General features: G+C 45.3%; 2 protein-coding genes across 4 annotated transcripts in view; one reads left to right on the top strand and one right to left on the bottom strand.

Moving 5' to 3' along the window:
* The window catches only part of clic5b (chloride intracellular channel 5b), an 11,903-nt gene extending 3,123 nt beyond the window's left edge, over positions 1–8,780 (top strand). Inside the window, exons 2-6 of the mRNA XM_079180316.1 lie at positions 5,639–5,748; positions 5,843–5,968; positions 6,538–6,644; positions 6,912–7,093; positions 7,202–8,780. Coding sequence (XP_079036442.1) covers positions 5,639–5,748; positions 5,843–5,968; positions 6,538–6,644; positions 6,912–7,093; positions 7,202–7,366 — 690 coding nt within the window. The 3' untranslated portion in view covers positions 7,367–8,780. The remainder of the gene's footprint in view (positions 1–5,638; positions 5,749–5,842; positions 5,969–6,537; positions 6,645–6,911; positions 7,094–7,201) is intronic.
* Positions 8,781–14,857: 6,077 nt separating this feature from the next.
* On the bottom strand, positions 14,858–54,315 carry runx2b (RUNX family transcription factor 2b). Of its 3 annotated transcripts, XM_079180584.1 has the most exons (8): positions 54,188–54,315; positions 53,830–53,953; positions 36,526–36,788; positions 35,007–35,163; positions 32,903–33,007; positions 23,404–23,568; positions 20,939–21,100; positions 14,858–18,154 (listed from the first exon to the last, which is right to left on the bottom strand). In XM_079180584.1, exons 2-8 carry the CDS (start codon positions 53,885–53,887, stop codon positions 17,676–17,678), a joined length of 1,389 nt encoding a protein of 462 aa, XP_079036710.1. In that variant the 5' UTR covers positions 53,888–53,953; positions 54,188–54,315; the 3' UTR covers positions 14,858–17,675. The 3 variants fall into 3 exon arrangements, with proteins under 3 accessions (XP_079036710.1, XP_079036709.1, XP_079036708.1); XM_079180583.1 differs by lacking the exon at positions 20,939–21,100; XM_079180582.1 differs by lacking the exons at positions 53,830–53,953; positions 54,188–54,315 and adding an exon at positions 37,874–38,003.
* Between the last annotated feature and the right edge of the window lie 17,774 nt (positions 54,316–72,089).

Genomic DNA, 72,089 nt, shown 5'->3' with positions numbered 1-72,089 from the left:
TAAACACGGACCATAGTTCACCATGGAGGTGACAACACACTTGGCCCCTTCTCCACGTACCACCCCACCCTCTATCCTGTCCAACCCGCGGGACGGATTTCCCAACAGTTTAATCTTCAACAATCGCCATAAACCAAACCGAGCTGCGCCATAAAAGTAGGGAGGGAGTAAGGGGGGATTGTCTGTCGATGCAGAAACCATACGTGGCTCCTCCGCTGCCGTCTGAGATAAAGCAGATCGCTACCACCACTTATAAGCGTTTTTTATCTTTATAATATTGTAATACTGTATGATAACAACTCCATTTAAGATAACACAACTGTAGAAGATGAAAGTTAGTATGGCCGTATAATCGTATTACTAGGGTTTGTTGTCACCGATTTATCATCTCACAATTAAGGCATTGATGACACTGCTGCATTGACCGTAGACGGTGTGATATTGAGGAGACTGTCACTTTTGGAAAGTGTCGACACAAAGTGGCGAGTTCAATCACTCCCTTCACTTTGGCTCTGGAAAGATACAAAATGTCAGTTACTGTTTGATGTTCAGGTGAATGATTAGCCCAACAAGTCAGTGATTCAGCTTCCTTTTGTCTCAAGAGGACACACAAAAAAAAACCCCAAGGACATTTCTTCTAAACCCTTAATGGTTATATGATCATCAAGGATTTAGACATTTTGGGAAATACGCTTGAAATGACAATCTTGATATCACCGTTGTATCTGTCCGGTGAATGTACAGCTACAGCCAGCAGCCTGTTAGCTTAGCATAAAGACTGGGAAACGGGGAAACTGCTACCCTGATGGTACGGTCCAAGTTAACGAAATCTCCCTAAAGCTTAATAATTAACCAATATAGAGTCTTTAATATGAGGGTGAGCGATCTTCTCATCAAACTAACAGCAAGAAAGCAAAATAAGTGTATCATCAACTACGTCTAACCATTCCGTAGATGTTTACAGGATGCAATTTCTAGATGAGTTTGCCTTTCAGATTTCAATTCAAAGTTTTATTTCATCGTACCATTCCATGAAAGTATTCACACCTCTTCCCTTTTCCACATTGTGGATGCTAAAATAGTTTGAATTTATTTTTACGTGCACATTTACATAAAGTCACTCATGCTTTGTCTCGGCTCTGTGCTTAATGTCGTCGTCCTGTTGGAGGGCGGACCTTCAGCTTGATGCTGCCACCGCCAGGCTTCACCGTTGGGATGGTATTGCTCAGGTGATGAGCGGTGCCTTGTTGCCTAGAGTTCAGGCCAAACAGTTCAATCTTGGTTTCGTCAGATCAGAGAGTCTAGTTTCTCTGTCTGAGAATCGTTGAGGTGCTTTCATGCGTCTTAAACTGAGGAGAAGCTTCCGTCCGGACACTCGCCCTGATCGGTGGAGCGTTCCAGGTCACCTCTCTTGCCATGAAGGGTCTTCTCTGACAGCTCAGTTTGGCCAGGCGTGCAGCTCTTCTTATCTCTGAGCTCTGCATGCACCTCGTGGCTTTGGTTTTTGCTCTTTTATGTCAGCTGTGAGACCAGACCAGGTGTGTCCAATCAGTTGAATTAACCACAGGTGGACTCCAATCAAGCTGTAGGAACGTCTCAAAGGGGAGAGCGAGAGAAGTGGGAGTTTCAAGAGTGAGGTTTTTTATTTTCAATGAATTTGCAAATAATAATTCTAAAATCCTTTGTTCCCTTTGTCATTGTGGGCTGTGTAGAGTGTAGATTGATTGTGTTTCACAATTTCTCCAAATGTTGAACTATTGTTTTGATGAACAGAAAATGAACTAAAGTCACATGAAATATAAGTTTTTATTTATTGATGCTGAATTTGAGATTCTGAATCTGAAAAGACCATTTTTATTGTGTGGGTGCTGTGAGGCCTATTGAGACCCTAAGTTTGATTAAGACCTCTACAAATAACACATTTAGAAAGCACTCAGCATGGCTCCTCATAACCACTGATAATGAACTCCTCCTCACGGCTCAGTAATTGGTTTGTGCTGCATGTTGGCGTGTAAGCCAGGAGAGGGGGCTGCTCTATAAATAGAATCATTTTTTAAAAACCAGCTGGAGCCTTTTTCTCTCTCTCTCTCTCTCTCTCTCTCTCTCTCTCTCTCTCTCTCTCTCTCTCTCTCTCTCTCTCTTTCTCTCTTCTTTCATCAGACTTTCAAATTTGCAAATGAGAGATTTTATTCCTGGGTAAATCTCTCAGAGCACTGCGCCCGTTGTTGGCTGTCAGACCTGCTTTATTTTTGTTGCCCTACTTAGGCCCTTTTGCATAAACAAACGCCAATTCTAGCCATAAAACCAAAGCCAAGCATCAATATTTCACAGACGAATCCTCTCCGGGTCTCCTGCTGGTGATCAAATATAACCCGCCTCAGTCAGCCAAACAAGTGAACATGCATTTAATATAAAAAGCTAGAAATACCATGTTATATTTATTCTTTATATATAAAGAAAAACAAGAAAGTGAGGTGACCAGTGTAGGAGTGACGAGACAGACGGGAGAGGAGGCGATGGTAGAGGTGTGTGTGTGTGTGTGTTGGAGGGGAGTTTGGTTGCAGCGGTGGGAAGAGAGGGATGGGGCTCCACCCCCCCGGGTTATAGACTGACACCTGTTCTCCACTTTGTGTCAGTGAGAGCCAGCTCTGCTCTCCATCTGGGTTCTAAATCAGAGCGCGGGGCTCGACCTGCCACCTGGACGGGACACAAACAAGGAAGACGGCCTTTCGCAGGACCAAGAGGAGGTGGAGATCATCGAATCGGGGGACTAGAAAACAAACACAGCTTCTTAACGGATCACAGCGACAGCGGAGATAATCTCACAGAAGTGATATCTTGGGGGTTTTTTTTGCATCTGTTTTTGTGGAGAATGTAGACCTTTCAAGGATAAGCAAAGGACTTTAGTTCAAATAAAAAGAATCAAGGTGACAGCCAAAACCAGGCATCATGTCCACAAACAGTCAAGACAGAGACCCCGATATCGAGCTTTTTGTCAAGGTAAGACAGAGACTCGACTATGCTTACGGTATCTTTCTAAAGTTACGTTTTATTGTAAGATAGAGACAATATATGAGCAGGACTTCACGGCTGTGTGTTGTGGAAAGCTTGTGTAACTCAATAGTAGAGGTAGAGTTACAGTGGCACTGGGCACACCGTTCTCTATGTTGACCCGGGATTGTTGTGACAGTGATACTGAAGCTGCTTGCTGATAGTGGGCCGTTACTCCATATTACACTTTAAAAGGCAGAGCATGACGGGCTCATGCGCTCCATCAATTGAATCAGCCACTCTGCTCTTTTATATTCAAGTATTCCTGATCAATAGAAGCTCCAGGTTATCTCCCGAAATAGAGCAAACGTGATAGAAGTGCAATGTTGTTTCAGTACATCAAACTCTTATTTCTAGAAAGCAAAACGCTGTAACTATAGATAACTAGAGTTCTGTCTTGACATGTAGCGAGCGATTCAAAGCTGTCACTCTCGGCATGTGTGAGGTGTGTTGGCTTTAAGGGTTTGATGCACAGACCTTGTATGTGGTTTCCATAGTAGCTGCAGCACAGATATTAGTTTATTTTCCTCCCATGCTGCCATCTGAGATGTGACCTGGATGGACAGAGAGCTTTTCCTACATGGTTGCACCTCCTTAAAAGACCTCAGCCACTGTTCAAACATATGACACAATATATCTGAGTTATCCAATGAAAGAAGGTTGGTTGCATCACGGGATCCAGCATTTTTATCATTCTCAGTCGGCCTTTCTGATTCTACTATGTCTCTCTTTAGTGCCCATCGAAAGAAAGAAAGTGTTTTAATAGCTTTCATAAAGTGCTTTTGGAAAAGAAAATGGCAAGATGATTCCTCTGAAGCTGATCTAACACCTGAACCCTGACCCAGCTGTAGTAAAGTATACATGTGTGTGTGTGTATGCACTGGATGGATCATGTGATAACGTTGCCTCCAGTGGACCCCGCTCATCATCGGCTCCCCGCTCCTTGTGCCCAACAGGCACAGTTGTGTGTGACAGCTTTTGTCCCCCCGGTGTTCTAGATGTTGATTGGCCATTATCAGCGGCTGTGTATTGTGTTACCGCTGAGCCTAGCCATAACAATGCACGGACAGGAGCCGTCACATGCGCCCAGGCTTGCATGGCAGCACCGGGCATCAATGGCTGGTGTGCATACAGTTGGCTCAGCTACTTTTAGACTGACAGCTGTGTTTTCTGGTGTTTGCGAGGAGCGGTGTAGGCTGCCGCCGGGCACATGAACTCAATGGCAACATTATTTCTGTTGTTTATCTTTTATCACTGGTGCTGCTTCCAAGTCAATAATTGAATGCCATTTGTGTTATTAGCCACATCAAATATAGAAATTACAGCACTTCACATGAATAAATTCTTGTTTCTTGAATAGTTTAATTTCCGAATCATTGATGAACTTTCTACACAGGCAAATCTCTGTTGACCTTGAGGTCATTGCACTTATTTTGCAGCATGTGGTGGACCTCTCTGTGACTGCAGACCTACAGGTCTGACCCTGCAGTCTGTGCCCCGTCGGCCAGTGAACCAGGTGATGGAATCACTATGTATAATTCAGCTGGGCCGTGTGGGTCAGGTGTCACTGCTGTGTGCTCTGCTGTGTATCCGTACGTGCCGACACACGATCTCACCGCACGTTTCACGAGTAAACGACGGGGAGGCAACCTTTTGAATCCTATTGTGTTATTTGCATGCTTTATTTAAAAGGATTAAACATTCTGGATTCATGGATTTCAAAACCAATTCGGACAAATATGTTGTAGTCAAGACCCAGTGGACTTGCAGACTGGAAGAGACGGGGGACTGAATCGCCAATCTTTCAATCGGAAGGTGACCTCTCGCTCTACCTCTGAGCCACAGCTGTTCCAAGAGCGAGATGAATACTTTGAGGAGTTGAGACCAAGTCAGTTTAGTGAAATCCCCACAGTTTTAGTCTTGAAATAAAATCCAGAATCCCCCTTTGTCTTGGTCGATTCCGAGACCTTCAAAAAGTGATCTTGAGACCAGTCTCGAGACCAAGACAGATCTCAAGTACTACAACAGCGCTGCACACCGGTATACACACCATATAGTACACATAAAATAATAGTGTTCTTTTGTTTTGACTCCTTTGTATCGGGGATTTAAGGGTGACGTATTTAAGTGCGTTTGCGTAGTCGTGTGTTCCCTGAACGACCTTACTGGTCAAATATAAATCAGAGATAACAATCAGCTAAGCTCAATATGTATTTAATTGTTAGTAGCAAGGTTGTCAACCTTGTGACCAACGACCGAAAGCTGGTGTAGCATGTAAGGGGAACTACATTCGTTATCGATTCATTTGATGATTAGTTTCTCGATTAACTCGTCGATAAACAGATCCTAAAACAGTGAAAAATGTCCATCACAGTTCATCAGATGTCTTGTTTTGTCCAACCACGGAAAAACGTTTTAGAGCCGGGCACCATCAAATGATTCTTCTTCTGTTCGTCAACTAATCGGTTATTCACCAAATCGATGCAGCTCTGATGTCAGAAATGTGCCGACTCAACTCTTTGGCTATATGTTTCCTGCTACGAGTGACTTGTGTGACTTGTTTTCTGTCGTCTTGTTTTGCGTGCAGGCCGGCAACGACGGGGAAAGCATCGGCAACTGCCCCTTCTCTCAGCGCCTCTTCATGATCCTCTGGCTCAAAGGAGTCGTGTTCAACGTCACCACCGTCGACCTCAAAAGGTCAGGATGGCTTAGGATACAATGGAACGCAAGCTTCCAGCGAAGCAGAAAAAAACATCACACACCAGTTCTATCTCTGTGTTTCTCTCTGCAGGAAGCCGGCGGATCTGCACAACCTGGCTCCGGGGACACACCCTCCTTTCCTGACCTTCAACGGAGAAGTGAAGACCGATATCAACAAGATCGAGGAGTTCCTGGAGGAAATGCTCTGTCCTCCAAAGTAATTCAGCCGGAAGGTTTTACAACACGTAGTTTACGGTATCGCCGACTGCACACACGCTGATTTATTTCACTTCAGCGACACTGTTGAAAGGACAGGAAACGTTTTAAGCCCAATAAAAGCGAATTTGTGCTTTATTTGATGCAGGCCGATGTCAACTGATATCGCTGTTGTGTTGTTTACGGCTGTGGTACACAAACTGTAACTGTATGTGCTTTATTTGTGTTATTTACGAAAAATGAAGACACGTTTTTTTTTGTTTTGTTATTTTCATTCTCAAGAAGAAGAAGAAGAGAGAAAAAAAATGAGCCAGTGTGCGAGCCGTTGCAGAGAAAACCGTCAGATCAACTTAATCGTTCTTTTACTGCCTGTAAAGTTTTTTGCATTATAAATGGGCCTTAGTGTGAGAGCGCTTACGGGGCGGCCGGCCAACTCGGTGTGAGTGTGTAACATGCTTATAGTCTGAGCTGAGCTCCGGTCCAGGTGTTAATGCTATCCAGATGGTTTTGTTCTGCCTGCGTCTCTGACTGTGTCTACCGACTTTGCCCCCCCCCCCCCCCCCTGCTCAGGTATCCCAAACTAGCCGCCAAGCAGAGGGAGTCGAACACAGCTGGAAACGACATCTTCGCCAAGTTCTCAGCCTACATCAAGAACACCAAACCAGAGGCCAACGCCGGTGGGCTGCTCGCTTTGTGCCATTTACACTCGTGCAGACGCACACATAGTCGCATGCAACAGAAAAAAGGAATATATGACAGCTGTTATTAAATTCCTCCACTAGGTAGTAGCAGAGTCCAGTATTTGAGACTTGCTTTATTTTGCTGTGCTGCCACCTAGTGAGATTATCACCACACACACACACACACACACACACACACACACACACAAACACAGGCATACCTTGTAAGAGTATTGTACTTATGTGTGTGACTTGTGTGCTTAGTTCTAGAGAAAGGTTTGACCAAGGCCCTGAAGAAGCTGGACGACTACCTGAACAGCACCTTGCCGGATGAGATCGATGCCGACAGCATGGAGGAGGAGAAGGGCTCCAACCGACGCTTCCTCGATGGCAGCGAGCTCACTCTTGCAGACTGCAACCTGCTGCCTAAACTGCACATAGTCAAGGTAAAGACGGGAGTGTACCTTGGGGGGAAAAGCCAATGAAATCTGGTAAAGTCTGACCTGCAGGTCTACAACCAGATACCAGCTCAACTAATGACATTCCATTGACAGGTGGTTGGTAAGAAGTACCGCAACTACGACATCCCCTCTGACATGTCGGGGGTGTGGCGGTATCTGAAGAACGCCTACACGCACGATGAATTCACCAACACCTGCGCCGCCGACTCCGAGATCGAGACCGCCTACAAGGACGTGGCGAGGAGATTAGCCAAGTAACTCGCCAAACGACCCGAGCTGAAACAAAGATAAACTAGTAACTCAACACAAAAAAAATATACATACATGTGACTGTCCTTTTTGAGTCTTCTTTCGTGGCATTTTCAGGAACCAGGAATATTTTTTTGTCGTGTCAGACGTTGCAGATGTCTGTGTCTTTAGGGTGGCTTACAGGCCTGCTGCTTTACAGCTCTACACGGCGTTGCAATGGCAGAAACAGACGCGGCAGAGCCGAAGTGGAGCGGACGATAAATCAGACACATTTTAACGCAATTCACAGGTTTCAGACCACATTCAAAGTTTGCTGCTGTGAAACGTCTTGACACGACACTCTCACTCAAACGATTGTAGTCCCGTCAGTCTGTTATTTATTTCTCACAAACACAAAGCTTCTCTTTCATACGTCCTCCAACGGTTCGCACGGCCAAACATTTTTACAAGCTGCTGATGTCAGGGTGGTTCTCTTTATTTATTCCTCAGCCCACAGAAGTCTAGTCTGACTCCAGTGTTTATTATCACGCTTTGGCTCCCGGGGGGGGGGGGACACCTTGATCCATCTATGATTGATGATTGGCGCTAATTGTTTCGCTTAATGTGCCTGTTGCAGATCCGCAGATTTAATATTTGATTGTCACTACTGTAGATGTGGCTGTATTTGTTTCCTTGCGTTTCACTCCTGCTCCTGAAAGATTGATTTGAAAGAAAGATTTGATTTTAATAGGTAAAGTTTAAATGCTTGATGATTTAGCTGATGAGGATATTGGTAGCTTAGAACAAAGCTTGTTTCTGATTCGTTTGCATGCATGCGTCTGTTTAAAATTGCAATATTTAGGAGCTTATTTTTAAGACATGAAAAACCCTCAACTAAATGTGCCTTTATTTGGAATAATTAAACATCCATGCCAATGTCACTGATGGACTCATTCTGATAAAAAAAAGAAAATGTATTGCATTTGTTCTGCCTCTAGCTGTTAGTGTTCAGTATCGGTATTGATTTTGTCTAAAGTTACACATGATATTATGAACGGAGAGAGTATTTATTTTGCGGCCCCAATCAGGCCTGATTAGGTAGAGCCATTAGTGCTGCGATGGGAAGCGTCTTCCAGGGCCAGGTCGACGACGGTCAGGAGCCCTGCCCCGCAGCCCCTCATCAAAGAGACATTTCCTCCGCTCTGAGGAGCCGATCAACATCCACGGGGGCTAAAGTTCAAAAAGTCTCATTGTCCACGCAGTGGTGGATGGAAATTTGTCTTGGGGCTTATCGTCTTTGGCCCGGCGTCGGGCTGCAACTGCAGCGAGACTTCCTCGGAGAACCTTGTGTGGTTTGGACAAAACATACAATATGAAATCGGAGCATGATGACTGAGAGGCCTTGCTCATTGTGAAGCTCCACAAATAAAATAATATTTTCACAGATCTGCTTCTGCCTTTTTTCTTTTTTTTTTGTGCGCGTTCCCAGCTCGGTGATCAATCAACACTGATACATTGCAGGCCGTCGTGAAGCGATATAGCGAAGGAGCCGGTGGAGACCTGGATCGCAGGTCCTGAAAAGGGTAAAGTGTGCCTGACTGAGTTGATCAAATCCAGTGGTGCAGGTCTGGTTCTCCATCCATAACAGAGAGAGAGAGAGAGAGAGAGAAGGAAGGATAGAGGGAGGGAGAGAGAGAGAGAGTGATGACCGTTGACAGGCTTAAATAGAGGCTTCCATGCCAGGGATCAAACGCCATCCCTCTTCTCCACTCTCTCATTAAGACGGAAAACCCGAGCGCCGCCATCCGATCTGTCTCCATTTTTCCTCAAAGGAGTCTAACTTGAAAGATCTGCGCCTGTCGGATTTACAATGGTGGGCGAGTGGTGTTTACCGAGACGCGGCCTTGCCAGAAACAACAGTCAAAGAAAAATAAATGGAGCCTGCCTAGTGTTTCCACAGGAGTAAGGAAATATGGAGCGAGACTTGTGCCTTGCTGTTTGGTAATTAGTACCTAAACATCCCTGTCCTTGGATCCCATCGCTCACATCCAACATTTCTGCGAGCTGGATAATATACAGTGGAGCATTAACGTCAAACACGTCTGGTCGCGGGGCCTGGCACGCCACATTAATCTGTTATTACACTCCCAGTGGATCTACCAGTCGCTGGGCTTGGCTTGGCCACCGTAGCACGGGGGAGTCCATATAGGCTGACGGGGGGACTCACACACACACGGCGCACTTTTATAGCCAGGTTTACTAAACCTTTTCAGCTCAGGCATAAATTGTCTAAATTGAGCCTCGCTTTTTGAGACCCGAGGTGATTAAAACAAACTGGTGTGCGTTTGGCGGCGTGAGGACCCACCAGAAACAGACCTGTGATCCAATTAAGGGCCAGGCCCATAGTTAAAGAAATACTGCATACGGAGACCTTGGCGCTCCTTTAGCCTCTGCATATTGTACCCAGGAGACGGACACACATGTTTCAGCCCGAGGTGAAGTTTGGTTTTACCTCACACTGTACCGCTATTTCCAGTAGAAACCCCGTATTATCCTTTAAATGCGAGGGCAGCAGAGAGAGGGCTCCATTTGTTTTTTTAAATCTCATACAATATCCTGTTCTGCATCTTTTTTAGAGCGATCGTTCATAGACGAGAGCTAACACCAGTTTGTGCTTTTCCTGTGTTATCGTTACACTCGCTAACTATCTGTTCCTCTGAATGAATGCCTCTGAAGGTTGTTTGACAACACGTACTGCTGTACTGAAAGTATTTCCAGAATCCCTCAAAGAGTCTTTTGGATGCCTTTCATCTGGATGAAACAATTATGTGCGTTGCACAAAAAAAAAGAGATTTTTTTTACTTGTTCCTCTTTTGTCGTAATAGAAACAAAGATGGTGGCCGGAAATGACTTATGTCCTCGCTCAGTTTACGTGACGTGCACAAAATTGTAAGTATTTTTTCATCAGCTATAATTCTCTCTTTCTGTTATTTATTATTTTCATTAACAAATTTTATATTTTTCTTGCGTCATACAAACCGATAAAAGCACCATTCCGGCTACCTGAATGTAATGCTAAAAAACGAGAGGCACAAATAACCGGAGCAGAGGTTCTGCAGAGACTCTGTTTTGCCACTGAAATACGCCGTCCAATCGCTAACTCTTCAGTGTCGGGTAACGACCGACATGTGACTTCAACGTCAACCGTTTGAGAAGGTGACGGCTGACGTCCCGCAGGCCTGAGAGGGAAGCATCTAATCAAGAGCACGGCCCGACAACGTCAGCGACCATGTCATAACAGGAGATCGTGTTTAAAAGAGCAGACGGGGCTGCGGAAGACGAGTCCTCATGTCTTCCACTTTGGAGACAGAGAGCATCCAAGAGAGTATCAGATTCTCAGCAGGTCCCCCCACAACCCTCCTCCGCTCGCCTGCCCTTGGAGGTTTGAGTGACTTGTGGTGAGGCGCGATGGGGATTATTGATCTGCCCGGCGCGCGCCTGCGGTTTGGGCGTAAGACTTGACGACCTCACCAGAGAGAGTTCTTGGCACACGCCGGTCCCTGTCTTAGATCAGAGGTATAGGGCCGCGTGGCGGCTGGGACGGGCCTGTCCCGGGCCTGAAGCGTGGCCCGTTTGAGCTCGGAGCCAGGTGATCAAGACATTTTTCTGTGTATTTAAAATAATCAGGCCCCAAATTTAGGCAGAAGATAACAATAAACACATCTGATTGGCGTTTTTTGGAGAGGAGTAGTTGAAATGAGTAACCATGTCTGCAGACAGCAGAGCCCCGGAGGTATTTACGCTGTTGGTTAGATTTACTGGTTAGAGGTTTCGGTTCCAGTTGTTGGACCACATGAAATAACCCATGGTCACTGGAGAAGGATGTGGACACCGTGCTAATTATGTGAGATGATGATGTCAGGTATTGATACCTATAAGTGTGCCAGAACTTTCCCCCCTCTACGCCGTGTTCCAATGTATATAACCGCACTGTGGCGACCACACTCGCTTATACGACCACACTCACATCCACATGTCGGACATGTCTGGATCCTCAGCAGCCCTCACACATCCGCGCCGTCGGGCGGGCGCTCACTTTATCATTCATAGTTGTAAATCACCGCTTCGCCTGCAGGAAACACGCAGCATTTTATTTTCCAGTCATAAACCATAAAACCTGCCTCTAACACGAGTTATGATCCTTGGAGACTGAGGGGGGGGGGTGAATGTCTAAAGCAGAACCAGACACGATGGCGGGCATCCCCCCCCCCCCCCCCCCCCCTCCGTTGAGCCTGGCATCCCCTGATGGCTACAGTCATGTGGCGAATTTTCCAAAAAAGCCCCAACGTGATCTAAACGCCACCAGGGTTGTGTGACGTTCGGCGGTGAACTGGATCTCGCTGCTCTGAATTACCAGTCCATTAGTTCTCAATTAACACTCGCATGATAAAATTTGAACAGCCCTTCATCTGACAGGAAGAACACATAGGGCTCCTTCATGCTTGAGTTTCAGGCAAAGATGGGGCCCCTGCCCGAAATTTTTGAAATTTCATTGCCTGGCTGAAACCTATGGAAAAAGGCCTGTTTTGCGTGAATATTTTGGCACCGAGCGGAGGTTTATCCTGTCTTATGTTCTGTACACTCAGTCGTGCTGCAACAGTTTGCCATTTTTTTGACAGTCGAGATGGTGTATAATTTGAAACACTGACATGAAGCGGAGGCCTTGGACAAAGAGGCCTTTTGTTTACTGTGTTTGGTCGCTGTCCATGGTCCTGACACTCGCGTTTTCACAGTAATTCCTTTTTTTTTCTTTCAGGCGGTGTGGCCGCGTATCAGATTGCATAATCTGAACTGGCAGAGCTCATTAAATATAGGCTTTTTATGTTTCATAAGTGCACTTTTCCCTGAGTTGCGTTTCACTTAGCGGCAAATGGTTTCGTGGAATCAAATGTTTCCAAAGTGGGCTGAAGACACGAGCGCGCTTTAATCTAGTGATGAATGGATCCTGGTGCTGGATGTCGGGCCGCCTTACAACCTAGCATGTCTGTGAGGGTTCTGGGCTGCTGCCTGGACGCAGAGCGCCTGCCAAATGATAATTTATTTTATTACGGGTCAAAAGACAAGTCGTCGTTTACATTGCCCCCCCCCCTCTCTGTGAGAGTGAGGCTCTTTTCATATCTGACGTTCAGTTATGGAGCAACACCTCTTGTGCTGAGGTCCGCAGAGACAAAACGTGGGGTGTTGGACCTTCAGTATAGCAGTACTGCCACTAGTTTGGCCTCATCCAGGCTACCTTTGGCAGTGTGGAACACCATACAGTGTGGGTGGGCCCCTCCCCCTGGTCCCTAAGGTTAAATATAAAAAAAAAGAAAGAAAGCCACTAGAGTGCGCCAAAGTACACGGTTATTGTTGAATCAGTTTTTAATTCTCCTGGAGCTGGAGGGGGGGTAGCTCAATTACAATCCCATCAAATTAAGATCAATTGTGTGTGTTTTATGGCGGGCATGGTCTGAGCTCAAGGACGGTCCTACTCTGAGACATGAAGGTGGCCCGTTGCCATTGGTGAAGATCAGATGACATCAGATTAGAAAGGTTCAGGCAGGTCAGCGCTTCACGCTGATTCAACAGTCAAGGCCCACACTGGAGAGTCCCTTACCCTGAGTTTATCTCGGGACAAGATGAGAAATCAAGATGCAGGGATTCCTGCAGAAAAGTTACACGCGCACGCACCTACGCACGCACGCACACACACACAGCCCCTCAGCCCTGTTAGTGGAGACGGAAACATAGGCAGAGATATACAGCTCGCTGAGTGCTATGGGACCCTTGAGGATCACTTCCCGCCTGAGCTGCTGCTCTGAAACCTTTGTAAAGGTCAAGTAAACAGTTTGTATACTGGCTATCAGCTGTGTGTGTGCGTGTGTGTGTGTGTGTGTGTGTGCACAGTCGTCAGATTGAAGTGGGTCTGTCTCCCCACAAACTCCTGCTTGTATTCTTCTCGGTTGATTGCATAAGAGAGTGCAGTCTCCCTTGTGCTGCAAGGCTACATTACAAGCTGGTATTAAAAATCAAGCGCACATCATCGCTGGCGTCATTCTGCAACCGCCGAATTCAACTGGGGGGACAAAAGCGCCGCACCGAGCCCTCTTTAAGGAGTCTGCCTCGGCTCTGCTGTCTCTCCCGTGCGTGCAGGACATTATGCTAATTTCTCTGGGTGTCTGGGTCATTTTGCTCGTCCCGAGTTCATTATTATAATTGCTAGACATGGCTGAGAATGCTGCGAATGTGAACCTGAAACCAGCGGGAGCTTTTTCCACGCAATCTATATTCAGGGAAATCCCGAGAATGTTCCCAATCTGAACCTTGAAAAAACACAAGGGATAGTGTAGCTCTCCTTCTCGTCTCTATTTCAGCATGTGTACGTGTGTGTGTGTGTGTGCGCGCACACTTAGATTGGCTCTATTATGTCTTGGAATAATGTAAAACAGCTTCCCTGGGTCTCCCTGTCTCTGTTCCTGTCTCCATCTCTCTGGTTTCCCAGTGTACCTTTGAAATGAAGCCATGGCAGCGGCAGTGGCAGTAGTAGTCTGGCTGAGCGTGCCGGGGCCCCCAGCCCGCTTTAGTCCCCCGTCCAAAGACAATGTTGGTGCAGACGGAGCGGCAGACCAGAGATGACACCGCTAAATGAGCTTCGTACGCGCAATCTGCTTGTTACAGAAAAGATTAAAGGGGACATATCATACTTGTATTTTGGGTTTATACTAGAACACGTTTACATGCTTTAATGTTCCAAAAAATGCATTATTTTTCTAATATTGTCTGTCTGAATATACCTGTTTTCCCCCTCTGTCTGAAACGCTCCGTTTTAGCGCCTGTCTCTTTAAGCCCTGCTCCCGAAAAAAAGCTCAGTCTGCTGATTGTCTTGCATGAAAAATGTGATGCACCTTTGCAAAGGTAGTTCTCAAGCCGTGGGAGGAGACACTCAGGTGGGAGGGCCTTATATTCTCATGAACCATGTGACATAAGAGGAGCCAAATCTAATTGGCTTGTTGAAACACATGTTTTCTGATCCAGGCAGCCCACAAAAAAACGGACTGGGTTGTTTTCTGTTATAGTTTGTAGGTTGGTAGGAACTCCAGATACCCAAATGCATGTGCACACTGAAAGGTGAGTTTTTCATGATGTGTCCCCTTTTTTTTTGTCATTTCTTATAAACTTTATAAAAGTTTTAATTCATTGAAGCCGGCCTGAGACAGTCACACCTTTGGAGAATTTTGAGATTTGGCTAAAAAATGATACAAAAAATCAACAGGTTCATGTGAAACAAAGACATATTTAACTGTTTACTGCATTTTAAATGATGATAATACTCACTGACTTCATTACTATCTTGTGTGACAGTGAAAATAACATGTCACGCCAACAACACACGTCATTATGTAACAGAAAGGAAAACACCTTTGTTTTCGTGGAGGAGGGGGCGTTAAATGAAAATAGACAGAGAAGAAGAATTAAGTTACAAAATTCCTATTTTATTCTTAAAATAAACAAAATGTACAATCACAATGCCAATTTCACTCACTGTTGTCAGGTCTGTTTGTCCCTTTAAAAAAAACAACAAAAAAAACTCACTTGATGATCTTTATGAAACGTACCAGCTACTAATGGAGTCTCCATTAATTTCATTTTCCTGACAGTTCATGAGAGAAGAAGCACAACAAAAGACATAACAAGTAAACTTTACATAAGAGCAGGGTAAGGTATGGTTCCTGGATATCATACATGTTGATCATTAAATAATACACGGTTTGTACGCAACATTTAACCAAAGGAAAGAAAAAAAAAGAAGGGATGAACCTTGTTTACTGAAGAAGAAGAAACAAAACACAAACAAAAGCAGATGAGGACAAAATGGGATGTCAGTGCTGCGTTGATGTGTAAACAGTTTTCAAAAGACCATTTCCTGTTCAAAGTTTGGAAAGAAAAAAAGCAGATTAAATAAATTCCAACAGATGTGCATAGTTACTATGGAGACACTGAATACATTTGTAACAGGAAGAAAAGCTATAAAATCACGGCAATCTAAAAGGTTTTGATTTGCTTTCTTATGTTACACTGTAACAGCAAAAAAGAAAGACTTGGTTTTGGGCTGAAGCAGTCGGGGAAATGTAGTGTGACATGTTCAATTCCATTAAGTGACTTCAGAACATCCTCTGCAGAGGCTGGGAGAGAGGCGCTGCGTGCAAACCTTCAATGAAAAGCTTGAAGTCTGATCCTTGGACAGGGGCGTGTTTTTCTCAGCTTTTCAAATTGGGTTATTATATTACCTCCATGCACTGAATATCATGCTGTATGAAAGCAAGGAAAATGCTTTCTTTTCAAACAAATACCAACTGCCTTGTGAGATCAGATTCAACTCCAATGTAAAATGGGCTTGTTTGGCCAAGTGTTATCCATTCTGTGTGAGTGTGTGAGTGTGTGAGTGTGTGTGTGTGTGTGTGTGTGTGTGTGACTCCAGTGGCGTTATATCGGCACTGAGGACCAAAACCACGAGCCCTGCTGGCAGCCCGCCGCTAGTGCTGCTAGAAATAAAACAAGAAATAAGTGCTTTATGAAACAAACGTACACAAGTCTCCCATATTTTTTGGGTACCAGTTTGCTGCCAGCAGCTGCATCCAATCACCTCTGTTTTTTTTTTGCACTTTTTCCTTTAACTTCAACTCCTAACTAAAAAAATGGGAAAATATCAGACCTCCTTTCATACTGGTGCTGAGTGTGGATGATACAAACCTATTAGGAAAACCATGTCAGCAAAAGCCAAAGAATAAAATAAAAAAAGGGGAAATAAATAATTGTCAGAAGGAATGTCACAGTCTCTTTTGTCTTTAGCTGTGATATTTCCTTTCCAGTCTCTGAGACTGAAAGAGAAAAAAAAAGCAAAGGAACAAACAAAGAAAGTACCCGTGTGTGTCACACACTAAGACAAACTTTTTCAAAGCCATCTCTTTGCACATGATATTGGCATGTTTTCCCGTTAACCTTGACAAGAGGATTCAGCCGGACTGGATATGGAAAAAAAAAGAAAAGAGATCGTCCAGAGATTATTCCAGTCCTGAGGAGTTGATGTATCGTAAAAAATAAGTGAACCTTAAAAGTCTGAAACCGGCTGCTTTGGAGCGCACTCGGAGCACCAACTAGGCGTGTTGACAGAATAATCTTTGGGCTACATGTCAGTTCATGTGTAAACGTACCATTTCTTATTTGGACGATAAAATACACAAATATCTGTGCGCATGTCAGACTAGACAAACCAAAGAAATCAAGCAGAATTTCCCCCAACGGATAATAATTACTCTTTTTTTAAAAAGCTCTCTTTCAAGGTATGCTGCCAAGAGGCACAACACCAGTTATTGCTCAATAAAGGCCGATAAAGGTTTGATTCTGAGCCAAATGTGTGTCAACGCCTAGCGAGGATGTCGGGCTCTTAACGTGTGGAGCGGTTGAAGTGAAAGTTACGCCAGAAGAAAACATGTTGCAATACTCTTTGGATATTACATTTCATATTCGAAACGATTTAAATCTTTGGGTACTACTACAAAAAAAAAAAAAATGAAACCTCTCACTCTCTTAAATTACCAATCAAAAAAAAAAAATATCATTTTAACTTAGTCATATAGATGCATCAAAAATATTCAGATTACACTTCTTTGACTCAAGTTTCAAATACAATACATAATTTATGGCTTTATAAGTTAAAACTAAGAAAACGCCTTAATCTACATCAACGTTTCACCCACAATATACAAGTTAAATTAATTGGTTTTAAAGCAAATTTACTGTCCATACCACTTAAGGTAACATATGTGTTACTCTCATCACTTGCTACTCAGTGCCTAACTTGCATCTTGATATTGTCGTAGTACAAAAACATGCTCTGCAAAAAGCCTTATTGAAATACAAACACTATACAAAAGAGGCAGTCTTTTACAAATATTGTTTGAAGCATCCCTTAGCTTGTGGATTATAATAAAACTGAAATAATGTCTCATCCACTTGGGCCTAGTAAACCAAAAATGTCTCTCTCATTATTGCTGTGAGAATGACTCCCTTTGTAGTGTTTTGGTCAAAACACATTCCAGGAAGACAAGTCCATACGAGTCTGTTTTTTCTTCTTCTTTTTTATCTCTACTTTAATTTCCAAGTAAAAAGCAGAGATAGCTGATGAGAGCTCAAAAATCCCCTTTTCAATTAAAAAAGAAAAAAAAAAAAAAAAAAAAGGTTTTGTGCTTTCAAACCACAACATCAGTTGACTTCCGATCTCCGCCCTCGTTGGTTTTCTTCAATATGGCCTCCAGACAGCCTCATCCATCCGGCCTCCCGGGTTGAGAACGGTCGGGGAGTTACTGTGGCTCCCGTCGCCGTCCACCCCTCCCTCCGTCTGGCTGGGCAGGTTGGGGTTCACCAGGGAGGTGCCCGTGGAGGCGCTAGTGCAAGGCGGGATCATCCGGGAGGGCGAGCGATCCCCGCCGGGGACCATGGAGAACTGGTACGAGCCGGACGAGGCGCCGTAGTAGAGATAGGGCGTGCTGCTGGTCTGGAAGGGTCCGCTCTGGCTCTGGGTGGAGCCCGGGTACGGAGGGGGAAGGTAGGTGTGGTAGTGGGCGCTGCCCAGCGACATGGCGGAGGTGACCGGCGGGGTGTAGGTGAAGGTGGCCGGGTAGTGCATCCGAGGGCTGGAGAAACGGGTCTCCGTGAGGGGGGGCAGGCCCGGGAACTGACGCTCGAACTGACCGGGGAACGGGCTCAGGTCGGAGGAACCTGTTGACACATGAAAACATTCATTTCTTTAGGATTCTCAGTACAGCAGACATCATCACGCAAGCAGGAATAGTTCTTCTCACCAGTTTGTCAGTTTGAAATGTGGCTTTGGACTCTTAAACTATTTAGTAGTTTGTCTTGTAGAGTAATTGAAGTTAACAAATAAGTCCCTTGAGGAATGAAACAGTAGTGAACCGGATTATACGTGATCAAATATTTCAGCCAGATATGCGTATTGACTCATTTAGGCTAATGGATTTGGTGGGCACAGTTATGGAAAAGCGTTCATCTACAAATATTGTGATATTCATCAACTTGTTTTTTTTTTCTGTCAACTCACAAGTTTTGATAAAGTTAACAAACACATCAGTGAAGTCCCGCGCATGCATGTGCCTTAATATGTTTACGCCTCTGCATATTTATGTTTCTGTGTGTGTGTGTGTTGGCGCATGTGTATCTGTATAACTGTTTATGCATGCAAATGTGTGTGTGGGTGGGTGGTTGTGTGTGTGTGTGTGTGTGTGTGTGTGTGTGTGTGTGTGTGTGTGTGTGTGTGTGTGTGTGTGTGTGTGAATACTGTATGCACATAAAAAAGCAGTTGGGATGAATCAGGAGCTGCACATGTGGAAACACTTTGAGCAGAAACAGTTTCCATGAGATCCATAATGAGGCAGGGCTGAGCTCTGATGTGGCTCCTCTCCTCGCCTCCCATCGGCTCCAGCGTGTGTGTGTACGTCTGTGTGTCCGTGTGCACGCGCCCGAGCGAGCGAACGAGAGAGGGGGTGAGAGAGAGAGAGAGAGAGAGGGAGAGAGAGAGAGAGAGAGAGAGAGAAGGAGCTGCTCCATCTCACCCTTCGTTCCTCTCTTCGCTTCATCCCTTAAAAAATACCCAGAAACCACTAACTGGCTGCGGCTAGCTTCGCGCCGGGCACAGAGTTTAAGGAGAATAGGAGGTCCTCTCGCGCTCCCTCCCTCCCTCCCTCCCTCCCTCCCTCCCGTCTCCTCTCAGTGGTTTAGTCCAGCCATGGCGCTCTTATCATAAATCACCAGGCGTCTTCTGTGTCACCATGTCTGCTGCGAGAGGACAGGGGGGTGGCGGGGAAGAGGAGCGGAGGGGTGGGGGGAGACGCAGTGTTTATGTGCAGCGAGGAATTGCGAAGCCGGGGTTTTGTCGCTAGCGTCAGATAGCATGTGCTGCCAATTAGGGCCTTTAAACTTCCTCTTTCCACGAGATGTGTTTTAATCTGACAGGAATAGTAGGTGATTGTCTCCGCTGTGGAGGAGCAGTGATCCCAGACATGACCGGCGCTGTTCAATAAAACATTTGGACCCATTTTAGTGCTCAAACGTGCCCTGTGATGATGAGCCAGGTCGAACTTGTATTAGTTTAAATGAAACCACAGTGGAACAATGTCTAAATATTTGGAAGGATTTTTCTTTTACAAACTCTAGAGTATCGCTTCCGAAATTAGGTGTTTTACTTGACTGCTGAACTTTTGCAATCGCTTCTTAGCAACTGTAGCTTTTCCACTACACGAGCCGGGTTGCATGAATGTGTACGCGTAGAGGTGTGTGTGTGTGTGTGTGTGTGTGTGGGGCGTTGCAGAGTTTTCACCGGAGCGTCCATATCAGCTTCTGCTTGTACTTGTCGGTATGTTCTGTGGCTGGATACTGTTACAGAGCAGCCTGGCGAGGTGTCAACATGATCTCCAGAGATCTGAGAGCCTTAGTCACATCACTTAGGGGGCATTAAGCGCTCGAGGTGTGCAAGCGGGTAAAGGGCGAGTTGTTTTTTTTTTTGTCGGGGGGGCCTGCGTTCACGTGCACGCGTGTCTCTTTGAGAACAAAGCCTGACGCTTGTGAGATGAAAGCTGAAAAGGAAAGACCGGACTAATCAAAGCTGACAAGGCAGCTGGCTGGATTTTAAACCCTCTCTAATGCAGAGTCACACGGCTGCATCGCGCAGTCACACACACACACACACACACACACACACACACACACACACACACACACACACACACACACACACACACACACACACACACACACACACACACACACACACACACACACAGGAGGGTGTAGTATTTTAGAAGAAGAAAACAGAGGGAAAAAAAGGTAAGGTAGAAAAAAAACAACTCACATGGCAGTGAGTCAAACAGGTGTACGGGGGAGAAACTTGTCTGGCGGCATGTAGGGAGTTTAAAGGAACAGAGACAAATCGGAACACAGATGCTGCCGTTATGGCAAACAGGCTGAGGTTGAGGCAATTACCCAGAATGCCTTGTGAGCGTAGCGTATTGCCATAAAGACACTTTATTCGTCAAGTCGCGAGCCTGTTATTATCCCCGGGCCTGTTATTACCCATACTCCTCTGGGATCAAAGGCTTTGAGCGAGAGGGGGAAAAAAACGGAAACAATCGTTTTTTTCTCCTCCGCTGTCATCCGCGCCATCCAAAAACCGCTCTCTGGAGGAACAGTCGGACTCTGACTAACATGCCTCAATCGTGAACGAGCCAATAGCAGCTCAGTGTGCTGTATAGGTCTCTGGTTAGTCGTAGCGTGTCGATTTTCTTTTTGTAGTCTCTGTTTATGTTCCTGCTTTTGACTGTGAGTTTTGCGTACATGTCTGTCGCTCTCACTCCCCATTCCCCCCTCCGTCTATCGCAAAAGAAAAATGAATTATCTGGAGTTTTTTGCGGCAGTTCAGCCCCCCCCCCCCCCCCCCGATGGGACAATGAGACCCGGTGGTTTCACACAATGGCAGAGTCGTGGTTCTACCTGGCAATCGTCTAGGCACGTCGCTGATGGCGGGCAGACCCGTGCCTCGGCTGGAGGAGAGGGGGGTGGTGGAGTGGACGGAGGGGGACGCCATGGGACTCAGGTAGGACGGGTACGTCTGTTCGTACGACCAGGGAGGAGAGGACTGGGACTGACGAGGGTCTGATGGGGAGAAGGAAAGCGAACGGAAGGAGAGGAAGAAAGAGAGAAAGAAAGCCATACAAAGAGAAAGAAACAGGAAATGAAAGAGAGAATAATTAGCGGTTGCCCATCAGCTGGTTAAAAATGCTCTATTTTTTTGTTTAGGTACCAAATGGACAGCAACATTCACAACAACTGTAGACAGTATTAGTGTCTCTGTTTCTCTGGGCTCAGGGTTGAGAGGTTAAGTATCAGTTCAGCAACAGCCGCCGTAATGACACATCTAATGTTTACTTTCCAAGAGAAGATCTTCCTGTTTGCCTTATAAAACATTGTGCTTGCAGCTGAGGCACAGAAAGCCTCGCTGGCACACAACCAGGGCGTAAACACACCAGCAGACAAACCAGCACACACTTTATTGTGTGTATGTCTGCATTGCAACACAATCGTGGAGCATGAAAGTCGGCCGATGTTGCATCGTGTGCAAACGTGACCAAAATGGACCTCAATAACATTTCAACTGTATAAAAACATTAATATCCACTTCATATAATGAATTGTGTTCAATAACATCCATTTTAAAATCAATTGAAGAGGTGCATGTGAGAGGGCTGTGGGGCTACTGCTCTAATCAGAGCTGCACTTAAAGTTCAAGCTTCACCTCAAAGTATTTACACTTGCACTCACACGCAATTAATGTCCAATCCGGTGTTTAATAGTCTCCGCTCGCCACCACACCGCTACGCTGTTTAACCATCCCTCAAATGATCCCACTAAGTAACACTGCAAAGCCGTGCCAGACGGTAACTTAGAGCTAAATGACGACCCGTGACGAGCCTCCAGAGGTGTGGCCGATATCGGGTAGCAGCCATCCCCGGTCGTGAGAGATGCTGTTACCTTCTAGGAGATTGATAAGAGTGACGGCGCAGAGAGAGAGAGAGAGAGACGATCTCGGAGGCCGTGGACGTTCTGTGGTGCGGTCACGATGTGCACATGGCTCCAGTTGGGGGGTTTGATATCTCACCTGACATACAGTCAAGTGTTGCTTAGCCTGTTGCTTACCCTTTAGGACACTGTACAGAACATTTGTGGTGCATACTGTGGATGTTTCTACCTCTTAAATGAATAATATATTTGGATTTACTTGGCAGTTTGGGTGTAAAATATAATTTTATATTTTGTAGTGCTGCAGGGATGATGTATTTCTACCCAGAAGTTAGCATCGCACTGGTTCCCCTCGTCAAAAAGACGACAGGATTTTTATCGAAGAATTTCATATCGTAAAACAAAACGTTAAACTCTCTTAAGCTTCTGTCAACCAGAGATCTAATTTCAGGCATCTAACCAAAACCCATTAGAAAAATACATTGACTTTGAAACGAGGGAACCGGAAGTGGAAAAATGCGGTTTGGCATTTGTTACACAGAACCATCTGAGAAGCCGTCATTGGAAACTGTTCCTTTCAAAAATACATGCGTCGATTGGATGAACCGTCGGTCGATCACACTCCTACCGAAGCCAGACGGGAGACGAGCAAAAACATCTTTTCCATTGATCTTTCCTCTTCTTTCAATAAACAAACACTCTCCAGTTCCGATTTAAATGATGCTCTTGCAGCATCTATGCTAACCTCTTTAGGAGCCGCCATTGCTGTTTAGAACAAACAGTCCCCTCTCTGTGACACACACACACACACACACACACACACACACACCTAAACCACGAGACATCGTGAGAATCCAGCTGGGCAGGCGAGGTAACCTTCCTACAATCTCAATACCACAAATAGATAATTAAATATGAAATAATCAAATTGATGTTCAAAGCAATAAAGTGTGTTCCAGTGTTGTGTATCACTTCAGACGTAACTCTTCACATGTGTTTAACGAAAATTGTAAAAACTAATTTGGTCATTTTTTTTAATAACAATTATCTTGAAATTGTTATTCCTGCCAACTGACTTTTGATCGTATCATAATACTATAATGAGAAATTATTTTTTATTATTATCATTATGTTGAATCATCGCCTAGCCTTAATTAAATGGAACCAGGCTGAAAGAAACCCAACAGGTGAAACCTGTAATTATTAATAAAAAGGTTTCATTGTTCAGTACAAGGAAATACGGTGTTGGTATCATTTGATGGTATGACACCTCTGACAGATGGACATACACTTTGAAATACATTTCTGGGGTCAGAGGTCAAGATCAGCTACAGAACAGTAAGATCTGTGACACTTCACGAGGGGCGGATGCTTTGCTGCGACGGTGCTAAATACACCTAATCTTTTCTGGGCCTGAGGTGAAGGAACCGGCTGCTCACCTGTTATCTGCGTCTGTCCCTGGTTGAAGGAGTTGGGCCCTGTGTTGAGAGGTGGCCGGGGGCCTTGAGTAGGAATGGCCACCCTCACCCTCATCCTCTCAAGCTCACTAAGGCGGTCTGAAAAAAGACCAGCTTTGGGAGGGTCCTCAAGTTTCTGACGATGTCCTGTGGACACACAAAAACAGTGTTTTATTGGTAACGAGGTGTGGTGGAAAGAATTCTGATATTTCATCAAAGTGTTTCTAACTGTTGCGCGTGATCTTAACTTGTTTGTTCATCTTGGCGCGCAGTTTGTCAGTTATTCTCCGTAATGCAAGTTAACGACTCTGCTCTTCTGCAGTGCCATGCCTAGTTGCTTGGTAAACACAGAGGAAGCAAAAGGGCCGGCTTTTGGAAATGTGACGCAACATCCCGCTAATTAACAAAGACTTTGGGCAATTATCTCATATCGCCTCGCATGGGAGAGAAAAATAAAAGCGTAACGAGCGACGGGGAGAGCGAGAAGTCGCTTGTATGCTTAGTTTCAACCTGAGGCTTCTTCCTCAGGTAAACACAAGCTCTCACGCCATCAGCTCCATTATCCCCGCAGGGGTCGCGACTGGTGCCAAATATATTCCAGCATTTCCTGTATTCTTCTGCCAATACTTTTACACCGTTTGTATCCCTATCCCTAGACCTCTCCAATATGCAAATTCAGCACACGCACATTGCTAACATATAGATCACGCACACAAAACAAAGCCAATGTGTCCCTCGCTCTGGCTGATCCAGCCCCTCTCTGTTCCAGCAGCCCTATCAGCCCTGTAGTGGGAACCGCGGCAAAACATGCCCCGGGGCCCAGGTGTAGACTATAGTTTAGCAAAGGTGGGGTAGAAAGAGAGGCCTGTGCACACACACACACACAGTCCTTTATCTTTATTTTGTTTTATTCCTGACAGGTCTGTGTCAGTGCGTCTGTCTGATCTCGCACTAGCTCTCCTGTAAAGGCGGTAAAGTAAATATCAAACAGAGGAGAGTAGAAACTCCCGCTGAGCTTGGCAGACCTCCAGCTGGCTCAGGCAGAAACAATGAGCTACTTCAGAATCCAGCCCAACCTGCCTGCTGCCCGGGCTGGGAACAAAGGCCTGGCACTACACCTACAGGACTGGGTGGCTGTAGTGAGAGGGAGAGGAGATCTTCAGAAACATCACAAAGATCAAAGACCACAGAAAATTCACCGGGGCTTCTTGTGGACTAATAGTCCAACATGTGTACTAACACCCCCCCCCCCCCCCCACCCCCCCCCCACCCCCCCCCCCCCCGCTGTGGAGCTTTGTCGCATGTCATAGCAAAAACATAGCAATGTTTTCTGGTAATTCAATAATTAAAGAGTCTATATGAAATAACCACATGGTACCACTTGACAAATGAAAAGAACTGAGCATTTCCTCATTTCATTTAGAACTTTTGAGCAACATAATCAGATTCTTTGACAAATTTGTTGGTACGTGCTTGTTATTATCAACTTAGACGACGTAATTGTGTATTGCAATATCTCAATATGATGATTTATCGAAAGATGACACATTAATATATCGAATTATTGCCCAGCCCTAATGTCAGCCCAGCCTTTCTCTCTCTCTCTCTCGCTCTGTCTCTCTCTCTGCAGGTTTTTATGTCACTTTCACCATCAAATAAAAGCCAAATGAAAACAAAATAATATTTTTTAAACGGCCTCGCCCTATGTGTATATTGTTTTCCCTGCAACAAGTTCAAAACATAAATATTTTAGCCACAGAAATGCTTTCATAAAACCATCTGACTCCTCACAATAAATACATTTATTTTGGAATTCTGCTCTGCAATGACTCGAGAGTGGCGGGAGTGGAAATGCAGCCGGTGACAGTCAGACGCACCGTGACTTTTATTACAATGACGTTACCGGACCGGCATCATCCAGTTCAAAATAAACAATCTCATCATCCGCTTCTTTACATAGTCGCTTTGGAACGCAAATAATACCGGCTACTTGAAAACCTCAGCTCACTGAAGTTTTTCGCTTTATAACATAATTCATGGCCACAATTCATTAATGATATTTCCCCCATCGTTGCTGCGGATAATTTGTGCCTCTCGCTGGCATTCCTCATCTCTCTGTGCAAGCTGTGCCCAGTCAATCATAGCGTTTCCATTTTCAACAGACCAAAATTTCTATTCTAAAAAAGCCTCGGGACACAGTGCGGGCTTTGTGCACAGCCCCGTCTCCTAGTGATGGGAATAAATAGCAATGGGAGACCGAGGGAGATGAGGGGAGACAGAGGGGGACAGGCGCGAGGGGGGAGGAGGCACACGGAGAGGAAGAGACCCCGATGACCAGTAAATTAAGAGCACTGGACGGAACCGAAACCAGTCAGGGGGACACAGTGCCGAGCACAGAGCACAGAGAATGGTGAAATAGTTAGAGAAGGTTTAGGATTTCGACATCTGTGAGGAAGATCACAAAATACAGATATATAATATATTTAAGGAGATAAAGATAGTTCTGATCTGTATGACAGGCCGGCTCTCTGTCACCGGGGCTCTTTTAAACTTGTCGCAATGTCAGTTAGCTCTCAGTTTCCACCCTGGACGGCCATATTGTCAGGAAACCTATGGATGCAACCCAGTTTAAAAGGAAACCAGCGTCTTTTTTATCCTATAGGAATGCAGCATGTCAACCACCACATTAAGGTCCAATTTACACTCCAAACAGAACAACCTCAAGTCCATTAGTTTAGCCTGCCTTGACAGTAAATACAGTTTTTCATGAGTTAATTGCACCTTTTAGACTACAACTGTTGCCAAACACAAGACGTCTCAGCTGTTTTATCGGAACCCAAGCAGGGCGGAGGAATGAGCCGGGGGTATTTAAAGGAGCGGGAAAGGCGGATGATTTCACTGCCGTAGGGAAAGTCCCTGAGATTCCCATCATCCCTGTGAAAACAGCGGAGATTTTCGATAGCGCCTGCCACTTCCCTGCCCAGCCAGCGGCCGGAAACATGGACAGATTCAGACCAGATGTGAGCAGCTTGCACACACACACACACACACACACACACACACACACACACACACACACACACACACACACACACACACACACACACACACGTAGAAACACACACACATGCAAGTATGGACGTATGCAAACACACGTCTGCGCATGTAATCATGCGCATTTGCACACATGCATCATGCATACACCCTTGCACATGCACATACAGTACAGGCTCACACACGTGCGCACTTAAAAAAAGATTAATAACGATGAGGTAACACCTCTATAGATAGTATCTCTCATCACACAGTTGCACAGTGATCCTAGAATAGTATTATCTCAGCCGTCCCAGAGACATAAGTCCGGATTCAAGTCGCCCCTGCTGATCTGATAACAGTTAGTAAGAGCAAGTAGGCAAACAGACGGTAAGTCCTCTGTAATTAATGGAAGCATTAGATTGGATCTGAGTCTGAGCACAGAGATCTTGGACAAATAGTTAGCTGCTCCCTCATATGTCCTGGCTGAAAATATTCCTTTGAATATCCCCATTAGTTCCAAGGCCTAAAAAGTGTCGGTATGGTAAATATGAAGCTACGGTATGAAGCTAGCTTAGCCTAGCATAAAGACCGGCAACAGGGGGGAAACAGTTGGCTTGACTCTGTCTAAAGATAATAAAATATATTTCAAACAAGATATTAAGCGTCATAAGTGAGCTCTAGAGGTGCTGGAAGGTTGAGCTTGCTACATTTGTTTGTTACATGATCGAGACAATCTTTCTAAAATGTCAGTTTATCCTTTAAAGACCCCCCCCCCCCCCCCCCCCCCCCCCCCACACCAACACATGAAGCTTCAGCTATCACTACAGACACATCACTGGGACATTCTCTTGCCTGCTGCCTGTATAAGTAACACGTGAGGAAAAATGCAGAGCGCCAGAAAATTCTGGATAAATGGGATAATTTATAAATTTGGTGTCGCGTCATGCCCTCTAAGCCCTTCAGGCTGGTTTATGATCACTGGGTGAGCTCGGATGAATGTATCTTTGGGGCTGATTCAGAAAAACCCCCATGCTCATGGAGCCTGGGTTGAATCAGCCAGTCTGTGTTTGTGTGTGTGTGTGTGTGTGTGTGTGTCAGTCATCTCGCAGTGGAACAGCCAGTAAAGCCGATGAATGAATACACTGCCTCCATAATTCACTTCTTTTTTTGTTTTTTATGTGGAGCCCTCACAGTGGCCATGTTGTTTTTGTGAGCGGTCAGAAACAATGAATTATTTCAGGTGGCAATCTGAAACTGGCAGAGCGTGGCTCGAAAAGGAAAAGCGCTGAGTGGGTGAGCCAAGACGCCCGTCTACCATGGGGGTCTGGTATAAAGGGAGAGGAGGGAGGGAGGAGGGAGGGAAGGAGATGAGGGGAGACAACACAAATAGAAATGGAAAAAAAAAAAGAGAAAAGAGGAAGAAGTGAAAAAGAGAGGAGGTGCAGGAGATGAGGCAGCGAGCGAAGGAGAGAAGGAGACGGAGAGAAGGGGGGAGCCAGGCTGTCGTGGAGCGCTGCCAGCCGTCTGTGTGGTCCATGCGTTCCAGCCCGGAGGAAGCAAGCCAGGCAATGGAAGGGCACACACACACACACACACACTTACGTACACACACAGCCATACACAACAATTCCCAAAAGGCGAAACATTTATTGAACACAAAAAGACATTATATACACACTTGTACGATATTGTACAAAGTATAAAGAGCGTGCGCACACACACACAGTTTGGCTTGCGTGTGCTCCCTCTGCACCTCTCTGCTCACATTAAAGTGCTTTGATTCAAATCCCTCCCGAGATTTCTTTTTCTTTTTTTTAAACTGCAGCTCGGGGCCAACCAACTCCAGACCCTCTTTCATAATCGTTATCTCTTTTTATTATTCACTTTCTGCCTCCCTTTTCTCTCTCTTTATCCTGCTGTCGCTGCCTCTCACTGAATGATTTTGTGTTTCGCGTTGTAAAGGCCTTGGCACCTCTTCAAGGAACTTCATAAGACATTCAACTGACTGACTGCCTCTGGAAAAGCCTGCAGTCTTTTTTTTTTTCTTCTTCTCTTCTCTCTTTTTTTCCCCCTCCCTCCCTCTTTTCATTCCTTTTCCTCCTGATGTTTTGGGTGAGTTTTATTTGTCCGGCTCCCATTGTTAAAAGCTGTTTCGAGTAAGGCAGCAGCAGACAGTTTGTGGGTGTGTAACTGTCTGCGAGGGAGAAAAGAGTATTGAGTCTTCTAAAATCCTCTTTAAGTACCTGGATGCTGTAAAAAATATTCTATTTTTTTTTTGTGGACATGCTGCTTGAGGCAGGCACTGACAAGGCATGATAATCCAGAAACGTAATCGGAATAGTGTGGTACCGTGTAATTAGCATATGTGAGGATCTTAGCATTTAGCGCTGAGCATAAACGGCTGTTGTCAAGAAACAAAGCCGATGCCTTACGGCAGGTAATAATACCCTACGAGCGCATGTCACGGCATGTGTGTGTGACGACACAGTTTGTCTGCCTCGTGGTGTCGTCATGACAGACGTGTTAATGAAATCCACTCACGTACTCGAGCTGTTTTCAGCCGAGCGGCACTCAAAGGTGGCAGTTTTTTTTTTTAAAGAGTCTTAATGGGGCGTCGGCTACAAACCACTCCTACAAGGTTGTGTAGGTGTGTGTGTCAAAAATCCGATCAAGAATGAGATCATTTTTTTATTTTCCGCCAACCTCTTCTACTTGATCACATTTAGAGATTATTGTAACTCTTTTTATTCATGTTTAAGAATTCCACTGCAGTTTGGTCTAAAGTAGGGCAGCAAGGATCTTAACAACATTAAGTCTATAGCTCCAAAATGCATCTGTCAACCCCTGGCCCCCCTGTGAGCTGGACCACAGCCTGAGGTCCTCTGGCAAGGGCCTCCTGGCTGTTCCTAGGTTCCCAGGATAGTAACTACAGGTGGCCGAGCTTTCGCTGGGAGGGCTCCCAGGCTTTGGAAGTCTTTGCCGGTGTAACTTAGGCTTGCTGCTTCTACGTCAACTTCATTTAAGTCCCTTCGTATGCATTTTTATGCTCATGATTTCCAACCTGCTATTAGCCACGGTCATCTATTGTGATTTATATTTGACTTCAATTGTTATCTTTGTTATATTTAAGCATTATCTTATCTCCATTGCTATATGAAGCACTTTATATATTGTCCTAAAAAAAGGGCCATACAAATAAAGGTGCCATTATTATTAAAGTTACTCTTGTGAGTGTATACAGAAGCATATCTGCAAGTATTGTGTAGCATACGTGTGTGAGTGTGAGCATGTGTGTGTGTCGCAGGAAGAGTTTGTCTTGGCAGACAGGTCTCCTGAACCACTAATATTGTCTTCAGGCCTTTAAGTAACCAATGCCTCTTCCCCAGACTTGTTAACACCCCGACCAAAATCGAACCAAAACACGACCCCGTCCCCAAGCCCAAAACCCCCCCAGACCCAGCTGCATCAAAACACCAGAGAGCAGAGACGGGCCTGACCGCCAACCTCCACCGCTGACACACAAGTGACAACACACACACACATTACTTGCTCTCAGTTATGCACAGTAACCACTGCAATATGCCACAGCGAGACGCAGTACGTGTGACACCCTATGTTTTTTGTCACCTCCTATGTTTCTCTGTCATCAATTAACTATAATGAGAACAGTGGGTTTGGACAGAAAGCCCAGTATATTGTGTTATTACGGCTTGGCTATTATCACTAAGTTTGTCTCAGCTGACCGCAGCCACCATCAGGAGCAACTGAAAGTAGACAGAACCACCTATAAAAGCATATTGGTTTAAACAGCCACTCCCTGTCTATTAGCTCAAAATGACATTTAATGAGGCCTATTAGCTCTGCCCCGAATCAGCACTGTGGCTACACGAGACTAATGACACGCATTACACATGCTCTCTCTGCAAAACTTGTCACTTGGGTCCACACATAAAAGGACAGATACACATGCATTTGCAATCATATCTACATGGCCAAAGAGACATGCCTATACATGCCTGTACAGTACGTTTGAACACACACACACACACACACGGACACATACGTGTGCACACACTCGCTGCGTTGTTGGTGCGGTGGCAAACCACAGGGTAACCAGGAGCTGTCAAGAGATTAAGCACAATGCGAGCCACAGAAACCGAGTTAGCCTCCCGCTAATAACACAGCGGCCAGAAGGACTTGACTAACCACTTACCGTCACCACACACGTGCTCACACACATACACCGTAACCTCCGAGGGAAAATCATACCACAGATCTTTAAATTGGGCCTCGCTGATATTCGTCACTCTTGACCAAGCAATTAATTAGCTAAAGCTCCAACGCCGCAGTTCAGAGATACGAGCCCCGTCCAGTCGCGGGTGGTCCAACTTTATCCGCCCACTGATATTAGATGAGGAGCTGCTGGGGGAAATGACATCCCTCAGGAAGGCTCATATGGCTGCCATAAGGCTCATCAAACACGCCGACACAAAATGTCCTTCCTGAATCAGACACCCGCAACCAGGCAAGCCATTAACAGGGAGAAGAAAAAAAACTGCCGACAACATCAGGAAAAGTGTAAGAGCGTTAAAAGCATAGAGAGTGGACACTATTTTGAGCTTGTCAGACTAGTTACCAGGCCGTGTTAAAATCTAGTGTTATTGTCAGCTTATTTCCCAGAAACAACACTGTGTTTTTACAGAGAAGGACCACAGAGTGCCAGTGTTTGTCCGGCTTAAGACAGCCCACTGTTCTTTCTCCGTGTGTCTCCATGTGGACCCCTCCCTGTAAGGGGCCCCGGTGTAGCACAGGCCTCCTAATTACCCAATCATTTAACACAAAATAGAGCTGTAAATGGCCGACAAAGGCCCCCATGTGTCAATGAAGCGTTCACAGATAGAAATCGCAGTTGCGCAGACAGCCGGTGCTCTCAGCTGCGAGTCTCTCTCCGTGCTGGAAACCTGGAGGAGGGGAGGTGCGGTTGAGGGGGCACATGTGTGTTTTGCCACCCTCCGACCTCGGCTTAATGACCCCTGAGAGGGAGACGTGTTCTGGCTGTAGTTTCTGGGTAAATTACACCGCCACTGCAATTCTGACCACTTAACAGCAAAGTAAAGAAGTTCAGGGGTTACGTATGATGACATACTCTTTATTGCTTAAATTACTGTCCTGAGACTGAAGCTGGAACACGCAGAATTGAGCTTGTCTCCGACCGCAAATAGAAGGGAAGAACAATGGCCGAAAGTGTAAAGTCTCTTTAAACTGCCAGGCTTCTCTCACCGGATCATCAGGTAATACTGCCTTTGTCTAATGAGCCAGTTTCTCTTCCCATATGACCAGGAAGGCCTTCGAGATCTTAAGACTGCGACTTTGTTGAGAACAAACTGAAGGTTTTTCTAAACATATTCCGCTCCGACTCCCATCTGCTCGCCACCAAATAACGGGACTTGTTTGAAAGTCAACTGACGGGGGACAACAGATGCACAGGAAATGCTTTTGATCAAACAAGATGGCTCGAGAGAGTGAGGAGGGACAGAGGGGAAGAAAGCGGGTGTGATTGCGAGTACATGTGTGCTCGACGATAAGCATGTGCCTTTGTTTCAGGGTGCGTGTACGGCGGAACGGCGAGCGTTTGAGGCACTTTTTTGGCACCACGGGGCAGGTTTCCTACAACGGAGACTGATGGTGGTACTAATCCTACTGTCTGCCGGCTCCTCTGTGTCTCTGTGCGTCCTGGTGCCACATGTGATGGGGCAGTCGGGCGGGCGGGTTGTTTGTGATGTGATATTGTTCATTGAGACGCCATGAGATGAGAATATGTTTTTTTTTTTTTTTTATGAATAGGGAGGAGGGTTGGGGAAACAGCTGCATGCCAGACCAGTTGGCACTGACGGCTATAGTAAAGTTTTTTTTCCCCTCCTCAGTTGTTTTTATATGGCCCATTAAAATGAGCTGATGCTAGCGTTCTGCTACCCAGTGTACCCTCTCAGGGTTATTCTGCCTCACTTTGTTTTTATTTCGTTCTCCCAAACCGTCACATTTGAGGCTGCTTTCAGAGAAGTCGACTTAATTAAATGTCTGTTGATTGCTAATTAAACCCTATCGCAAGCTTTTCCAGTGAACTTTTAGTCCGTTTGTTAATGAACTGGTTTTATACCCTGTCACCGTTTTACCTGGGAAAGTGCAGCCACACCCACAGCTCAGTTAAAGGGGCACTCCACCGATTTTCAAGTTTAGCACTCCGGAGGGAGCTTTGTAATGTTGCAGCAGAGTCTACTTGAAGGATGCTATTGAGTTGCATATTGGGAATTGTAGGATCCATTGCTTCCTAATACTAAATCGCTGTACCAGTTAAAAGGCAAATTAAAGGAACAAGTATGTTGTTGGCAGTGTGTGTGTGAACATATTCCCATACTGTACTGTATGTGCATGCCTTTGTACTCACTCCTGGGCTCACGCGGTCCATCCACGGTGACCTTTATGGCTCGGTGGTAAGTGGCCACTTGTGGCGGGTTGCTGAATACTGTGATTGTCAGCATGAAGCTCTTGCCTGTGGTGACATCAAACAACATCAAATGACATGCCATCCGCAGAGACAATGACCTGCATTCATCGCTAAATCATCCCTAAGTCACAAGTGTGGTCGTGATCACATAACAGCAACATGCAAAATCGCCTTTAAGAGCTTTAACGACAGACAACATTTGGCTATTCGAGAGGGTCTATTTTTGTCATTTTTGGCGGAGCCTGAATGGGAGCTCGACTGGAGGAGCCAGTATCTTGTTATCCAGACTCTCTCCCCGTCTAACGCAGTGTGAGGGGGCGAGAGGCATTTTAATAGTCACTTCCTCTCTCGATAAACCCCGGCAGTTGCTGCCTCGGGGTCGAGTGCGTGTGCGTATACGCTCCCATGTGCACGCTTGAAGAACGGTTATGAATCAGAGTGCAACAGCCAAGTCAGCAGCGGCACTAACGTCTGAGGTATGCAGACGCGTCACTTAGCCATGGCTACGCGCAGGAAACAGGAAGTGGGGGGGTGGGGGGATGGGCAGGTTGCTGCGGCGACTCTTTGGAGCAGCTGTCCGCAGCCACCTACCCACACTGCGTGTCCCCCCCCCCTCTGCACTGCAGAGTACAGCGGCTCACTTGTAAACATGCCTCTTCAAAGCGGTGATGAGATGATGTCGGGGGAGATAGCAGAGCACAGATGCAACAGGTGTTCCACATACCTGGTCGGACGTGCATGAGGGTGAATTACGATATAGAGCGTCACCTCTCTGCTTTCCGGCCATAATCGCTGCTGTCATCTGTTTACCTGTGGTCTAATTTGGGCTTACTGTCAAGACACTCCTGCACCCCGCTATACTATTAACTCTAATGATGTTATCACAGGTATCTGATTACTCTCTAAATTAACTGCCCCTTCTATCCCTGCTGTCATCGCACTGTGGCACCATTTCAGCCCAGCGACTATCAATCCTTGCTCATCTCTGTCAGCTCTCCCCCGCCTCCGTGTGCACGACTTTCAGCTATCTGACATCCTATCAGTTCGCTCTGCTTGCACTCATCGTCGCGGGTATTCATTTCAGACACCTCGTATTCTGATCTCCCCCGGGCTCCTATGTCACTTCCTGTGACTAGATTCTGTGTCACATCTGAGGGACGCACACGCGAGGTCTCTGTGGCAACAGGTACCCGCCACCCTGCCGCTTTCTATACTTTGTCACCTCTCCTCATCTCTCCCGACCGCCTCCGCTTCCTCCTGTTTGACAGCTACAACGGAGAAGGAAACTGAGAAGGAGAGTCACTGACAGCTCTTATCACCATCAACTTATCGTTGGGCGACTTATCGTTTCTGTGAGACTTTGCAGAAAAGACAAGTCTCTCAGAAAACGTTTCCAGTGAGTTTGGAGAGGGCGAGAGCACATCCTCGGTGCCAGATCTCAAATCGTTAATCAAGACGATTTAGCAAGACGGTAAATGCTGCCGCCTTGGCGATGCCAAATATTCAGGGAATGCTACTGGAGCCAATAAGGAGTGTGCCTCTGCCTCGCTGCCTGAGGATATGTACAGAGAGATCAGCTGTGGGGCTGCAGCACCACCCAACATGTTCATGAGCCTGAACTGAGCTGGGTCATGTCAGGTGAACAAGGAAAGGATAAGAAAATAATTAAAGGACTTGTTTCTTGATTGTTATGAGATCACCACTGTCTTATGCAGCTGGACTGATCACGCATAATATCTTTGTCCAAAGCTTTGTTTCTTAAACTAAAAGGACAAAGATCACAAGCAGGAAACAGTCGGCTTTATGAAGCTTTTGCGTCTCACCTGGGTTAAAAAATAGATAAATAAAGGGCCCTCATTTTAAAGCAACACGATTCGCCGCTCAGACGTTCAGAGATGGGCGGTGGGATTTGAGCCGGGAGTTAGAGATCATTATGTGGTCGCCACGAGGGGAATGTGACCACTAATCCACACCACTGAACCTAATAGCTCCTGCTGAGTTGCAGTAGTGTTCCGTGGATGGTTTGTGTTTTTTCGGGGCTCACCTCTGCCACTGCGGCCCACGAAGCGAAGGTCGTTGAAGCGCGCTACCTGGTTCTTCATCACGCCCGAGGCGTTCCGCAGCTCGGCGGAGTAGTTCTCGTCGTTGCCCGCCATAACCGTGACAACAGTCCCGTCAGTTACGTCTCCTAAGGCAACCACCTGCCGGGGGGGGGGGGGGGGGGGGGGCACAAAGCTCAAAGATCAGAAAATTCCAGAACCACTCAGGTATACTACAACATATTCTCTTCCTCTGTTGACGGTTAAAGAACATCGAGACAACTGATTCCAGAAAAAAAGAGGAAAAAGTGCTTCAGTTTAAAAGCCAAAAGTAAGAATGAAATCAAACCTCATTCAAATAATTCATGGAGCTAATGTGACAGCCGTGTTTTACACCAAACCATCTTCCTTCGCATCGTGTTGTTAAACGGATTTAATTTCACCTCATTTCAGTTCTCTAGTGCAGTCTTTAAAACAAAAGCGGCGAAGGCCTCGTGTTATCATTTAGATTCCTGGATACAGATAAAAGAGTGTGAGCAGGCCCACAGAGCAGCAATAATTACAGAGCCGCAGTAATAAAAACAGTTAAATAACACATATTTTAAAATGTGTCACATTTGATTTGGAGCCAGGGCAACAGCTACAAATTTCCACTGGGATGTGTCTTTGATCCATCCTGTAAATAAAATCTGTCAAGTAATTAATAGGGCCTTTCCTGTGAAATATCATGGGAGCAAAAAATGTTCAGAGCTTCAAAAAACGACTGAGGAGGCCTGAAATGTATAAACAATTAGTCTGTGCTGTGTGGGGAAATACACTGTTTTTCTGACATTGCTTTGCTGCTCATTGAAAGTCCAGTAACATCAACATGTGGAGACCGATGAAAGTAATATAGTATAATCATAGAAATAGTGGTTATAATAGGCCTTGATGTGGTTTTAACATATAAATAACATGTTGTAATATAGGTTATTTTAATCATTTTTAACACACAAAAAAAGAATTGAGAAGAGAGAAACATGTTATAAATAACTATGGAAACAAAGCTTTGATTGTGGAATTATTCACTGCGAGGCTATTTTAATGAGCTATAATTGTTATACTTTCCTACATTAACTGATTATTGTCAATAACTGAAAAGTATTTTTTGTTTGTTTACAAAATAAAAAGAGAACATGTGACTCCTTTCCTTCTACGTTACCAAACCTTTGACGTGTATATTCTTTTATGGCCCTTTAATGTTTCTTTTGTATTTTGTAATTCATTTTCTGAATATATTTTTTTTGAGAAAAGATACTTAAATACAAATAATAATAACTTAAATACAAATAAATACAAACCATTGATAACAATTAAATTAATTTAAGTTGTATAAATTTGTTTTTTAAAAGAAAGATAATGCATTCACGCGTTTCTAAAATGTTTGTTGGCCTAATGTTGTGCTCGTTTGTCCTCCGGCGAACACATTGTGGTTTATCCTCTTTTTTTTAAATTCAGCAGCACATCACTGAGACGGGGCCTCACCTTGAAGGCGACAGGCAGCGTCTTGTTGCACCGCCAGTGGGAGGGCAGCACCGAGCAGAGGAAGTTGGGGCTGTCGGTCCGGACCAGCTCGGCCGGGTGGTCGGCGATGATCTCGGCCATGCTGCGGTTTTCGTGGGGACGCAGTCTTGGCACCGCGGCCGCTGCGTCCGGCTGCCCGGCTGGAGAGCTCACGTCGTTCATCTTTCCTGGGACCGGCTGGAGGCTGTTGGACGGCGGACTGAACCTCCGACTGGCGCTGGGATCTACGGGAATTCGCATCACAACAGCGTTGATTATCAAAAAAAAAAAAAAAAAAGAAGGCACCGCAGGCTCTCCAGCTCCTCTCTTTCTTTCTTTCTTTCTTTCTCAAACGCTCGGGGAGAAACTCGGGAGTGTGCGCCGCTTTTCCTAATGCCAACGGAAAATGGGACTTCGTGAGCGTACACCGCGTGTCAAAACCCCTCTCCACTACAAACTTTAGTGGGCGCCTTCAAAACGACAAAATATACTTGTCCGGCAAGAGAGAAACAACCCCTGAAAACGTGATGAAGTTTTAAATGACGAGCCGTTTTTCAAACTTCTCGAGGCAAGCGTCCATGCGCCATAACGCAGGCGTAGTTGCTCGTGTGAGGATATAAATAACATCAAATAAATGTCCGAGTGCCTAATGGGCTATACGATTACAAAAAAAAAAAAAAAGGTCTAAAATGGAACGGTCGACCCAGATGTTAAAAGAAGTTTTTGTCTGTCTTCCTTTAGTGAAAAGTCAAAGCGCTGCTCCAGGTGCGTCATTGAAGTCTTTGTGCCACACTGAAAGGGTCTCTGAGCGCCCGCAGGCGATGTACACACACACATACATACACCAAAACGTTTTCAAAGTCAAAGGAAAACGCTTTAACAATACGTTAACAGAGCAAGTTATAACCCCGCGACGCCAGCAAATTGTGCATATTTTCCGTAAAGTCGCTCGAGAGGTTTTGTAAATAAGCTTAAAAAAGGTTGATGAAGTTAAAAAAAAAAATTCATCGCCGGTGAGATGAAGGAGGCGGAAAATAGAATCCCGTTTTTGTAGCCGTAAATGTGGTTAGCGTTTGGAGGACGGGGTTTCCCGTGCTCAGGCTTTTTGTGGTTTATATAGCTCGAGCGCCCAGCAATTATTGCGCTGATGCGACTCCAACACGTGGTGTCTGGAGTCAGATCCATTCCCTCTGCTATGATCTATCACGCCTATACAGACGACCGGACAGTCAGTGGTCTATACCTTCATGAAACACACACGGGGCTTCACGCCTTTCTCTCTCTCGTTATTCACAGATACGAGTTTCACACACCGACCCGCTGTACGTACCGACATGTTACCGCTCCCCCCGGACCGTCCGCGCGCTCCTGACTCCGGGGATGATCATTTTTCAGTCGGCAAGACGCGTCGGTGCATCCGTGTTACCGTGTAGCGTTGCCGCTAAAGTCCCGACTAAGTTCGGCTCGGGGAAAGGTGCGTTCAGAGAGCCGAGCCCGCGCGACAAGTGAGTTACACTGCTCCATAAGGTAGAGGAGCGAGTGAGTCACCGGAGAGCGGTGAGTCAGGTCGAGGCGCAGGAGTAGAGTTTCAGCCGGTCGCAGGGGAGAGCTGTTGTGCAGGTGTACAGGTATTCTACCACACACGCGCTCTAATTTATGTTCTTCCACCCATGTGGTCGACTCTTGTAAAGCGAAGGCTCTTATGAGAAAGTCCGCTGTATAAAATTGTAATTAATCTGCTGTCCGCCTCATAGAACTTGTACAATTATTCGATATTTACAATTACATGTAAACTATACAGCGCTAAAAGGTGAGCCAATGCGTAATTACGCACAACGCCCTGACTATTCCAAGGCATAATTCAACATGACAGTGGTGGAAAGTAATTAAGTGCATTCACTCAAGTACTGCACTTAATTTGAGTTGTGCTTTACTTGAGTATTTCCATTGAGTGCAACTTCCACTACAATTCAGAAAGAACTATGGTACTTTTTTCTTTTTTTAAAACACCATACTACATTTATTTCACAGTTTTAGTTATTTCTCAACAAACATAAACCATAAAAAGATTTTTACACACCAATAAGACTCCTCCAATAACAACACATATGATAGTATAACCCTCACAGAAGCATCTTTACTGCTTTATGAGTATTGAGTATTTTTTTATCATGTTATATTTTCAACACAAGACTTTCCCAGCATGTTATGATATACTTAACAAAAAGGATTTTAATCTACCACTGCAAAATTGAATAATATAAAAATATTCAGCTTGCAAACTACATTTTCTAAACCAAGGCCAAAAACAAATCCCATATTTTTATTAAATCTAAAAAACAACAACCATTAAAGGCATCTTTTTAACAATGCATGATTACAACATCCCACCGTAAGCAAAAAAACACAACAAATAAAACAACTAAAAATGATTTCATGCTTTTATTTCATGGCTGAAATGTGTCATATTTGAGTGTGGATGCTGCTCTGAAGGCAGCGACTCAGAAGGCCTGCCCTTCCTGTGTCTACTGTAGAGGGCATCATCTACCCTCTGTGAGCCGGCTCTCATCACCCCACCCCACCCTCGGCCCTGATTACCCATCAGTCTCCCAGCGCGTCGTTTTTGAGTGCCACATCACACAGCAGCATGTGTATTTGCCACTCTGCGTTCCTTTTTCCGTTGCTCCCACACAGACTTTTATTGCAGAGAGTCTTAAAGACAAAGGCCTTTGATACTCCGGGCCTGTTTCAAAATAAAAGGGACTAAAGGAGGCACAGCTGTCAGGTTATTTGGGTCCTGTCAGGGCTTTTGCTGCTTGTTTTTATGCTGTAAAGTTGGACACAGTCTTCTACATTTTATAATAAGGTTTCTGTGTTGAGAGAATAAAAAGCCTAAAGCCTGAGGACTGTAAGTAACTTGAAATAACTTGACTTCTTGTGTTTCATAAGTATGTATGTACGTGGGTGTGCACATGCATACATGTCTGTTAGCGAGTGTGTGTGTGAGGATGTGGGAGGGATATATATATAAAGTCTGAAAGCATTGACATGCATCTGGCACCTCGTCATGTGGACGGGGAAGGGGAGAGAAAAAAAAAAGAGTGATTGAGTTACACTTCCCCTCCGTGTGCCCCAAACACCAGAAATATGGTTCACATTGTCCAACATTCTGAACGATCAACTAACTATTCATGGATGGATAAATGTGAATAGTGGTAATTAAATCTGTTATAGTGATAAACATGGCCTTGCAGAAACCGTGGAGCCGGTTTATTTCAACAGAGTTAAGTTTCAGCTCCGATAATATCATTTTTTCACCACTGAATACATTTGGCGTAATGTGGAAAACATCCTTAATGTTGTAGTGGAATTTAATTTAGGAAATGTCGGGGATGAAATAAAAACAACCTCTGAGTCAATTTCATGCCATCAATTTAATCAGCCTAATTATTTATAATGCATATGTGTTTTATGTTATTTTGAGTGAAATTTGAACTGGAATTCAATCTTTTTTTTGTACTTTCTTCTTTCCCTAATAGACTATAAATGTCACATGCCAATTTTTCACTCGTTTTCAGGCCAACTAATCAGTCTTAAATTTGGATTTTCTGCGCCCTGTTATTGTCCCTTCAGAGACAGCGGCAGGAAGAGCCTCTTGATTTTCGCAGCCTGAACCCAGGCCCCCAAACGCCCCCCTCCCAGTGTAGTCGTGACTAAAACACTGACAAGCTCGGCTCATCAAAGAGTGTTTGTCCCATCTGACTCCGCTTTGCCTCTCCGCTGCACGTCCAGCATCTGTCTTCCAGCTCCCTATACAGGATACGGCCTGCATTCACACAGCAAGGCCTGCCGTCTGTCTCGATGTCATTCAGAGGTAGGGCGACCTCTGAGTTTCCAAATCGGTCGTTTGAAGTCCCGGAGACGTGAAGGAGACACCAGAGAAGGCGTTAATGTGCCAGAATACGCTGTTCAATCAAGAAAATACCACTTCCCCGCTTCACTGTCCTGGATTTAAACCCAGCCACAAATCAACTCCTGATTAAACGCCAATGCTGTAAGTTTTTACGCAAGTATTGTACTGGTGTGTTTGACCTATCCCGCTCAGTATTAACAAACTTAATATCGTGTAGTAATGAATCAAGCATAAAGCCCTTCATTCGATGCGGCTGCTTGCTCGCCTGGTGCACAGCTGGATCGTCTCTCTCAGCTCTGGTATTATTCATCTACTGTGTTACACTGGCTCGGAGTCATTGCACAGTAGGAGAAGTCACTAACAGTGACGAACCACAGTGTACCACATTGAGCAGGATGTGCGTTTTATGATTTATGGTAATATTGTATTTCTGCTGCTCAGTTTCAATTATTTGCTTTCAATAAAAATTAAACTCGGCTGATGCTCGCTGGCTAATTTTCCCCGTCGAGATATCAAGCGTGTAAAGAAAGTTTCTGTTCTCGTGCCCACTTGGAATGACGGAGACAGTGTGAACCGCTAATATGTACGCACACACGCCATCTTTAATGTCAGCAAACTAAAGCATGCAGAATCTCTTTCTTCCCCAGTCTTTTTGTTTTTACAACTGTCAACATCTTCACATCACTGACAAACGCAGAGACACAAACAAACACACTCTTAAGGCCCATCTGACCTCACTATTGACACATCATTTTGGAGAGGAGGACAAGCAAGAGCTAAAACAGCGCATCAATAGTGTGGTGCAACAGTGTAAGCGGGACACACCCGACTCGATGGGTTCATGGGCGCACTTTTAAATTTGACGATAATAATATATTTGACTATATAATAAAAACACAAGAGGCAACACTCTTCCTCCGTCCTTCTCCTTTTCACAAGCGCATACTCTCATCATTCAGGAGGAAAAGTACAGCCACTTAAGACTCAGGATAAAGGCTCCATTTCACAGTGGTGCATTTTTCAAGACACTTAATTATAGCTTTCTAGAGGAGGGCAGTGACGAGGCCCAGGCTTTTTCAGCTCTAACGGGATGTTTCCATGTTTGGCGGGCCACCAGAGCAACCTGCCTGCCAGCTAACCAATCAGCGAGCCCACCAGGCCCGGCAGCAGAGCAGCCAAAGATCCAGTCTATTAGCCCGTCAACCAAACCAACCAAGAGAGCAGAAACTGGGGCCACAAAACCTAGTCGCTCACTTAGCTGGACCTGGGCTGGTAGTCGGCCAACCCGGGCAGTCGATTTGTGAACCAGCTAAGCCATCAGAGGAGGATGACGATGGGCAGCAACTTCACTCCTCGTGACTTCATCTACCCGACCTCACCGACTCATTCATGCGCTGATCCCGGATCACAGCTAAGCCCTTGATGACTGTTTGTCACCGAGCCCGTGACATCACCGTGAACCGTTTCGGACGAGGATGGCACGTTCTGTGATGTGTGTGTGTGTATGTGTGTGTGTGTTTCACGGAGCGTACCGCCACAAGTTTTGTGTTAGACCTTGAGGTTGGCTGGCGTGGCTAACCAGGTTTGATGTGTTCGTCTCTCGGTGAGAATACAGAAAGAGTTTGTCTGATATTTCGCTCCGTTCCTGAAAATGGCCGAGAGCAGGCCTGGAAAGAGATGGAGACACGGAGGGGGCGGCTGCTCACTGCTTGTGGCAGGAGGGTAGAGGAGGAGGGAGGGAGGGATGGAGGGAGGAGGGGTATAAAGACAATTTCCTCTCTGCTCTTATTGCTCTGACTGTCTGCCGCCTACCGCCTTCATGGAGGTCCCTAATTGAGATCACTTGTACTTAAAAATAGGAACAAAAAAGGAACTTCTGTGGGCTGGGAGATGGAGAGGAGAAAATAAAGCAGTAATATGTGACGAAGGCTGCCATTAAAGAGTCCCAATGAGAGATCTGAGCGACTGGGGCGCGAAGGGCGGCAGAGAACTCTTTCCCCGTCTGCCGGGGAACCCTCAGATGTTGACGTGTCACACGCCACCTGCTGTCACAGCGCTACAACAGTGCGAGTGCGTGGGGCTTTCTGTGTGTGTGTGTGTGTGTGTGTGTGTGTGTGTGTGTGTGTGGCTCTTTGAAGGGGGCAGAGTGACAGCGCCCGGGGCTGAGGCCAGACATATGCCACAAAGGGGGAGTTCAGTTTTTCCACTTTTGCATGCAAGTGTGTGTGTGCGTTACAGTTTTGTCTTTACATAGCTGCAACAAAATATCTGTTAAGTGATCAGGCACATTTGGCTCTATGCAGCCGTCGTGTCATTAGCGCTGCTATTATTAGCCCTTCACTTTAATGCAGCCGCTCCACCAATCTGCCTTTTCCCAGACTCAGTCCCGGAGTGTCCCCAAGGCGCACTGGTCCCCCCCCCCCAAAGCATCTATCACTCAATCAGGTCTGATCGTGCCATTAATCAAACAATGAGCCCCCCCTCTTCGGAGACCAGTTTTGAAGGATTGGCTTGGAGGAAACGCAGCGTATCCATGAGTGGTACCGGACCACGGCTGGGAACAGGAACCCTGTAAAGAGCGTTTTTCTTGGACCGAGACCCTCTGTAGGTGCTAAAGACAATACAGACACTCGGGCTAGGCCAACATTCCACTTTACACTTTTCCCCTTCCTCTGTGTATTTCACTGGTCTACTTCCCCTCTGCAAACTAGCCGGCTAGTATCAAAATATTTATAGTACATCTGCAAGACATGCTGTTCTCATGTATCCAGGACCGTTTAAGCCCTGTGTTCATTATGCGAGGTAAAACTAATACCAGATTTATCGGGGCAGATTTCTCTCTGTTCTCCCTCCTGTCCAGGTAGTGCGACTGAGGATGATTTATGTGAGAACCGAGTCAGCCCAGGCGAGATAGATAGAGTGACCGCACGGCGAGAGAGGCAAACACCCAGCGGCCCAGACTCGCAGTCGCAGAGGGGGCTATCGGCTATCGCTCGCCGGTTTCCTACTGCTCCTGTTTCGAGCCCGGTGGGCAGGCAAGACAGGACGGACGGTGACTGGATGGCGACGGAGGGAGAGGAAGGAGAGGAGGAGGTGAGGATGTGTGCATATGAACGGAGGCAGGGTGGAGGAATGTCCAGGTGCACTGGGTCCAAATCGATAGGAGGAGCTGTAGAGGAGGGCCAGATGGAGGGGGGGGGGGGAGTCTGCCATTGATGCTCAATTGCACACAGACATAAACATAGACGGGTGAACCCACGCCTTGAAATGTACCATATGCATTTTTTGTCTCAGAGCGTTTAAATGTGTTAAATATACTATATGCTTTGCTTGGCCATCCCTACAGACCGGGTATCATGAATATAACTGACGGTATGTGAGCGTATATCGAAAAAGCCAAAGTCCTGGCATTGCTTCTTCCTTTGGGAGGGGTGGGAGGGGGAATCGATGTCAAGACTGTCAGTCAGCATGTCAAGCACTGAAACGACAGCCAATCAGATAAACAGGAAATGAAAACAGTACTGGGGCAGGCGCCGCGAGCAGCCACAGCACTGAGTCGAGCATCGAGCAACAACGCTCAACTTCCGAGGGTTTGGATATCGCTCTCCCCCCCTTTTTTTTTTTTTTTTTGTTGCCAATAGTCTTCCTGATCACAATCCAGCTCGGGAGCCGGTCCAAAAAAACGCCGAGCATGAACTCTGCAACCTGGAGCCATACATACTGGATCGGATTCCAAACCGTTAAAGACGTGGAAATGGCCCCCGGGAAGCCCTCGGCTTGTGAACATTTTCGACAGGCCTCGCGTCTGATTCTCTGCGTGCCGAATGAGTTAACAGATCAAGTGGAGAGTGTCACTGCTGATGCAGCACACTCGGAGATGCCTAAAAAACCTTAGCCTGTAATTACACTGAGCCTATTAAGCTACTGGTCAGAAGTGACTCACAACAAAGGTGGGGGTGTAGAGGGGGAGAAAGGGAAGGGTGGATGGAGTTCACTTTCATAGCTCTCAGCCTGAGATGTCCTCAGACAAAATCAGTTCCAGTCGTCTTTGGAAAAAGCGGGTTCAATGAAATTTCACACAAGATAAATGGCTATTGTGTGATTATGCGACCTATGACCCTGTGTTTTCCGCACACGCACTCAGAAGTTGCCGGTTATTCCAGGACGGGGCCTTTTCATGTCGCGTCTGCTCTGCCTCTATAGCTGAGGCTCGGATGACGCCAGCTTCACAGCGCCTGCAACGCGTCCCCGAGCAGGGAGGCTCATCGACTGCTGGGTCCCACGGGGAACATCAATTACGTTGTGAAATGCCGTCCTTCAAACACAATCTACTCTGTGGTGTTGCATTATGGCAAAGCTGAGAATTCGAACGTCACACGCATTAAAAATCCCTCTTTGGCAACGGGTCTGTTGGGATGTGGTCTCCGGCTGACAATTAAATCGTCCGCTCGGAATACGCTGTCGCTCTGGAGGCGTGAGATTTACGGCGGATAATTTCACGAGAACTGATCATCTTTAAAATGTTTTAACTGGATTTTACGGCGTCATAGATCACTCTGATGTGTTCGTGTGTCCTCCAGAGACTGAAAACTGTCCCCAGTAGTTGCAGAACTCATTTACAGACGATTAAAGAAGCTCTAAACGACCCCACCTCCTCGCACTGAAAAAAAAAAGTCTTCCGCCAAACTAGTGCTCTATTAGCAGCTTTCTGGGAAAAGAAGAAAAATATTTGACGCTTTACAAACCACACAGCATCAGCACACAGCTCTCTGAACATCTTTTGAGTCCAAGCAAAGCAAAGCAGCTTCTACCAATAAAGAAAACCTTAAAATTATAACAACGGTATACAAGGTTAAAAGCTGTAAACATTAAACCCGCGTTCACATTGCAAGGGATTCTTTTTCATTAGTAATTGCCTCACACTGTGAGCCTGATGATTGGGTTATATTTATGATAGGCCCTCAGGGCCTGCTTCCCTCTCAGTCTCTCTTGTGTCTATAAAATCTTTTACTCTCGGCTCAACTGTAGCGCAGACAAGGTCCCATTAGAACCTGATTGTATATGCGCTTTTAAAGAGTGCCTCTATGGTGCCTTTAATGTGCACAGGTCCTGTGTGTATGTGCGCATATACGCATGTGTGTGTACGTGCAGTACGAGTGCAGTAAAGGGGGGCCGGCTCTGAGACTTTTGGTTAACCGGACTATAATTTGGAGGCCCGGTGAAGACTCCAAGCAGCCTCTCACTGTTTGTTTACCAGAGAGACCAAACTCCACTGTTTCTGCTGCTTCTGCAGGGTCCTGCAGGAAAAGGGCGTGTGTGTGTCTGGCTGCGTGTGCACGAGTGTGTGTAGGTGTAATTGCGTGTATAATGTCGTATTCGTGTGAAAGTGACATTTTGTACAATATGTAAAGATACATTTGTCCGTGGCCATCGTGAAGACACATATGAGACACATTTCCTTAAAGTAACATATTGTTTTAAGAAACCAGTGCTTCCAATTAAGCCAAAGAACTCCGACATCCCTCACTCTTCCTTCTCCTCCTACACCTTTAAGCGACAGTAAATCAAGGCTACAATACACACACACACACACCGCCCTTTCTTTCCTGCAATGGCAGCTTTTGTCATAAATAAGAAAACAAAAAGAGCTCAACTTCACAAAAAAAAAACAACCCTTCACATTAAAAAAGTGTTTGTCAGCAGAAAATGACTGCTACTTTTGTTTGTGCAGAGAGTAATTCTCCCGAGACCAAACTGCGCGCTTTCTGTCCCAATTTCTTTTTACCAATCCTCCTCCCGAGCAGGAATAAAAAAAGAAAACAATGCAATTCAAAAGACCGGAGCTCCCAGCCTGTCATTCAGCTGTAACTTTGAATTGTCTTTGCCCTGCGTGAGCTGTTTTCTATCACAAACACACACACACACACACACGCACACTAACAGTAAGATTTGTTGCAGCATCCTCACAATTCCATCACGAGAAAGGAAGAAAGACAGAGGAGGAGAGGAGGAACTTTCAAAAATATCCCTCTAATAAAATATTCCCGCTCCTCTGGGATCCTCCTTTGCTCATTCAGCATCAGGAGACGTGAAGTGGAAAACGCCTGTTATTGGTCTCCGTCCATAAAGGAGGCAGAGAGAGAGAGAAGAGAGAAGAGAGAGAGACCTATTTCCTTTGGGGAAAGACAGAAAATAGAATGAGCGGCGCAACAGTTGACGGAAAAACTTTTAACTGCGACAACAAAAATGAGCTACAGACGACTGTAAGAGGGCAGCCGTCTGGGTGAGTGACAGGATTCAACTCCAGACGGAAAAGCCTGCTCCAAGTGAGGATCAGACGACGTGTACGTATGTAGACTTTGATCACGCAGAGCTGCGTTGTCGGAGCGGTGCGATCGGATTTGAATGTGTGTAAAACTGGAACAGCTCTGGGATCAGCATAAAACACACCAGCTACAAGTTCTCAAAAAGATGCCAGCCTCAGTCACAGGAGGGAGCTTTGAAACAACCTCAAGTGTAACGTGGGGGGATTTTTTTTTTTGCAGTTTTGTAACATTGCTGTACAAGCAATAATTGTTAGAAACTTTGTTTTCACAGTAAAAAGTCGTGCAGACTTTGCAGAAAAGTTGTAAGCCAGGAAAACCTAACAGGCAACACTTTATTTAACCCCCTATTTAGCCTTCATAAGCAGTACGTTAACACTTAACGAACCATTAATAAAACATCACGATGTAGAGGATTTTAAGTGTCTTTTAATGTATTTGTCAACGACTATTTTGAAACATTCAGTTTGACGATACGATATAAAACTATTCTGCATCTTTTTATGAAACTATGTTTAAGCATTTGAGGTTAATATAGAAGTTAAATTAAAGTGTCGCCACGTAAAAAACCCAATTATCTGCATGTTTGTTTCCCCCCTTTTGTCTCTTTCTCTCTCTCTCTCTCTCTCTCTCTCTCTCTCTCTCTCTCTCTGGAGGCCACTTTACAAATGAGAGCTAGCATGTCTAGCTTCCCACTTCTCCCCGGAGACTTGTCAATATCAGCTACACACACTATTCAAAGTTCAAAGACGAGCATCCCACTACGCACACCTACACACACTCTCCTGGTCCCCTTTTGTGTCTCTGGGGCATATTTAATTCCAGTGTCTGTACACACATTGTCTCCATGCGTGTGTGTGTGTGTGTGTGTGTGTGTGTGTGTGCCACAGGTGGTACGGTGCCGGTGACTCTGCTCTGATTATTGCGGTGACCAAAGCATCGCCGCCCGCCCCGTCACATTTTGGTCACCGCTTTATTTCTTCCCCCGAAAGCGTGGGTGGGAGGGGAAGGATGGAGGGTGGACATAAGGGGAAGGAGAAGGAGGAAAGGAAAAGAAAAGAAGAGGAGGGTGGATGCTGGTAAATGGTCACCCCCGCGGTGCCATATGGGAGGTGGTTTTGAAAGAGTCAGTCTTTGAGTTGCTCTCACTGTACGCCTCCTGAGTGCAAACCGATCCTTCCCTTTGTGTCGTATCTCTGTCTCGCCTACTCTTCTTCTTCCTTTTAATGCTTCTTTCTCACTCTAATTTTCTCACTTGAAAGAATAAACTCGGCACCCATCTCTTCCACACACGCTCAGTTGAACGGACCATAAAAGGGCTCGCGTGGGCATCGTACCCGAGTGGGTGGGCACTCTGATTTTCAGGTGTATTTTGATCTGTTGTGTTCACACCTCTGCGCTGGCAGGGGCCCCCGCTGTGTGGGCAGGTAATTTGAGCAAATTAGGAGATGGGGCCCGTGTGTTATTAGTGACACCCCACACCCTCCGCTGCACGTCCACCTATTGTTCCCTCCTCTGCACACACCTTTCTTTTTTTCTTCCGCTCAGGGTCCCCCCGGTCCCATCTGTGCCTCCTGTTCAACACACAACAGTGCAGTGTGTGGAATGCACACACACACACACACACACACACACACACACACACACTCACACACACACAGTGCACATGGGACGGGGGCGGCACAGGAGGAGGGGATTGGTTCCAGGTGCCAGTTTGAGTGAGAGCATTAATCAAGCAGACAGATCTTCCTGTCAGACACCTTCAAGCACACACAAACACACACACACACACACACACACACACACACACACACACACACACACACACGCACACACAATACTGTACATTTATACACTCCTTACAGTACTATGTTTGCACTATAGTAACTACAAACCCCAGTCATTATTCTGCGACGTTGCTACTTCCAAACTCCGATTTAAAAATACAAAATTTCTCCACGAGTGTTTTTAAAACGACAAGCGATTCTGACTTGTGATAAAGCGAGCGGGAGCGCTGATACCGGCGTCTGGAGACACGTTGTAACAAGGTGTACTTATGCCCCCTCAGACAGCCCCACTGATCTGCTGCCAAGCCATTGATCACAGGCAGAGCTCGCTGCAACTCTTTGATGCTCCTCGACTCATCTTGTTTCACCTTCGCCTCGAAAGCCGAGCAGAGTCGCCTCCCTTCTGTGTTGACACTCCGGCGCAATTCACAGCGTGTGTGTTACCTGACATAAATAATCAGAATTCTCTCGAAAAAACACAACACCGTCCAACCTGTGCTGCTCTTTCCGTGACCTGCTGGTAAGTAGGTTTATATATTTGGGAGTTTGGCCCGAGTCGGAGGGGATACCGCATTCCTTCAAGATTAAACTAACAAGGGGAAAAACCTGGCCTTTTCTCCGGCGTGGGGCAGAACAGGTACGGCCTTGTGTAGGCGCTGCGGCCGCACTCTCACTCACGTCGTTACAGGCCGAACCCAAACATCCAGGAGGCTCGACACTCCATATTTCCCCCTTATAGAAACACGGAGCGTGGAAGCAAGGTCGCCTCGGCCGGTTCGCGGGAAAGCGAGTGTGGGGAGGGGGAGTTGGGGAGTTGGGGGCAGCTAAACAATGCCGTTCAGGCTTCCTGTGGTTTGCTGCATCAGCTCTGCTGAAAGTCGTCTTCTCACTTAAATAACTCAAATAAAAACGTGGATGAAGAGAAGAGAGGGGACTTTGAAACAGAGAGAGCAGAGTGAAAGAGGTATATGATTCTGGGTTATAATGCTGGTGTTCTGTTTCATTAGGGTGAACCGGTTCCAAGACGGACCAATTTCCAAAGTGTTAGGTAGTTACTTCCTCTCTGAGGGCTTATATAGGATAACGGTAATTCGCCCAGCGTGATGCAACTGAACTGGATGAAGGGCTGCAGGATCTTGTTAAGTGTCAAAATAGCGCAGCGCCGCATTAAAAGCCAACGCGATGGCATTAAACCAGCTGGTAATTATGGTGCATTTGAAAAATCATAGCTTTTTGCGAAAGTGTAGAAACGCAGTGCTATCCAAAGAAAACACACACCAATTTGGCGTGCAGCTGGAATAAACACAGCAGAGATATTAACTGTTTGCATTGATTTATGTTGAAAACAAGCAGAGATGTTGCTCATAGGCTTTAACGCTCCATTGGGATAATTGTTTTTGAGTCTACTTTCAACACAGTAAGCTCAGACCATTGGCAGTTTGTCTTATCATAATAGTGTAATGAGCCCCTCAGCCACTGAATATGTGGATAAAAGAAAGGACAATACACAGCGCCTTGTGAGTATTTACACCCAACTCTCCGTTTGTTGTTGCCGTCTCCATAATACAGGAGCGACTGTAATCTCCCTCTGCAGTGAGACTCCCTTTCTCCCATGTTTCAATAACTCCTCCTGCTTCCACAGGAAGCAGGAGGAGTTAGATATCGTACATGTCTCTGCAGTTCAGAGTCGCTCTGGACCAGACAACAAAGGGCGGCGGTTGACACTACTGGAAAAAAAAGAAAGAAAAAGTGCCTCCCAATCAGGTTTTCTCTTGTTTTCTGGGAAACGACTACGCTCCTTTTCATTGATTGAATATTTATCTTGTTTTAGTCCCATTTCATGGTGAAGAATAACCTCTGTGACCACGCACATAGCTTTACAAATTACAGGAAAAAACGCTCAACTTTCTCCTCAACTTACAGGCCGTTGAAATCACAGGTTACAGGAACACGAGCTCCCATGGCGCTCTCATTCAGACCTTAATAAGTGCCTACAGCCTATTTGGGGCCATAATCAACCCACTGCTCACTGTTGCTTCATATGAGTGAAAATACAGACCAATCAATCTTATCTCTGATTAAACACTGATCACATTAACACGCCGCACCTCCCTGATTACCCTCAGGAATTATGTAGACTAATGTGGACGTCCAGCGCTAATAAGTCCTAATAGCTGGCGCGGTGCGTAAAACACACACACACACACACACACAGCAGCGTTTTTTACTCCATCAATATGACCCTGCCGGGACTAAATAACATGTTTGCCTCTGAGGTACAATTAACCAACGCTAAATAGAGTTCCTTTGAGCGTGGAGTTAAGGGAAGAGTCTTCTCCCGCACAGTAGCAGCCAGTGAAGCGCTCGGATTTTTCCCCCTGGCTTTTTCAAATTACCTATTGATGAGTGGGCTTCAAGTCTCTCCACGGCCGGGGGGGTTGTGGGGGGGGGGGAGGATGTCTGGATCACTTTTAAGATGTCTCCAAGAAGCAGGCCTGTGGTTAGATCTAAGGCAACACTTATGCAACAGAAGCTGCCTTTCTCAGATACATATACGGTTTCCCTGCAAATTATCTGAGATTTTCTTTTTGGGGAAAGTTTTCCGCCCGGAGTCTTCAGATATTTACCCGCTTTTTCTTTTGATCGTGTTGATTCGGGTCCGTCTGTGTAAGTCTCTACTGTGACTGCACAACTTTACCGAACGATAATTGCTCCCATGACTTAATTGTCTATATGTAATTAAGTTTGTAATAGAGAAAATGGGCACTTAAATGTTCCCCAGAGAGGCACGGCGGTTGAGTGGGTGCCACACATGTTGAAGATTATTCTGCCCTCCTCATCTGATCTGCCAGTCTGAGGAGTTATACAAAAAAAATGTATTTGAGGCAATTAAATGAAGAAAAAAAAAAGCTTGATGTAAACGCCAGGGCAGATTTTAATGAGCCCCCTTTTCTCAATTTGGAATATTTGCTTGCTCCCTCAAGTCGGCTCAATTTATCACTGGGAATGTACACTCTGTCCAAAATTAAAACTGTCCTTGAATACAAACCTACGGACGGGATGGAGTAATGTGGCTTACTAACCAACAAAACAAAACTTTTGCTCTCATAAAACCCACTGACGCCGGACAAAATGACCCGGGAGAGACACGGGAGCAGGGACAACTTCAAGAAAATCAAACAAAAAGCTAAACTTGAGCTCAGTTATATCATGTGTTTGTCCACCGAATGGATTCAAGTTGTGAGGAATAAACAATTAAGATGAACAGAAATGAATATAAGTCTTATAATCTAAATTCTATGTGGGACATTTTCTGTCAAATTTCCCCATATTTCAGTTTAATGAATACTCAAAAGCAACTTCCTTCAAACTCAAGAGCCGTTTTTTTGTCTAAACCAAAAAACCAAAATGTTTACGGCGCCAATCCTAATTTTTACCAGCTCTGATACACTACCGTACACTACATTCATTTATTTTAAATCATAAATACAACAGAAAGCGCCGGTGGTCTTGCAAAATCACACTACTCTGTCAAGGGGGCTTTTTGTGGTTGCACTGACAGATTTACTGCCCAGATGTTCATAAACAGGGGCAACATCAATGAGCTGCAGCACAACATCAGTCAGCAATGCTGTTGTAGCAGAGAATTGATCAGTGATCGCCTTTTCCTCTGAGTCCCTCCACCTGAACATCTGCACACATCTGCTCCTCTCTCTCCCTCCGCGTGCAGCATGCTTTCAATTTCCTGCAGCGCCGCTCTCCTCTCTCCTCTCCTCTCCGGCCCCAGAGACACACCGAGGGGGTCAGGGGTTAACATGGTAATAGGTGGTGGTGATTGGTAGAAGACGCTCACTCTCTCCCGGCTTTCAGAGCGCATTAGGAGCCACCCTGCTTCTGTGCGGAGCCGGAGCCCAGAACAGCTGTGCCTGACCACGGAGCGACTTCTTAAAAACATCTTTTAAACATTTGATTTGGACAGAGGAGCGGAGGCTATGGACCGAAGCGGAGAAAAAGGGGGGGCGGGGTATATTAAACTGTCTATTCCTTGTGTCGCACGGCAATGGAAATGTTTGTTTAAATCTTGAAACTTCATCTGGTAAACCTAAAACATCATTTATTTTGCTGATTAAATTAGATTGTGTAGAGAATCTGTCACACTAGAATACAGCAAAACCCAAAACAGAGGCCGCAAACTGCACAATGCGAGTTGGCCTTCACAGGTAATTGAAAATCATAAAGTTGACACTGCTACTGTTCACGGGTCTTGAATTTTTTGTGGTCTTACTTCCTATGGATCCACTTTGGGATCCACGCAGGATCTCGCTTTTTATGAAAGGACAAACAAAACACTGTTGAAAATGAAGAACAACTGTTGTATTTCTGGTGCAATTCTTTGAAAAGAAGAAGAGTTTATCAACCCCCAAGAAATATATTTGATCTTTTTAGTAATTTGTGGAGACGCAATAATTCAGATTAATTGATTGTTTTAAGATAGAACGAATTATTCCAGCACTTAAATGACAAATTCATGTCACGGATGTCGACATGGAGTAACTTTTTGTCCAAAGCGGATTTGTCTGTCGTGTAAGTGCTCCCAGGCGGCTGCAGAAATCTACACTGATTAATTAATGACAGCAGCACCACTGAACAATTTCAGGAAGCGATTACAAACCTTTCTTGGCAAAAATTAATCAATACTTCTTCCCCCACGCACAACAGAGACACCCGACACACACACAGCCCAGTAATCCCCACATCTTGTTTCAATGCTCAACTGTAAACTGTCTTGTGCGGCGTCTTGTTTACGTTTGTCAAAAAATATCACCCGTGCTTTTGTTTTTTTGGTTCCGCAATGGCATCGCTTTGTAAATCTAAGGGTACGTTGAACAAACATGTCATCTTCCTCCTTCAGAAATATTTACAAACATCACGTAGAGAGTAAATACTGGAATCTGTGAACGCAGAGAGCTTTTTTTTTTTTTTTGTATTTGTGCACCACAAAAAGCCTTCATCATAGTCGGATCTTTCTTCCACCACAAAAGCCTGGACCTTGATAGCAGGGTCCTCGGTGACCTCAGCTGATCCCCCCTCCGCTCATCTGGACCCAAATCCCTCAATCGGAACCAAGATCGTTAACCCTTTTACCCAAACCCCTTAATTCCTCAATCCAGACCTCAACACCTGACCCCGAGTCCTTCCCGTGACCCGATCCCCTCTAACCCAACTCCACACTCCAACAGCGGACAAGCGAAGCGGTACTCACCCCAGAAGAAGTTTTGTTGACATGGTGTCACTGTGCTGAAGAGGCTGTTCGATGCCATGGCTGCCTCTGGTTGCAGCAAGCCCCACTTTCGTTCCTCTGCGGTTTCCGTGACCCTTGACACGTCCTAAACCAAGAGCACGCAGCGTGTCATGAAGAAAAAAAAAATGGAAAAGCTATCCAAAAGACATGCTTTTTTACGAATCAACTATTTGGATGACCACAAGTAACAACCAGGTCTGGTTTTATAGAGCAAAAAAAAAGAAAAAAGAAAAATTGCAGAGGCAAATATCGCCTCTGCGGATAGATCAGATGGTGTCGGACTTGCTTGCTTGGCGAGTGTGGTTGGAAACGTACTTACTCGCTTAGCGCCGTCCCTGTGACTGGTGCTGGCCCGCGACGATTAACCATTTACACTCCGGGTCGCCCTCAAACACCAAGCCCCGAGCCGCACGTCTGTGGTTCTGTGGTTGTTTGGGAGGCGAGCGGAGCCCTCACACAACCCAAGAGGCACCAGCTTTAAAACTCGTCTCTTTCCTGCCCTCCATGTGCCGTCACTGGAGAGCCTGGGTCACATGCCCCCTGACGTCATCACGGCAGAGCAGTTGAGTGGGACAGCCTACCGTTGTGGCTTTCTTCCCTCTCTCCTCTCTCTCTCCCCCCTCCCAGGACTTTTTTCTCTCCTCTCTGGCTCCCCTCCTTCTCGCTTAAGCGTGGTTCGGCGGCGTTTTTGCAGGCTCTCTGGGGGATCGGGGTCTGACGCTCCCATGAGTCAGGAGGCTTCGGTGGGGGCGGGGGTGGGGGGGCAGCTTGTTCAACTGCCCGTGCCTTCTCAGCATATGGGGAACAGCGCTCTCTCTGCTTTGCTCTCCCGTCACTCTTTCATCCCCCTCTCTCTCTCTCTCTCTCTCTCTCTGACTCTGCTGCTCCGTCCCTCAGCTCCTTTAACAGGCTGCCGTTGCTGCTCCCGTCTGCCTCTGAGCAGTGAGAGCTGAGCTTGGTAAGATTTGAGGGTGTGAGTGAGGAGCGAATGGCTGGCTGGCTGGCTGGCGGTGTGTGTGAGACTGGGTGTGTGTGTTTGTCTGTGTATGCATGTGCAGCAGAGAGAATGGGGAAAGAGAGAGAGAGACAGAAAGGCTGGGTGAGTGTGTGTGTGTGTGAGGAGAAAGCGGAGGCGGTGTGAAACTTGCTTATTTACAGAGTGTGTGAGAGCTGCTTCAGTGTCACTTTCGCAGCCCGAATTTTAAAGCTTTTCTCTCTCGTTTCACACTCTTCAGGTTGCCGTGTCACAGACAGTAGTCACGTTATTGTGTCACGAGTGTACACAACAAATGTGTGTGCATTGCATGCAAGTCTGCACTGACCTTTAATTGGCTCTCATGGAAGCGACAGACAAGGGCCATTCCAGTAAGAGGCCGTAAATCGTGGCCACCTGTCTCCTCTGTGAAAGAGATGCCTTCTCACAGTCTCGCGAACACTTGGAAACACACACACACACACACACACACACACACCTACACACACACACACTGTAACACAGACGCCCTGCAAGAATGGCCTGCCAACAAGTAGTGCAGCTCGGGCAGCTCGTGAACAATCAACGGTGAATCATCCCACTCCAAACACACAGATTCCCACACTCGCGCATGCAGCACACAACCTCACACGTCGCAGCTCGTCTTTGATCGGCGTCCGTAGGTGTTTGTTTCAAAGATCAAAAACACAGACGGTGGGGGGGGGGTTGGTACGAAAAGCAGAGGAACGCGTGGAATGAAGCTGGGAGTTCAGTCAGGTTCGAAAGCACATCAGTCGTCGTGTCGCTGGCCGGTGGGCAAGTGTGACTAAGCAGAAAAGAGTCGAACAGCTTCGGGCTCTTTTCTTATGATTTGTTAGCTGCCAGTGGAAACTAACTTTCAATCGTTATTAAATCCCTCACTGTTGTTTCACTGTAGCCTGTGATTTTAAAGAAATACATTTTAAAAAAATGGCATGTTATCTGTGCCAATGCGTTTCTAGATAACCCTGATATTCAGTGTCCCCATTACTACTCATAGTAGACAGTCCTCACTGTGAACTGTTTTCATTGGAACTACTTTCTGCTGAAGAAAATAGTCCCCCAATTAAAACTGTGTTTTGTGGATAATTTGTGTTTAAGTTATTTATTGCGTTCTATAGTGTCACAAATATACGTACTTTGACCTCTAGTGCACTGTTGTGACAGCAGACATATCTTCAAACCAAAATCTGAAGGACAGATAGACACCGCAAGAGGTGAGTGATAAGATATGTTCAACCATTTGTGGGTGTATTTTTGGACATAAACTCATTTTTACATTTTTTGGATTTGCACTTGGTCGTTTGTCTCGAAGTATCTGAAAAGGCAGAAATTGTTATAATTATAATGCCGATAGTTAAATTGTAAATCAACGGACATCAACGATGTACATATTATTGCATTTCATCCAACTGAGGTCAATAAACAAATTAGTAACTCTGACCAGTGTTTGCACACTCAATACAAATAACTTTAAGCTCCAAATATAAATAAAAAGACATCTGTCTAAGCAATTAAGTAAATAATCTGTTGAAATGCTTCAGCTAAACATGTTTCATTATTTAGAAATGGGGCCCTTATTTATTTCAGATCTTAATGACCTTAATATAGAGTTAAAAAAAAAAAAAAAAGAAGCAGTGAATAAAAAAAAACATGAAATACAAACAATCCCCACAAATCCAACAGCACTTCTCTGCGGCCTACCTTATTTCTGTGCAGTGAGACATTTTCCTTGGCTCGGTGCTTTGTAAATATTTGCTGTCTAAAACAAGAACACGCCTCCGGAGTTGCAGCGCATGTTACAGAATCCTTAGGGAAAGGCCTGCTCAGATGCTGCACACACACACACACACACACACACACACACACACACACACACACACACACACACACACACACACACACACACACACACACTGAATATCCCAGATTGCTACTCACAGATGTAATCGATCATGTCAACCATGCAGTTTACATTGATGCTATATATGCTGATCAACAGTCTTCCTTAATAATTGTTAGATTATATGTTTTGGATCGCCAGCGCCATGGCAAAGACGGGGCCGTACATGAGCTTTAGTTTGGCACTCGATACCTCGAGGAATAATATTCCAGGACATGTATAAACACTTTTAAGGTAACTGCGAATGGATGCTTTGCTGTCAGAAGCGTTCAGCTTTAGGACGGAGTGCAGTGAGTTCTGCTGAGCCACAGTAAATTACACTCAGGTTGATGGGAATGTAATTCGCACATCGTGATTGAATCTAACATAGCGAATGAAAAATAAAGCATAAATGTCAAACCTCAACTCACATGGCAGCAAACATCACTCCTTGGGTGGCACGGCATGTGATAAACAACCTCGATGGTGAGTATCCTGAGCTATGACGACGCTGTAGTCTCGGATGTCTCTGCGGGAATTCTTCACGAACGGCAAGGGTTGAAACTGCAAGGGATGGATGATGTTTCCCCCCACGATACGGTAACAAAGTTTAGCTGAAGTCGGCCAAATATTGTTTTACTTGCCAAACTTTGGGTCGGGTCAGCGGTTCACCCACCTTAAGAAAATCACAACAAACTGTTTCCATCACTGAAACCTTGACCACAACCTACTTGTGTCTGTAAGCAAAGTCTGAAGATTCAACTCAACTCACCGCTGATCTAATCACCAAAACATGCAAATGAAAGCTTTTGATTTTGTTTTCCAAAGTATAATCTTTTTGGGACATTTGGGGAAAAAAAACTGCGAATACGGTATTTATTGCATTTATATTCCGGCCTGATTGGAGGGATTTTTAGCAATTATATTACGAGATTGTTTGTTTTATTGTATTTAAACATATCTAAGTCATACTATGTATGTATAGAAGCAGTGGAGAAAGAGTTCTACGCAATAAATCATATAAATAAATTTCACTTGAGGCGGAACGGACTTCATTTTGCTGTACAGACAATTTTTGTAATATATGTCCTCCTTGCTGTAAAAAAAAAAAAAAAAGGTTTTTATGTGAAGGTAATAATGTTAAAGGCTGGAATATGATGTGGAATATAATATTTCATTCATTACTGGTTCTCCACTGGTGGCCGTATACTACACTTGCTATACTTGTGTGTGTGTGTGTGTGTGTGTGTGTGTGTGTGTGTGTGTGTGTGTGCGGAGCTGAAGAGCCCGGCCGTACTCTGAGCTCTGGCCAAGGTCTGCCCTGAGGACTGTGGTCGATGGCCCACCCTGCCAGACACTTTCTCTCTCTCCTACCACTCAGGACCACACACCTTCAAGTGGACTCGTTTTGTTATCACAAGCTCTCGCAGAAACATAATAGAGGTATCATGTGTTGGAACATGCTTTAAAATTACACATGCTATTAAGAGAGCTCTGCGTGTGTGAGAGTAAATTCGGCGCTGCTGCTGCTTTCCTCGCTTTTGTCGCAGCTGATGAACTTCGCCGTGGACTAGTTTTTAACAGGAAATGATTTCTTGCAAACAGAGTATTTCTGGGAAAAAATATATTGGGGGATAATGACACTCAAGATGAGTTCAAATGAACTCAGACTGAGTCTGTCTGTATTCGTCTCTCTGCGAGAGCTAAAATAGCCGTGACATAATTAGCCCAGAGCAGACATTACACACGTGGAGGTATTACAGTATTAGAAGAGGAAGGGCTTATTAATAGCCCCTTTTGGCTCGTGTTGTGTACTCTCTCTGGCGAGGCATCAGAACGGCCCGGGCCGGGGGCAAACAGGCAGGTACAGTGATTCGCTTTAACAGGCGACATCTGTAAAACGCCAAGGTAGTTTACACTGCGGCCCGAGCCCGAATTAACGTGCTTTCATTGGAAACAAACACCACTTTGCAATCAGCTCCTGTTGGCCGCTGCGCCGGCCGGTGTGAACGTAAATATCTCCTCACAGCGCTTGCTGAGGCGGCACGGTGACCCCGGGACCCATACAGCGAAGCGAGAGTCGTGGAGGAGTTCACTTTCGACACGGCCCCAAAACTCACGGAGGTGCAGAAACTCGATCCACGACGCCGCGTCGCCAAGAGGATGTTGATGTTCTGTGTGAATTGTTTGGCGAGGTACGGGTACGGTATATACTTAATGAAAAGTAGATATTTTTCTTCTGGAGTCCAGCAGCGGTATCTACATCTTCCAGTGACTTTAGGCCCTTTCTTGTGGTGTCTGGACAGATGTTTTTGGAGTCACAGCTTTGAGGGAAAATAAAGTTGGCCTTTAGGTAATAAGGGGAAATGTTTAATATCGCATGGCGGGCGCACAACCTAAACACACATTAAAAATAGCTCTTGGAGTTGTGATTACATAAAAATTGCAAAAAGAGGGGGGAAAGTCAGATCAGCGGTGGAGGCTGCGATGAGGAGGCTGTGGCTGACCACCGACAGACTCGGCCATTTTGCGTTTTTTTTTCTTCTTCTCCATTCCTCATTTTAATCAAGGGCCAGGTCCAGGATAAACACTGCCTACCTACCTACACTGCAGTTCAAACAGCGTGGCCCGCTGAGACCCGAGCGACGATTTCTAAAATGCTCACTGACAACTTATTTTAATTTGTGTGCTAAGTAGATGGAGGGGTGCACTTCTGTATATCTTTCTCTCTTGGCATGCACACCACTCTCCCGCACTCTTCCCCTCACTCTTCTCCACCTCTGAGAAACTTTATGGTTCTTCTCAGTATGAAAAAGCAACGCGGTCCTCCGCGAGCCCCTCTGTCTGGTTTATATATGCCATGCTGTGTTAAAGGCGAGGACAGGTCCAGCCGCTGAGACCTGATCCGAGACTTCCAGCGGCGTCTTCATACCAAAGACTCGCTGGCCCGTGACTGAGGACCCCGTGATGCTCCAGCCTCTACTCTGACTCTACGCTGAGGTCGGTGCAGTGTCGCCGCGGCCACCGGGAACCCTGTCATTGCGTGGTCAGTTGTCAACAGCTGAGAGTTTTTTACAAAATCTGCTGGACCGAGGTCAACCGAGTTCAGGCATCTGAACCGCTAAGTCAGCATTATAATTACATCGTGCTGATGATACAACTCCACTACGAGGTCACATGATGGCCCCCCCGGTCGCAGGATGCCGTCACTCTGGGCAAATGTCAATAACAGAAATGACTGTGTGTGTGTGTCGTGCGTGCAGCGAGTGTTGGGGAGGAATACGTTAACTCGGCGCTTGGCCGTGACTCAGATCCAGAGGTCACGGCAGCCAATCGCAAACCTGAATGAGCTTATACATAAGCCGCCCATTATGTTTCTCAGAAACTCAAGTTTACTCGCTGTCGAGAACAAAGTACGCCTGATGAAGGCAGACGGCTCACTGGAGAAACAAGCCATTATGAGGAGGAGTTCGGCACTGTGTCACTGACAATGGGGCTAACAAAAGGCTCTGTTGTCTCCTCCGGTCGGTGGGTTATTTTTTTTTTTGTTTTCTTTCTGTGGGGTTTTTGTGATGGATAATTGCCCTCCTCACATGATTTCATAATGCCGTGACTCGTCTTTCAGTCCCTGTGTAACACAATAACACGATAAAAAAAGGAAAAAAAGAAAGAGGGGGATCTAAATCTGAATTTTTGACATTGTTTAGAAGTGGCCGCTTTTCCTCATTGTGGTGTATAATTTTAGAAAGATGTATGAGCAGGACGCCGACTTGAACCAGTCACAATACGGCCTGCAGCGCAGGAAGGCGGGCCAGCTCCCACAGTTTACTGGCTGTATTGTCTTAGGATAATCGTTTTAAAGAGCTCACACAACTGTCCCATAGTTCATGGCTTTATATCTTATTGCTGTCTGAGTATCAAATTCAAATCAGATGGGAATACTCCTGAGTCAACCCAGATTTATACTGAATGAGAAAAAAAAGAGGTTACCATAGTGTGTGCTGTATGTACAACTATATTACATCTGACATTTATATCTGTTTTTTACAGTTATTTTCATCATTAAATAGCAGTTTAATAAAGCTGTTTTTGTATCAGGATTTATGAGCTCATATTTAACACCTGAACCCCTTAATGTTAATGTGAGATTGATGTTTCTTTCTCACTGACAGCGGAGCGCTACAGTCTGCAGAGTGTAAATGAGAGTCTGTGTTGCTACATCAAGGACGAGGTTGAACTGTAAAATAAGCCGTCTGCACACGTACAGTATACGTGCACACAAAGAAAAGCCCGAGGCGTTGTCTATTAGATGCTCGGTAGGTGTGCAATCTTTTTCTCTGAGTCAGCAGAGATCACTCTGGGACAGAACAACTGAGGAATGTATTTACTCCTCATGGGAAAAAAACCCCACTGAACTTCAAACAGAGATAATAATGTATGCTGGAATTTGACTAATCCAACAGCATAGTGACACGTAGGTATGCATCTATTATAGGATGGCTGGGCGAGGGAGCACTTGTAAACACTTTCTTAAAAAGAACCTGCATTCCAGTATGTGCCGTTAAAACACGCACGCAGATTAAATACGCTTGTAAAGAATTAGAGGCTTACTGTGCTTTCTGGGAGTAGTTTTAAAGTGAAGCCCAGTTAAACACTAGTGTTGTTATAAAATGCATACCTGAAATACATTTTACGAAATCATGAGCGTTTTTCACATCAGTGGCTTCTTCTTTGCCGCGGGAAATATTCAGATCATCTTCTTCAAATAGTAGTAAGGCCGGTAAGATTACAAGCAAAAGTCCTGCACTGAAAAATACAGAAATATTATCAAAAAAACAGTAAAACTACTCGCTGTGAAGAAAGATGGCCTGTGTGAGTGGCATATTATTCTATATTATGATGATAAAATGTACATATTTTCCTTTGAAATGTAGTGAAATAGAAGGTATACAGTAGTATAAAACTCAAGTAAAGTACTTAATTACACTGATGTCTTTGTCTCGTCACCTTGTCATCTTGACTTTCCAGCTAAATCTTAAAAACATTTGTACGATCACAGAGAACTGCTTCCTCTAGATTACAATGACAGCAGCTTTGTGAAGGTAATCAGTCACTAAATGAAATATATTTTTAATGTGCTAAACTTAATAGCTTAATAGCCCACTTAACGCACAACATTGTGACATAAAATGATTATTCATCAAACTAAACACATGTGATATCGTTGGCCGTCCAGTTCCTTAAATTAAACTCTAAAATAGAACATAATAACTAAAGATACAAATTAAGACGTGCAGTATTATATTTGGTACACGTCTTGAAGATGGAAAGCTGGAGCAATTTATGAATGAGTGTACTGAGCTGTGCCTTGTGGCAGCAACACTTTTAAATCATTCAAATGAGCAAAGAGCCCTCATGGCGCTGCAGTTGCTGGTGAGCTCCGGCAGCATTACCTCCCTGTAGCGGGAGCACAGACGTATAAAATGAGATACCGTTGCGGCCTTTTTATTTTTATCAAAATAGTCTGCAACCGTTACAAAAATACAAGGAGAGCAGGCCGCACTTCAATGAGGTTTTTCTAATGCACACTCGCATATTGTTGCCTCTCCAACATCATTCTACAGACGGTGGCTTCGGGATGTGTATTGGTGAATTACAATGACTCCTTTTCTTACTCTCAAAACATTCCAGCAGAACTGCGAGATGAAATGCTGGAATCTGAGGCATGATGCTAATTTGAAGACAGAATAAATCTATAAATCTGACTTAGTCTCTAGCCCGGGGATATACAGCCATGATAATTACAGGTTGACTTTACAGACACGCAGACATCTCTCATCTGTACTGCTAATAGTATAACCAGCAGGCTGCTACGTGCTCACTCAATGTCTAGCAGCAGGGGTGAGCAGAGGTAAGCTGTAACAATGATAGCATTATGAAGCAGGAATCGGAGGGGCTCAAATTGCATGTTGTTTTGACACAGATTTACTGCAGTTTAAAAAGAATGATCAGTTTGTCTCAACGCTGGCTGTCAGCTGTAGGCTTGTCCTCTAATTATCGTCCGATGAATAATTCTGAAATCACGAATGGAAACGACGTTTTGCAGAAGCGCCAACGCCAGATGTTCAGCCTGTGCCATGGCACTAGCTGGCAGCCGGAATTAAAATGTATTTGTGAACACATCGCAAAAACGCTTTTGACTTTTCCCTCGGGAACGAGCAAACAAACAGGCTTCCACCGGCAGCGTGACTATCTGAGGAACATCTTAACACGAAGCATAACGGATGATCTGGGAGGACAGTGCTGCATCTGGTTGTAGTTAAATCCTTGTTTAGCTGTGTCCTTCCAACTTGGTGCCATAGGCCCGAGTGCTCAAGCAAGTAAGAGTTCATGCGGACGCAAAAACCAGCATGTGGTGCCTGGAAGACTCCCCACAGGGGTCAGCTTCAGGACTCAAGGGCCCAGGAGACAGTGGATCAGGACCGGGTGGATTGGATCGCTGGTGGGGGCCATGAAACGAACACTTTGAGAGACATTAAGTATAGACTGTCGGCCAAGTGTGGATCTTTATTGAGCTAGAATTCTAAGCACGAAGCAAAATGCTCAACAACTGCTCAGATTTAATCTACACTGTCAAAAAAAAAAGCCTCTTTTTTCCTGTTTCTTATTTTATTCCTCCATGAAGTTTTGGAGTTTTTTCAGCTGACTAGATGGGTTGGATGAGATCCACGCTGGAGACCAATCAGGGCAGGTGAGTTTCCCCCCAACCAAACCGATCCAAACCCTCTCGTTCTCTAAGGCGTGACGGATTTCTTTGCGCAACGCTAACAAGCCCTCTCCGCTGGTCGGGCCTTTTTCTCGCCTTCTCTACCTCTGCATTCGTAGGAGTTCATCAGAGAGCGGTTATATTGTTTTTGCATGGTCAGAGTTTTCCGGGTATTTTTTTGCGGCCTTCTGTTTGCACACCTGGCGGAATTGCGAAAGTTTGTCTTGGGTCATGTGTGTTTATCCGCCCCGGGGCCCCAGAGGTGACCCCATCACGCCACCGACAGAGAGGCCAGCACTTGCGTGTGGCGATTTCCAAAGTGGCCAGGCTTTGGAGAAGGGCCACACTAGCTGTGCTGCCTTTCAGCAATCTGGCCCCGCTCTGGCTGCGCTTAGAGGAGAGGGGTGTGGGGTGGGGTGGGTGGGGGGGGACTTGTTGGCAGGGCCATGCAATGTTTTCAGAAGCACAGACTTCTGGCAGCATCGCTCAATATGATGGAGAAAAATGCCTGCTGCTAATGAAAGCCAGCAGTGTCTGTCGAATTGGACTAGAACCCCGAAAGGCATTATGTAACTGAGAGAGCGTAAACATTTCAAAATTGTCTCTCAACAAATTATCAGTGTTTATTTTTGCTCCATTATATCTGATATTTTTGAAACAGTTTGTAATTGAAAGGCACTGCTCTTTACGTAGACTCTGCTTCATTTGAAACCGAGGACCTTGTGCCAGCAATTATTTTTCTAATTCATTATCAAACGGGCCAACAGATTCCAGGAGGACAAGTAACAGGCGTAGTTTTGGGGCTGGAGAGACGTTATTTGTAAGGACCTAATTTGTGTCCGCAAATCAAAATACAAAAAATGTACTTTGTGGCTTTAGGTCAATGTTGGATATTTTATTTAGGATGTGTTATTTATGAACATCCTGCCTTATCAGAGATGTGCAAACGTCTGCATCTGCGTATATAATAATCAGCGACTGGTGAATGCTCCTCTTTCACTCGTGTGTTTTGATAGTGGTGCTTTTGGCCTGAGCTCAGTCCTGCACCTACAGTATGTATTAGTCAAATATTTATCTTGTTCAGAAATACGTGGCTATATTGAGATGGGAATAGGGTGAGATGATTTAATGGGCACACCGGAGGGCCCTCTTAGGTGCCAAAGTTTTGCGATTTTGGTGGTCTTCTGTCAGAGATCAGACACCTGAAGGGTCGTTTAGGAGACCACGAGTTGCCGTGATTCAAGACCCACTGAGGGGACATGAAAGTGTGCAGAAGATGGAAGGGCTAGATGGCAATTACAGCTCATCAAGGCAGATTTCAAAGGGTGACTAAATTGTTGAGAGTACATGATAGATTTACAGTTTTTCCCCTTGGTGTCGTCCCTAAAGAGTCAGGCTGGGGAGGCAACATTTTTTATGTCCGTGCAGACATCATCACTACACTATAAACTGAGCTTGTCTTCACTGGTGATTTAGTTTAGATTAATCAAAACTCACATTTTAAATGCTGAGGCATTCCAGCCTGTCCAACTTACATATTTGCTGTAGTGTTTACTGACTGGCTGCTCAAGCAAAGCACAGTGTGACCATTTGATCCCACTGAAATAACAGACACGAGACATTAAAGACAAAATCCGTCTCAGTCTTTATTTAGATTTCTAAATCCTCTCTTTGACTTATAAACTGCAGACAAGCAAAGAAAAATGTGATTTTCCAGGATATTTAATGAACCAACTTTTGCTCAAAATAGATTGAAGGAACATTTCACCCGTCAACCTCTTTCCTCTGGAAGACTCCTCGCCGTATTTGAGAACTGAAGAAGTTTCTAACTTCACACATCGCACTTCATACATCACCATTAATGTCAACTGTCATGAAACGTAAAAATAACATTTGTCTTGTTGTATTTCTCTCGGTGTCATGAAATTTGATGAAATGTTCTGGAGTGTATTTGGTGTTGTCCCTTGGATAACCAGCCACAGGAATAGATACTTCCAGAGGGCATTACTGAAGTTACACCATGAGGAGAATCAATCAATACATCCGAGCTCTGCTTTTTCACTCTCAAATGTTGGAGCACTTAATCGCTATACAATTCCTGCTTTAAAAGCATTGAAAGTACTTGTAAGTTCCTGACAAAACAAGTCATTCATTTTATAATAATGCAAAATGTGTCCGCAGTAATTCACTGCAAGTTTGCACTCCTTAACATTATTTTAACACGTGCACACACTGTCTCCTTCTTTTTATGGAAAACACCAAAAATAAATATGAGTAAACAGAGAACATGGTGTTAAAATATGCTTTCATTGACATACTGTATTTGTAGAAAAGTGGCAAGCATGCAGCGTGTTGTGTCAAAGACATATAATGAGCAATGTGTAGATATTTTGAGGGTTACTGGTATAAAAATGAGTTTGAGACCATGAGTTTGGGATCATCTTGGAGGTGAAATTGGTCAATAAATGGTTTTCTAGGGGGTTGATTCTCCATCGAGCAATACGGTTAAAACAACACACCAGTTGATTTCTACAAAATAAAATGTAAGAATTGATTTTACATATTACATTAGACATACACAGCCTGGCCACTTTATATTGTATACCTTTACAATTCAAAGTTTGACATAGTCAGAGTGGTTATAAATGAGTGCTATGTGTCACAGCTAGTGGTGCTGGACTGCATTATGTTGAATGACGTGTTTCTAATATTCCTCCCCTTTGTGTATGTAAATGCAGGAAAATCAGTAGAATATCGGATCACATTTTACAGGCGTCCTTAATAAAGTGGCCACTGAGGGTATCGCTAAAGGCATTTTAGAAGTAAGTATATTTGTTAAATTATAAAATCACATGAAAACCTGCCGACCAGTCGAGCAGCAGTTTACATCCATGTCAGTCCAACATGTCATCACTTCATAATTAGATGCTATTAGACATTTGTGTGAAATTGTCATGATTAGCATATGAATCCTTGAGTTATGGTCAGAAATGTGTTTTGAACTTTAACCACCAAATTCTACTGGAATAAAAATGGACGTTTGTGCCAAATTTGAAGAAATAAAAACAAACCAATTTGCTGAAATCATGTAGTGACAGCCGCTACAGCGCTGGGATACACACATTCACTTTTTCAATTATTCTTCAATAATCATTAGATTCAAAAGTGACATTGAGTGTAGTGATGACATTTTCCACTTGTGAGGATGCTGTTAATTCTGACAGTGTCAGAGATTAATCTAAATGGATCCTGTCGACAGCTCTCAGTCTCCCCTTTGATGACTCTGCTGCTGAAGACCCTGATTACAGTGGTTATTATGAGACGAGTTTAAAAGTCACTGAGGGGTGGCGACTCTCTGTATTATCCACCGGCGCTTTTCTGGGGTTGCTTGGTTTGTGAAGGGCACAACTTGAGTAGCTACAAAGCCTAGTTTAAGTGTCTACTTCAAAGGAGACACTATTACTACCAGATTTGTCAGAAATGTGTTGTTCCTTTTAATACTTCCGCTTTTACCATGTTCCAGACTTGTGTTTGGTCAAAAAGAAGAACCGACGTAGCGTTGTGATAATCCTCTGTGAACGTTCCTAAAGGTTTCATAACACGGAGAAACTTGGGTGGCCATGATGCATGACATCTGACATTTGGAACTGCTTGCGTTCATAACAGTCATTACCTCAGTGTTCCCTAATGGTGGTTTCTTATTTTAATGGGCAGGATTATATGAAAGGCCCGTGACGTTTATATTGAATCTGTTGCACCCAATTAGAGCGGCACGGTGGATGGAAGGCTCTGCTTTATTCACAGGCACAAACCGCCGGACCAGTTTCGCAAATATCCCTTCCCCTCCGAAGCGAACCGCAAATGCTTTTGTGTTGTTTCAGGTATACGCCGTTTCCTCGTTTCATTAATTTTGTCAAAACCACAATGTAAATTAGGATATACAGGTTGCGTTATTCAAGCGCAAAGTGAAATTCAGCGAGACATGGATTTCTCTCTGTCGCTTTGATTCTGCAAAAAAAAAAAAAGCAGCAACTGCAAGACTTCGGGAGGTTCAGGTTTCACAGTATCACGGCTCTAAGAATTGACATTAACATTTTGTTGTGAGAGCTGAAAAAAGGCCACAGGGGAGTTCTACAAAGCCTCCGAGCAGCAGCCGCTATCTGCCCTGACCTTCTCTTATAACCAGGGCCAGGCTTCCCCTAAAGCATCTCTGCGCTACAGTAAGTTCATCTAAGTTCCACTAATGTGTCAACATGAGCTCAATTTAAAGACACTTCACGGCGGCCAAGTGTCCTTCTGCTAAACAAGGCCGAATGGTTTTTACACAGAAAACATATAAACTGCTTCATAAAAGTCATCAGATAGCCCGCTCTACATGTAAAATAAGGCCGTAAGAGAAATTGGCTGAGTTGTCCCACCCACTCACTTTCTCAGCTGGAGAGAGCAGAAAGACAGACTTGTCACAGATGCTTTGTGTGTGTGTGTGTGTGTGTGTGTGTGTGTGTGTGTGTGTGTGTAATGTAACTGGATGAATGTGCCTGTATGATATACAAGTGACTCATCCTTTTCTAATAAATGCCCTTCATTCTCACTTTAATTTATTGTCATGACAGCTGTGAGATAAAATATCAGCGACACAGAGCCGAATCATAAGACACGATGACTCTCCACCTACTGAAGGCATGACTGGCTCTCAGGGTCGTTGCCAAGGGAGGGAGATTCCCCCGCTGAACAATATGATATGACTTAATCCCGCTCCTATTCCCAGAGCAGCTAAGGCCCTCATAGGCTTTCCACTCAGCGGTGATGACCGGGCTTCTCTGCTGATGAAAGAGAGCAGAGAGCCCATTAAACCGTTCGACTCATCGGCTCTTCTGAGTAATCTGGAACAGGCACAGAGCCGGGGGAGCAGAAGAAGATGATAGAGAGACAAACAACCGACAGTTATAGGTTTTTTTTTTTATGGTTCAACTTTTAAAAGCTGAACTGAAATTTTGATTTTCCAAAAGAAATCGTCCTCGGTGTTTGATTTGACCTATTTGGTCATGCATTTAATTGCAGAATCTGATAAACTGTTTCTTATAGTTCAGATTTACGCTTCATATTAATTGAAACAGTTTTGTTCAACTCACTTCAAAGATTTGTAAACAAACATAAGGCACATAACCGGACCGATGGCGACGTTTGCCGGCGGAACGTTTACATGCTGTTAAATTAGCCAGCTGTGCTATATGGGCGTGTTGGCGCTGTAATATCATTAGCTCGATATCTTTTTGTGATTCAGACCTTGAGACGGGGCAGATGGTGATAGTGGGCAGTCACAATCAGCTATTTGTGAATTCACTTGTGAGTTTGGATTGGAAATTGCGCTATGCGGGTGTTAAAAGAAATTAATTAAAACTTACATCTAGTTTGAGCCGGTGCAAACTTTAGTAAGTGGATTACATCTTTAACAGCAGGATGGGTGCTTTGAAGTTAATAGTCAATTTTTTAAATGTTTCAGAGCTACGTGGGCTTCTTGAAAAGGGCGATGATGCCTCGTTTAATATACGTCGACTACACAGGGCACTGACATGCTGCACACTACACAAGTTGTCTCCTTGCAACACCGACTTTTCAGTCAGCTGCCACCATATGAAATTCCAAAGACTTAGATGCTGGATCCCTAAATGTGTCCATAACGGTTTTATCCTCTTTGAAGAAAATAAAAAGCAATATAGCTGCAGAATGGGGCAAAGGGGTGGAACGGGGGGTAACGTCCCTGATTTTGTGTCCGGTTGGGGACCTTAGTTGCAGTCATGTCCCCCTTCATGTTCTGTCCTCTCAAGGCACTAAATGACGAACATTTTTAATATTTACGAGGAAGTCAAATTTCAGTTTTGGTGTATGAAGAACCTCCCCTTCAACGACTGTTTGTAAAGTTACATGACTTCACTGCTCATTCGTATCAGCTTTATTAAAATCCCAAAATGTGCAGCACAGAGCATCTACTGCTGCTCATTTAAAAGTTGAAAGACTTTTTTTTTCAGCCTGCAGTTTCTCCCAACTTCCGGACTATATAGGTCAGGGGAAACCTGCCAAAACGGCTTCCTGCATATTGGGCACACGTGTTGTGCCACACAATTGCGGACTGACTTTTGATGTTTTCCACCTCTCCACTTCCACTCCTCTCATCCCTCCCTCCCCCGCCTGCCTGCATGGGCTCCTCTCACCCCGCTTTTTTTTTCTCTCTCCTCTTTGCTTCTCTCGCCTTTCGTCTCCGCCTCCCTCGGATAGTGATTGTGATGGAGAGGTTAATCCGGCCGGCATATGGTTGCCATCGGCGGCAGATCTCCCCGTAATGGTGGATGGACAGCGTCGGCTAATCACGATCTTTGATCCTCCATGAAAAAAAAACCTCAACTCGTGTGGCTCTGATTTCCCCGCATCGCTGCCACGCTGAAATGAGGAGGCCCCGCCGCTCTGGAAGTCATTTTGGGCTTATTACTTAAGCCTCGGCGTATCCCCATTGTCTTTGCGAGCATTGGAAATGACTGGAGGCTGTGCTTCTGTGCAGTCAGCGGTGCGGCTCTTTCCTTGAACTGTGCTGCTTTGTTGGCCAACTTTGTGCCTTCGCGCCCTCTTTCCACGGCAGCCAACTTTTGATGAGAGCTTTAATTTGATGTTGTTAAGGTTGTACGGTTTCAACTTTGCCATTTCTCTTGGCTTGTAACAGTCGAGGTTTTTTATTTCTTCCCATGCGAACTCAAAGCCTGTTGGGCGACGTCCTAAAATGGCCTCCAGATTTACTGGTGACTTTTTTTTTTCACCATCTGAGAAGCAAGAACATTACTCAGCAGCAATTACTACAGCAGTTGACAGGGTCGCCTGCTCGCCCGCGACCTACGCACATCCAAACGCCAAGGTGTGCAGTGATTGACGAATGCAGTACTTTTGAAAATGCACAATTACACCTTACGGTCTTGGGGTTTTGTGACAGTGTCATCTTGGCGGGGCTGAAACTGCACACCAGCCGGGCTCAGGATTGTCACCAGGGCCATCACCGACACCTCAGCAGTAATTAGAGTAAGACTTAGAGAGGGCATCAGTCACGTCCCTGCTCCAGTGACTCATGACCCCCCCTTAGTGGAGCCTGTGCACACACACACACACACACACACACACACAGACACACACAGCTCAGTACCGCCTGCACACACGTGGAACCAGTCAGCGGACACTGAGCCTGGGCTGGTCTTAAGTAAAATGTAGAGGCTTTGAATGGATGATCTGTTCACAGGGGAGAAGAAAGGCAGGCTATCACGTTGCCAGATCTGGAACACATTGATGCTACTCCCGTTGTCAGATGAAACTGTGGATCTATTTGATATACAACAGATGATTCACGGGATATACACAAATACTCTGACAGGCTACAGGCAGGTTCAGACGAACGAGCGCAGGTTTTTGCATCCGTGCTATACGGCGACTGCATCCGCATGCTCAATTTCAGCCCTTCTGTTGCTGTTTATTTCAAAACCTGGCTCAGCTTACTACACAGGCACAATTTTAAGTCAATATTTAAACCATAAATTCTGCAACAAATAAAAGCCCAACAGACGTAAAAACTCCGTCTTGCTTAGTTTTTGTGTGAGGAGAAGTTTTCCATCATGATCAAATTAAACGTTTTGACAGCTTTGGTGCAAGTCACTACTCCTTTTCATCCACTGGCCTCCCCAAAGGCCAACAAGTACTGGCAGATACGCTCACCCCCCGAGAACTTGAAACGGGGGGGATATTTGACGCGGCCAGTGTGCCGGCGTGTGTCAGCTTTTCTATTTCAGCCCGGTTTGAGGCACACCTTTGTGTGTTTGCTGTAAAGTAAATGGATATTTTCCTCAAGGATACCTCACAGCAGAGTTTGTGTGTTCACCAGGAGCTTTCAGTGCGTGGTTGGAAGACAGACTACGCTGCAGACAGATCTCTGGTTTAGCTCTGGGCTTGACTTCTCCCCCCTGCTCCCGGCCAAAACTATGCAGATGAAAGTTTGGAGTGTAACAAAGTGATTTTTACGGCATGAATGGCTGGGGCTCGCCATATTTCTCCTGCTGGGTGGTAACCTAATGGCCACATTAACATTAATTCAATTTTCTTCTCATCCTGTCTTTTCAGAGAGGCGCTTCATTATAGGGGGGGGGGGGGGGGGGGGGTGACATTCCTGATTTTTACAACATAAGAGTGGGAAAAACAGCAGACTGCACAGTTAGAGAGGAAAACATTTGAAAACGCTTCGGCGACACAGCAAAGTTTCCCAGGATATGGGCGGCAGCTCCGGGACTCTTTTGTCTTTTTCTTTTCTTTTCTTTTTAATCAAACAGAAGCTGCGTTTTTTATTTTTAAGAGCTGTTTGTGCTCATTTTCAAAATGAGAAATGCAGACCATATCCTGTTATTGAAGGCCCGGGTGTCTTTATTGCCTGGCGAGGCAGCAGCAAACGCATGGCAGCGCCCCTCTCCGCGTATATCAGGATAGCTCGGTGAAGGGGCCGCATGTTTAGTCGTACATTAGGGCGAAGGACACTT

This window comes from Pholis gunnellus (assembly GCF_910591455.1).
Source record: "Pholis gunnellus genome assembly, chromosome: 19".
Classification (NCBI taxonomy): Eukaryota; Metazoa; Chordata; class Actinopteri; order Perciformes; family Pholidae; genus Pholis; species Pholis gunnellus.
The sequence above is the reverse complement of the archived record's forward strand: the minus strand, read 5'-3'. Positions and strand labels throughout refer to the sequence as shown.

Bases quoted from the DNA above. Each gene is read 5' to 3' on its own strand.
- runx2b (XM_079180584.1), bottom strand. From the start codon at position 53,887: ATGGCATCGAACAGCCTCTTCAGCACAGTGACACCATGTCAACAAAAC. The intron at 33,008-35,006 runs GTGAGCCCCGAA...ATGTCACCACAG, and splicing joins CGTGGGCCGCAGTGGCAGAG to GCAAGAGCTTCATGCTGACA. The intron at 21,101-23,403 runs GTGAGCAGCCGG...TCTCCCCATCAG, and splicing joins GGGACAGACGCAGATAACAG to ACCCTCGTCAGTCCCAGTCC.